The sequence below is a fragment of the Phasianus colchicus genome, chromosome 4 (genome assembly GCF_987193195.1).
Source record: "Phasianus colchicus chromosome 4, bPhaCol1.hap1.1, whole genome shotgun sequence".
In the NCBI taxonomy this organism is placed as follows: domain Eukaryota; kingdom Metazoa; phylum Chordata; class Aves; order Galliformes; family Phasianidae; genus Phasianus; species Phasianus colchicus.
This window is the reverse complement of record NC_143439.1, coordinates 44,668,962-44,741,050: the sequence shown is the minus strand read 5'-3', so window position 1 is coordinate 44,741,050 and position 72,089 is coordinate 44,668,962. Positions and strand designations below refer to the sequence as shown.

Below are 72,089 nucleotides of genomic sequence, written 5' to 3'. Positions count from 1 at the left end.
TGAAGGATGTTAGAATTAGATGATCTTTTTGTATATTTCACAGTTTGTTCTCTAGTAACACACCCATAATTAATCCCTATCATAAAGCAGAAATATTCTCCATTTTGTGAGCACATCTATCAGATTTTCCACCAATTTTAGACACCAATTTTTATTAGTTCAGAAATGTACAGTAGGCATTAAATGCATATATTATATTTGCTGGTTTATTTCTCACTGTCTATTGCACATTTTTCTAACAGCCAGCTTGCTGTCCTTTACCTCCTCATTACCATTGTTTTGTAAGTAAAATACTGATGTAATATAAACTATTGAGTTAAAAAGGACCTCCACCTCTTAGATTGACAGGTAGAGCTGTGCTAGCATTATTAAACTTAAGACTGATAAAAAATAAATTCTGTTTTCTACTATTTAGCCAAAATAACAAAGCAAGGGGGGTTTTCCTACAGATTTAATGTGAAAGTCCTCAGATGACAAACACAAAAGCCTAGATATCAAACAGGATGAAAATGCTGATGTTCAACACCTGCACTGCGTGAGGGCCAAGAAGATACAGAGCTTGCTAACCAACACACCTGCCTGACAGTGTACTTTTTAACTCTTTCCTCTTCCGTCTTAAATCCCTTACTTAAAATAGGAGAGAATTCTAATAGAACAATGCAATCAAAAGGGATCTTATGGCCCAGTTTTAAAGCAGAATGTACATTCTGCCTTATTGTCCAGATGTCCCATGTGAATATTTTATTTGTGTTAAAAGGCTATTGAACCTGACAGGCCTGATTCATGCCCACAAAATTATGAGGGAAAAAAGAAGTCATATGAGCTGTATGGAACTGTATACTATGCCTATCAAAATGTTTGTTTTAATATGTTATTATATCCAATAATCTGACCAGATCTTTGCTGCTTAAAAAAAAAAAGAGCAATCTAATCTTTCTCCCTGCTTTTCAAGGGGCTGCTGTAAGATGGTTAAAGGGCATCTATGTACAGCTGATCCTAGGTATGTACCAGAACTACTTTTGCAGTCTGTAATCACTGAGTATTCATTCTGAAGTGCTTGGGACTTATGTGTAATGTCATAAAAGCATGAACAGGGCCAATACTGCAACAGTTCTAAAATGCCGTTATTCTTGAATCCTTCAAAAAGAAGAACATTTGAAAGCTTTTTTTCTTATTTAATTAATGCTAAAAATGAGTGTGAAAATATTACATCCTCCATCACTTCTAACATAATACACACAGGCTAATTTCTGCTGTGGACAAGGAGAGCTTGCCCAAATATCTGGCTGAAAATTGGTGCAACTATGATTTTATATGTAATTGCAGGTTGATGATGGCTTATGCTTTCTTCACCATTCCATGTAGAAACCATATTCTGGTATCTTCAACTATTGCCTAGAAAGTCATAAATTAATTCAAAATCAGGAATCATGTACAAGAGCAAAATGGGATATTGCATGCATAAGATACTTCTGCCTCATTCAGCAGAAGGCTGAAGCAGAAACTGTGGACTCCATTTGGTTCAGCTATGGCTGTGTATGCTATGTGTCTTCCCCACATCATGCTACTCCAGGGTACGATCACTCCAATACAGCAGCAGCAGGGTCTTTGACATTGTTGGCAGGATGAAGAGCAGATGATATTTTTAAGCTTAAAAAGATGTGGCCCTATTTAGCATGTAGTACCAGGAACTCTAGTTGGTTTGAATGTAAGGCTTGTTTGCATTTTTTTTCATATTTGCCTTCATTTTAGGAAAAAAAAAGAAGAGGACTCAAAAGTAATAAGAAAACTGAGGCTTGAATCCCATGTAGTTGTTGTTACATGATTTAGATTTGTATATTCTTGTACTAGTTACAATGAATTACAGAGAATTTTTTGATGTTTTGCAAAATCATTGTTAGTCAACCTTGCATCTTTTCTCCATAAAATTAGTGTACACCATGTTGAATTCTGGAAAACGTACCTCGAAGTTACATGGCCTAAAAGAACAACAGTGCAGGAAACCTTGTTCCTTTGAAAGGGTAGCAGAGGTAAATATGTATTTATAAAACAAGCAAGCGCACTCTAGGAGCTAAATGTTCAGAGTTGAAGTGCACTCAATGACTCTAGAGCAGATAGAGCTTAGCTCTTTAGAAGTCAAACCAGAAGGAATGAATTGACCAGAGTTTTAGCAGAACACCTGCTGTCAAACAGAACAAGGGCATGCTTCCAGCAATATTCCCTTCTCACTTACAAACGAAAATTACCTTCCCTAACGTTTGACAGCACTTGTATGGAATACAGAAGAGTTGCAAACAGTATTTCTCTTGGTCTGCCATCTCCAAGCTCATCCTTTTAACCTCCATTTGAACTTTTGCAGTAGTTAAAATGTAGATTGATTCTTTAAACAGAGCTAAAATCTACTGACAAGGTTGGAGTAAAGATTTGACCACACTAACAGGTTTTAGTGTCTGATACTTTTGATAATCTGGCTCTGTGTGTCACAGGTCTCCCTGAGCGGATTCCATCTGTCCCATAAAATTATTCATTGAAAAATACCCCAGCCCTTTGATCTTCCTTGTGAGAAGATTCTCATGTTCCATAAAATCAACAAGGTGTTCTCATTCACTGAAAAGCCAGATCTTGGACTTGTTGATTGGCGAGACTACAGTGTTTGTTAGTGTGTGTACCTTTCCCCTCCTTGTTTCTGTCAAGGTTCAGTGACCCCAATAACAGAAGTGAATATCAAAGTCTTTGTTATTATGACATAAACAACTAGCCTTTGGCCATGTTAGCATAATATCAACTAAGTCTGCAAATTAATTATTGCCCTCTGCACTGAAATACACTATAGCAAATTAATAGAATTGTCAGTAAAGTTATTTGTTTGTTATCTGTAGTGTAATGTTTCAACATCTATAGGTGTTCTTCATGATGGAGTTTGTTCTGTAAACATGACGACTATTAGGATTACTTGAGATTGGTATTGCTGTAGTGGAAAGCAGGCTGTTTGGTTGTTTTGTGTAGTATTTATTTTTGTGTGTGTGTGGTTTTTTTTTTATTAAATAAAACACAAGTTAATATTTAGAAATAAAAATCACCACATTTTTAGGTCTCATTATCAAGACCAAAATCAAGCCCACATGCCACTCTTGTGACTACCCGAGATATCTATGCTCAGACCTTAAACTATCTGATACATCTGAAAAGGAACCTGGAGGCATAGGCTCTCACAGCACCAAGAGCCAACTCAGACCCCCATGAGACCCCCAGAGTCATCACAATGGGAGATATCCAACCAGGCCTGGCCTCCAACTGTTTTAGTAAATGAAGAACTGACAGTCTTCAGGGGGATCCCCTCATCCTGTCTTAGTATCCATCTGGTAGAGTTGCAGAATGTGTGTACTTCCATGCAAACAGAGCTAGGACAGGATTTTTCCTCAGTGAATTATCAAGTTCATTCAGGAATTACACTGCATAGCTGCAAATAGAGCTCAGGTGTCTCTATACCTTCATCCCCAAAGCTTATTTGTGTCCAAGTTTGCAGGAATAGCATCTGGCATTGTAAATGCAGCCAAAGACAGTCAGACATCCAGAAAAAAAAAAAATCTGTTAGAACTTTTGAAATGAAACTTCATGTACTACTTTATTTACTACATTTGTTTAGCTCACAGTTTCATTTAAAGAACATTTGCTGCATACAAGCCTTTTGCCAGTCACCTACCATATCATCAGTTAATTATAACATTAGTGTTATGATGAACAAAAATCCTTCTCTATTATTGTAAATGCTATTAATGTTGAAGTTGTATTAAGTGTTATACCATTTGCTTCCAGAAATATGACAAAACTTTTCTACGTTTTCATGCAATTTACAGTTATCTCATTAGATGGCAGTGTAACATTCAAAACAGAAGTTTTATTCTTTTAAACACGAGTATTTAATTCTCACTGAGAACATGAATGGTCGGTGATAAACATAATCATCTTCTAAAGGCAAAGTTACTTTCACATTTTGGAACGTTCCAATCTATTTCCTGGAAATATATCTTCAAATTAAATGTTGTGTTGATAACTGAATCAAGATATTTTTTGTGTGAAAAATGTGTGTTATAATTTTTAATAAATAAGATATTATTTACTGTCAGTTAACTCCAAGGCCCTAGTCAAAGACATATGTGTTGCACAAGTCAATGTATTGAAGGAACAGTGATTTTAAACAATGTTTATGTCTTCTGATCCTGCTGAGAATCAACTCAGCTGCAGATTGAAGTTGAGAAATACGTTAGTATGTTACTCCCAGCAGCAAGAACCTGTGCAATTCGGGTGATCATTAGAGAATCCTGTATGATTTGAGAATTAAATGGAGGTGCTTATGCCTGCTTCACAGCACTGGTCAATTTCCTTCAACATAATATGATTTGTGCTGCTACCATGTGCAGACTTGGTATCTTTTCAGATCTTGTTTTTCTAGAATGGAAAGCAATCTGAGGACATTTTTTCTCCTAATTCCTTTATACACTTTTTGTTCTGTACCTCTGTATCTATCAAGGAGGGTGCCATGGTTTTCTGATTTTGGAAGATGGAGCATTAAAATAATTAAACACTTCCGCACTAAGGGACACTAAACCTGAGAAAGATAATACATGGTAAAAGCTATCTTACAGAATGTTGGACTACAGTGGTACTATGAAACAGCTCATTTCCCAGGAGCATTCCAAAAAACAAAACCAAGGAAAATGATAGGAATTGTTCTGTGTTAATTCTTATTTACTATACAAAACAAACAAAAAAGCCCTCATCCTTATGTCTCTACATATACATGATATATGCAGGTATTGAATTTAGTAGACAGTTCAATCACCAATGACAAAAAGAATGAAAAAAAAATATAAAAACTTGTAATAAACATGCACAAAGGTATTTATTTCAACTCAGGTGAGAAATGCTCAACTCCTTCCACATGAAAAAGACGTAAAATGAGAAGACTTGTTTACTGTATTTTACAGTTTATGAAACTGTGAAATTCTAAGGAGAAAGAGAAAGAAAGATTAGAAGGAAAGAAGGACTGTGGGACAGAAGGGAAAGAGAAAGAGAAAGGAAAGCAAGAGAGATATTTCAACAGTGTAATTAGACATGATACTCACTGCCATAAGCAGTTTTATGTATTAAAATACACAGGTTCAGAAAAGTATAGGTAAATTTGTTGAAGAACATATAAACACAAACAACTAAATAAAAATGCATCACCTCAGGTTCAGGAAATCCTTGATCTAGAAGAAAATGTAGGATGAAAGAATCGTGCTGGGGAAATATTACTGTTTTCTTGTCCTGTTCCCGTCTTATTCCCCTCATATTTGCCATTGGGCAATTGAATCCATTTGATAGGACTTTGAGATTGACTGATACATCCTTTGGTGCAACCTGGTACCACTGCTAACAGGAAAAGCAACTGATCAGATTTGTTTATGCTTTGTTTATGTTTCTGTTCATGATTCTGCATCTGACACGCAGAAACCTTATTTCCACCTAAAAAGTGCTTTCAGATCTATACTTTTAAAAATCATTCCCAGCTAAAAATGCTTTACATTAATATGCATGCCTTCAGCATGATTACTGATGTCCTGTTTCTTTCAGTTATACTTTTCAAGGTTACAGAACTAGTATTTCAGGTGCATGAAAAAATCAGCATCCTCTTTAATCTTCTACTGTCCTTCAGTGCCCAGACTTCTCAGGGCACTGTGCTGAAGTGGACTGCTTTTGTCTCCCTATATTCCTTGAGGGATTTCTTTTTCTCAGATACTGTCCTATGTGATGAGCATTTTAAGAAGCTCTGCTTCTTTAAAATTCCATCTATTCTGCTGGAAGGTCATGTTATCAAAATGCAATGTCCTTCACTGGCATTTACCCAGAAGGCCAAGAGAGCGCTGCTATGACAGGTAAACTTCTAAGGCTTCAGTGGATATTTAGCAAAACCCTATTTCAGACTACTGGTTGGTTTTTCACTGTGTGAGACCTGATCTGACTGGATTTTCCCATCTGTGTCAAATTACCATGTTTTCCTTTTTTTAATACCAGCATTATACACTGGTAAAAGCATATCACAGATTTTCCCTCAAGTTTGTTTCTCTGGTAGAAATGTTTTACTGCTTCCCTGTCTTGGTTCTTACCACATTTAAAATGGCATGATTATTTCCTCCTTATTTTTCTTTTCAAACTATTAAGATTATAGAATTCTCATAATTTAATTTTTCTGCTTCACTTTATCAGCAAGTTATTCTGTTCCAGGAAATTGGAAACCATCAAATCAATGTTACCATTGGGCCCTTAGGAACAGGAAGGCTACATATAATGTGGTAGGGTGACATAAGTCTGCAATAAATAAAAGGAAAGAATGCAGTGAAAATAATAATACTTGGCAACAATAACATGTAAAAAATTACTGATTGCAATATGTTCCTGTGTTTTTTCATCTACATATCAATTAACTGGTTTTGTTTTTGTTTTTGTTTTTTTTTTTTCCCCGTGATAGCAGAAATAGAACGTTTTTAATGAGGTCTTTGAAAATGAAATCCAGAATTATTATTATTGTAGTAGCAATAAGGTATTGCAGATTATATTTTCTGAGTTTAAGACGCATCACAGGTGGCTGGAGTTCCCATTGCGCCTGAAGCACTAATGGCTCCACAGTGTGTGTGAATCATGCCTTTGTCTGGAAGCAACTTCTGGCAAAATTTGTCTTCTCATTGGACATAATCAGATATTAATTGATACTGAAACATAGCATTGCCACATCCACATTTACTAACATATTAATGTTTCAAGTTAAAAATATACATATTTGAACAGAATATTTTCTGAAAATATTAGAAGAATATTTATGTGATACAGAAGCAACAAAGAATTAAAGGAATTTTAGAAGTATAAATTGTAAACATGAAAAACTACAGTGGTAAATCTCAGTATGTAACTAGTATTACATTTTATCTGCGAGCAACTGTCTCTGATCAGGAAAAATACATATTCCAAAAGTTTAAATTTTTGTGTCATCTTGTGTCTTTTGTGTCATTTTGGTGACCAAAAAAAAAGGCCTCTGAAAATGTTACTACCATAGAATCATAGAATGGCTTGCGTTGGAAGAGACCTCAAAGGTCATCCAGTTCCAACTCCACTACTGTGGGCAACATTGTGACCCAAGATCAGGCTGGCCTTGAACACCACCACAAAGTATCTGCAACCACTCTGGGCAGCCTGTTCCAAATTATATATTGATCAGTATTCTCTATCTGATAAATTCATGTTCCCAGTACAGTTTTCAGGCATGAGAAAACCCACACTCTGTTTGTCAGTAAACCTCCCTGTCTGTCTGTTCAGTTGGCGAGTAAAGCATTGAGTACTCAGAGGAATGGGAGCCGGACCACACAGGGCCTTAGGTGCCACAGTTCAGAGAAAATGGAAAGTGGTATAAGTGTACTGACTGTTTTTGAAAGAAAAAAAGCCTATGTGCCTTTTAAGGACAGACAGCCAATGAGATTTGCTTCAGAGCAGACAGTTTCTGATCCTGCTCCCCAGCTCTGTCACCCAGGGCTAAATGCTGGTCGAGCAGTTTGATCTCCGGCTGCTGCTGCCGCTGGCTGCACACACACCTTTGCTGCTCAGCACAGTGTCAAGCACTCGGGCTGTGTTTCACGCCCTTGCTTTGTCAACATCAGCTGCATCTCTGCACAGAAGTACGCCAGCATTATCGCTGCAGGCTAAGACAGCCTGCAAGCATCTGTGGCAAAGCCTTCATTGGAAAGGAACACCATTTGCGCAAAGGAGAAATGGGGCTGGGAACTGCTCAGAATGTGTTAAGCCCATCCTGTTATTCTCAGTTCTCTGGATCACGTAACAATTCTCTCTAAGGAGAAGAAAAGCAGAAATTTTAGACAACTGCTGAATTAATTAGCTGATTATTCATGTGTATTTCCAGAAAACTTATAAGAGATGAGTATCCGTGTGAGCTACGTATATCTACTTCTGTCAGGTAGCATGCAAAATAAATCTTATCCCTTATAAGTTTGTAACAAAATATATTCATCTGTAATATCGTCCTTTATGGATTTTTTATAGAAAAGCAAAACACCAGACAATTTCCTTCTCTTTTTTAAGCACAGTGCAGGAAAACTTGAACAACAACAACAACAACAAAATGAATTTCAAATAAACCCCAAGATCAAAAATCTCTCTCTTTTGGTTATTTTTACTTTGCAATCAGATCTCTTCTGCTGATTTGTATAGGTTGCCTATAAGAGATAATGCACAAAAGCCTGTCTTCAGATCTCTGATAGGAAATCCCCACTGCAGCAATAAATATTGTATCTGCAGCAGGCAATTGGCAAGCTACCTTGATCATGATAGTCCCTGGCTGACAATCACACAAAAGTGAGACCAGAAAGTATATCTTAAATGTTTCAGCATTTGGATTTTCCTAACTGCTCCTTTCAAGTTCTTTATGAACAACTTGTATATAGATCAAAACATGCTAATTTCATCATTGCTGGCCAGCATCATAAAAGAACCATGTGAAAACATATGGGCACACTCACCAACCTTTTAAGCAACAAAACTGTTCATAGAACTATTGAAGTTTATCCATAAGATAAAAGAGCTTTGTTGTTTTGAAACAATAGTACCTCTTTTTTTTTTCTTTTAATATGAAAATGTGTGAGAGTGCTATGTGTCATTTATTATCTGTAACATTTTCATTTAAAATACTGTCAAGGGACTGCCTGAATATGTAAAGACAGCAAGAGCTAGTGCAGTGCAAAGCCAAATAGGTTTAGTTCTTCACGCTGAATGCAGTGCTATATTCCCTGCAACACAAAGACAAAATATACAGGGAAGAAATATCTGGTTATGAGATATAACTTATTTTTCTCTCTTTTGCGTTAATGGGCTGCAAAGGATTTCAGAGATACTCAGGGAAAGAAAATGCCAAAGAATGGCCAAAAGTAGGTGAGAGGGAGTAAAAGCATTAGGAAAAGACAGACTCATCATATGAAAAATTTTCATCAGAGTAGATAGAATGGCTAAGGTAAACTCTGCTAATAACTTGTAATTAGATGAATCTAACTTTTCAAGGTTATTCCACAAATAAAACAAAAATATCTACATATTCTTTATTATGATTGTTTGCTTAACATCATCATCAGAACAGTGGAGAACACTTTGCATAGCTAAGATTAGCAGATACATTCCCAGATAAAAGAATTTACTTCCTCAGTATGGTAAACCTGTGGAGTTAACTGAGGTTGTAAGCCACAAAACCACAATTAATACACAAAGGTTTTATCTTAGACCCAATTTTTAATAACAAATCAAATGCAATGTGGTGTTTGCAGTGGTACTTGAATACAGCCCTGAGTAATTTTTAGGGACAATTTCATACTTCACTTTACAGTGTTTAGTACTCACAAAACTGACTTCAGTAAACTTCATGATTTTGGGACAGATACCCATGGAACCATGACCTAGAAGAGAAAGTGTGAGAAAGTACTGTACCAAACAGGGTTTGTAGTTTAGCATTCAGCAGTTTCTATGTATATATGAATGTAATTTCACAGAATTAAGAGTATTTGCTGGCGACTTTGTGGACTGTTAAGCAATGGGTTCTGGTTCACTAAAGTCATTTTGGACAAAGCAGTCTTATCACAGCAAAATCTGACTGCTTACTCAAAGATGAATAGAACAGTAAGAAAAGCAGAAAATATTTTGAATTAATGAAAAGCAAAATGAACTGCTAAAGCAGTTCATAAATACAAAAGAATATTCAAGTCTATCTGTTAAAAACTGCAGTTCTGTAAGTTTGGGAAGAAGACCAGCACCATAACATAGCTCTGAAGACTATGTCAGTGAGTTTCTTGAAAAGGAAGAGCCACCATTTGATATTTTAAAAACAAAACTCAGTTCTAAATCGTATCTGGAACATAGGCTAGAAGCATACATCTATATCATAGTGTTTAAAGTTACCAAAGGGATTGACCATTTTAATATATGCCTTCTGCAGCAGGTTAAATTTATAACGTTACAAGACTTTTCTACATTCGTTAAGCTTAATAATTAGGAGATATTTTCCCCTCAAAGGTAGTGAAATTGAGGTATAAAGACTCTAATAGGTAGTCCCAAGGTTGAGTAGACAGAAGAAAGGGCAGAACAAAAAGCAGCGTAGTTCTGAATTTTTATGCTATCACGAAATTATGTGACTATTCAGAAGAACAACAACAGTAGTATTTTGGTCAGCTGAAACTAAGGAGTTTCCATCTGGACTGATAACTCACATGAGCTGTACGATCTCTAGTAAGGAAGACATTAATTGTGAAAATCTCAGAGCGCATCTCAGTGTTCAAACAGTTCTGAGAATATTCCCCTCCATATCAGTTTCACCTCCATTTTGTTCATTGCAAGTTCCAGCCAACTGGCTTGCATCCATAACTCTACTAGAAAAGAAAATTATGTTTTCCAGCTCCAACAGAATAGAAGACACAGAATTGGCACTATTGGAATATTGATGACTTGCCAATATGATCATACCTAGAAACTTCAGCACAATGGGGGATCAGCCAACTGTTAAAAATTTAGGAGTAAACGGCTTCCTATCACTTCTGATACCTCAGCCATGTATAGATTAAACTTCTTTAAAGCAAATCTACCCACCTTGAGACCCACAGTCATGTCAGTGGCTCCTTTTATCAACTTAACTTGGAGATGGCAGGAAGATCTATCTTATGAACAATAAAAACATGAAGTTGTTTCCTGAAGGACTCAACTACTGAGACTTGTTATTTCCAGAAACAAAAGAGACACTGGTAACTAACTTGAAAACTATGTTTTGCAGAGATATGCTAGAGTAGACCTGATGACATCTGGGAGGCAAATGAGAGATAACTTGGGCTCTATTCATAGACCCAGTAAAAATTATGATATCCATGAAATTAGTATGTGATTTGGGTGATTTTAAGCTTTAAGAAAGCATATTCCTATAACCATACAAAAAATTATAATTCAACAATTTTATAATTCAATATTCCTATAATCATACAAAATATATCAAGACTTTACAACTGAAAGCTGTTATTGACCTCATTCTCAAAAGACTACCTTTCTCACACTCCTTTCTCTATGAGCTGCATTTACTAAAGATTTGCTATAAAAAGAGAACAGTACGACTGCACTTTCAATCCGTTTGAAATACTGAGAGCAAGTGTCACCACTGCTCTAACTCTATATTTTCTCTTTCTCCTGAACTTCCAGAATGGTTCTAGTGTCTGATCACATTGCAGATGAAATAGTTATTTTGGCAAGCTGCCAACCAATTTCTGTTTGAAACTTAATATCTTTCCAAATGGCAATAGGAGTAACTGTTTGACCTCTTCCTTTTTTTTTCTTTTTCTTTCTTTCTTTTTTTTTTTTTAATCTTCTTTATTATTATTATTTGTGTACAATTTATTTGTAACATTGCCATGGTTGAGTACGTTCCACCTGAGAAGATCTTACAACTTTCTGGTTTCTAGTCCATGAATCTCTGGCTACTAAGAATCCATGGAGGACCATTAAAAGTGTGGAGAAAACAAAACAAAACAAAAAAACAGAAACTTATTTTAAGATAGTGCCATAAATGAAACTTTCCTGATTAATCTCTTGATGATATATATCAATTTCAAAATGTGTTCCTCCTCTCTCTTCAGCAATGTTTTTATCATCTGGTACCGAGACAGCCACATATACACCCAGATGTACACTATAACCAAGAACACTAACAGCTACAACTTCACCACAGCAGCTGAATGTATTGCTGGGGAGGGGGGGGGGGGGGAAGCATCAAATTATTGCATTTGTGAAGTTAATAGTTTTCCTCACATTTTTAGCAAAAGGAGCAACTGAGAAGATTTCTAGAAGGCATTCTACTGCGATGCTGAATAGGTATACTAAGTTAAGGCAGTAATGAAAATATAATTGATCCTATGATTCTATAATTACAGTGACTGGAAATGTCTTACCTCCATTTAGTTCATGGCTCTACAGAAAAAAGAAGTATGGAAAACCTAATGGCTGGTAGTGGCATAACTTGAGCCACCATAGTGTAGTCCAAATATGATTACATAAACTTTAATTTTTTAAAAAATCACATTCATAGCTCATACAGTTTCTGTTAAAGATCTGTTAAAGATCTGTGCTTAAGAGAATCTTTAGAAAGGTACTGAAGGGAGATTGGATGGCTATGAAAATTACTTGACAAAGCACATTAGGAAATGAAAATTGCTGTCAATAAAAGCTACAATGAAAATGTACTTGTTATATGGCTCTTACCTATCAGAAAGTAAATTCTGCAAAAACCTGAAGTGCTGGCAGAGCACATGGCCATTGCAGTGATTTGAACATTCAGATAAAATCGGTGAAGCCAGCCATCACATCTGTGCATGACAAGTAGCACCCATAAGCTTATGGCAGAAAACATGAAGATGGAGACTCAACCAAAGTGCTCCATGCAAATATGAATGGTTCAGACCAATGAAATAGCCGTGCTTTCAGAAAAGCAGTTCACTTTTTCCAGTTACATCAGTTCATCTAATAAAAAAATATCCAATTCCAGAGGTACTTCTGTTCTATCCAAGCTAGATGACTACCAAAAAAGCTTTAATGACTGTTAGAAATTCTAAATTCTGCATTCTGACGAAGTATACAAAGATTAATAAAAGTAATAAATTCATTTCAAATATGCTCATAAGTGGAACTCATGCCTGGACTTCAGAAAACTTTATATGTGACTAGTACATTATTTGCAACAGAACTTGGAAAAGATAGCAGCAAAAAACACAAAATGCACTCAATTCCCAGCTACTTCTGAGACCAAAAGACCAAATGTTTTACAGTTCCTATGAGAACCAGTGGGAAGCAGAAAAGGGAGCTGCACCTGCTACATAAGCTATGTAACTGCCTTGAACTGTTCCTTCTTGGGAAAAATGGAAAAGTAGAAACAGGGCAGACAGTTGTGCAGGGACTTGTTTCAACATATAACATGTTCCCTTAAACCTAGGGGAAGTCTGCCTTTACAGATTTCTTCTGAACCTTTAACAATGCTGCTTCTTTCAGATTACTCTGTTCATGACATTAGAACAGCCCTTGACTTTCAAATTGATAGAGTTACTGCAAAAATTGGTTGCAAAGTAGACCAATGATTCTTCTGGTTAAATAAAACCAAACTCTCAATCTTTATTCATTTGGCACCTTTCATTCTCAAACTGATAAAAACTAACAAACATGAACTTCATGTGAAGATCAAGAACATAACAGAAAGTAGGAAATGCTACAAACAAAATGGGAAAATGTATTCTGTTACTTCAGTGGAAATTTGCCAGTACTGCAAAAGAAGGCTGTGACTGCCTTCCAGTACTCTAAAAGTTTTATAAATTCATTTTTCACCACAGTGCCTGCCACATAACATTTTGATCAAGGCTTATTGGCCTATATATCTCAAGTAGCAGTGGGATAAATAAATGACGAGCATATATCACTTTCCTCCTTCACTGGTGTATTTCTAGATGTTGGGATCCAGAAGTTTCAGTGGAAGACTGTCCACCACTTAAAGTTATCCTCAATTACCGCTCTACACTGTATCACATCTGTGAAGAAAGATGTGCAATAAAAATAATGATTAATACAATTTTGCTATCTTGAAAGTACTTTTGAGGTAGTTACATTAAGAGTAAATCGCTAATTTAAAGAACGATTACTATTTTATCAGTATGAGTTGAACACTGAGCATATTTACCAGAAATGATGGGGGTTATCTCCTGAGCAGCAGCCAGGAGTTTGATACTCAACTTATATGGAATAAATTATTTTTTTAACATGCAGAGGAAATTTTTTAGCTATTTAAAGTATATACTTTTGTCTTTGCTTGCTGACCAATTATTAACAAGTCAACCCAAAATCTTTATGGTTTACTTTATGGTTACTTGAAGCACATTACAACAGTGTTTTAGTAAACTGCATGTACTCAGTAGATCTTCCACTACCTGTTTTTCAGAAAATGTTAACAAAACTTTACCCTTATTTTACACATCATTAGCCACGAAGTGATAAAACATCTTTCTCTGTACCTGCAATCAATTTCTATTTGGCAGAAAGTAAAGTGATTTCGTGCATATGCTCATCCACTTCTCATTATAGACTGGAAGAGGTTCTGGTATGGTAACAGCTTTAGCAAGTGCATTATATGCTGGAAAATGTGTTTTGTTAATACCTTGATTTTATATAAATGATGCACATGCAGTACTTGAACCATACTGAACTCAAATGAGCTACTTTGAACTGGAGCCCATCGGGAGGACTGGCACCTGAAACCTGAGAGCAACTCTGGCAAAACGCACATCTGGCTGCCCTCCCTATGCCTGCCCTTCCTCCAGTTCCTTTCCTGAACCCACCTTTCCTGTGGAGGTGCCAGCCACCTGACAGCAGGCTGCAGCAGGGCTAGATCTAAATTATATGGAGTCTGTCATCAGTCCTCAGTAATCTCACATAGAGTGGAGGCTCAACTGTCAGTCAGCATGCTAAGAAGTTTGTGCTTCAGAACCAACAGTCCTAAATTAAATTAGCATGATATACCTCTATAGCTATCAATAGCATAGAGTTAGACCTTTTCTGCGTCCAGGCAGTATTTACACGTAAACTGATGTTCAGATTATTCCCTAAATTAAGAATTAGGGTAAAATAGTAGTCTCCTCAGGTCCCCTGTACTCAGGAGAGAAACAGCATTCACTCACATGAAGTTATCCACTCAGCAGTATCAGTCTTCTTACTCACTGTTTCCCCTTAAAATTATTGACCTTTAGCTAAAACATTTTATACAGTCATGAGAATCCTACAAGAAAAGTGGATGCAGTGCAGAGGATTCTAGTCATCTGGTCATTTGTGTGTTAGAAAAGATAGTAGCAGTCAGCAAAAAACAAACAAACAAAAAACCACAGGTGTGATGTGATCTAAATCAAGATCTTGAGAGCTACTACTGCTTGTTCTTTCAAGGTAACTGTAAAACACTTCATTATTGTTTCAGGTTTGCATTATCACAATATAGTGCACAAAGAAACTCTTAACTTAAAAATGACAGTAAACCAAATAAAGTGAAATCATTTTTAATTCTCTTTTTCGAATGTGCATTTGAATTCAGTACAGATCTGCGAGGCACTTTCATAGGTCAAAAAAAAAAACCAACAAAAAACCAACAAACTGAATACTCTTTCCAAAACAAGGTTTGTCATAAAGCAATGGTATGAGCACAAAATATAGCCTTATCTGTAACTAATAGACAATGAAATCTGAATATTCAGGTTTGAGATGCAGTGTAGTGCCGTTTCTGTATCATGACACTACTGTGAAAGTATTGGCACTGTAAATGATTTCTCATTGGGGTTAGGGGCTTGTATTCTCTTCATATCCCAGTAAAAAATAAACTCTGTAATAAATAAATATATAAAATAAATATATGCTATCTGAAGTTGTATAAATAGGTCCATCCAGAAGAAAAGTTCCAGCTCTGATTATGATGCACTGACATCTAAAGTCCATCGCTGAAGTGAAGCCACCAAAACTTCATATGCAGTTCAAGATTATTGGTGTTTTGTTTTGTTTTTAACTGTATTACAGTTTATATATCTTTATTTCTTCCAGTCATTGTTGGATCCACACGATGTAAGTAGGTTTTTTTGATAATTTACGGGCCATAAGTAGTCCAGACAAAATCACCAAGAGTTTGTAACTTTTAAGAAAGTCACACTCCAACTTCCCTCTTGTTACTGGTTGCCACACAGTTCAGCAAGTTTGAAGGAGGCTGGTCAGCAGTCAGTTTTAAGGCTTTGTCTCCTAAATGCAAACTTTGGAAAATAGGGGTCTGTCTATCACAGAGTAGCTTCTCCAAATCTCTTGTGCCAGTATTGTCATGTGAAAATAGGTAAGATGAAATATCACTGGTTTGATTTTCTTTCCAAATGTCCCTCTCCCCTCAGCTGTATCCTAGCACATCTTTATACAGTTCTGGAACTCTTTCAGGATCCACAGGTCTGGGCAGGAAATGTGTGAACTTCTGGTGTCTTTTGGACCTTGCTCCATCTCTGGGAGTACCATCTTTGTTAAGTGCTACAAAGTATCGCCGCCCAGAATCTCCGTGTTTGTACACATTGGAGGAGTAAGTGTTGTACCAGTTTTCCTCAAACTGTTCCCTGAAGATGCACTCAGAAGTTAGTTTCTCCTACACAAAGGAAGAGCATAGAAAAATAAGTCAAGTTATTATTATATATGAGAGCACACTTATGAAAGAAAATGATAAACAAGATGTCTTAATGTCTTAGGCTTGTCCTGCCTGTTAACAAAACAAATCAAGAGGAGTACATTGACCTGACACGGAGTCTAGAAGCTTAACTTGTGCTTTAGTCTTCTAAGAACTGGACCTGTACATATTCAAATTTGGATTTAAACACATTATATAACACACTAGCTAAGAAGCCACTACTTATTTACAATTTAACTAAAATTCAATTGATCCACAGTAATTTACTGAGTAGATTTCTGTCATGGGAAGTCTACCACTCTAGAGATAAGACCCGCATGGGTTCTTTGTGATATGTTACTTTTCATATTTTAAGCAGGAGGACAGGACTAGTCAAAACAAAAGGAACATTGTCATTGTTTTCATTTTGTGGGGATGATGCGCTCTGTGCACTGCACAGAAGAAAGCTACGTTCACCTCAGTTTCTAAACTGTGTGGTCTAGATTAAGTGCAAGCAGTACATCAGCAGGTCACCATTTCATATTTGTTCAGATCACTGATTTTTAGTGCTTGCATAGTGGTAACAAATGTATCAAAATCTCAACATGTAGAAGCTGACACGAAAGCAATACTTACAGAGCCATAGAGTTCTCCCTTCTCATTCATTCCAAGGTAAAGGCCACTGTCTACACCTCTTATGCTGACCAGTCCCACTGCTACACTGATGAATTCAAGGATACCTGATACCCAAAGGGAAAAAAAAAAAAAAAAAAAAAGAGAGAGAGAGAAGAAAAAAGATTATTTTAATTCAACTTGTGACAAAAAAGAATAAAATCATTTTAAAAATACATGTGGAACTTTTTTTTGAAACTTCTACTACTGTATGGAAACATATACAATGTTCACATGAAAGCAGGCTGAGAAGCCTCATCCAGGTAAAAGAATCCTGCTTTATTTGAAGAAGCCTTTTTTTTTTTTTTTTTCCACCCTTAATTTTAATGATGAAAGGTTTTCATTCATCACTCAGGCTAAAACCTTTGGTACTATGTGGCTGCAATCTATAATGATTAGACGCTGTTTGCCAAGTTGCCTGCTCAAACATCAGGAGATAGGCTTGGATTACCTGAAAATATACTTTACTTTCTCTATAGCATTATCTTAAAAAAAAAAACAAACACTTCTATTACTAGACCATTTGAATAGAAATTGAAGTACAGATGGAAATTTTATATAACAGAAGCTACCTGCAAGAAAAAAAGAAGGGGTGGGGGTGGTAAAAAAATATTTGCCAGAGCTCTTATCTAGCTATATGGGTCCACACCTCTTGACACAACCTGCTATCTTCACTGCCAGCTTTGTGTGTGCATGAAATACGGTGCTTATTTGGTTGTGTTTGAATTATAGCATTACATATACTACATTTTCCCCAAAATGTAATACACGTTAACAATACAAAGCATTCAGGAGATGAGGCACTATTTGAAGCCTGCAGTTTGGCAAGTGTGTGCCAGCCCACTTAACCAATTGATATGCACAGATTACAGTGCATATAAAACACGAAAGAAAAGAGACGTGTGAACCAGCTTTTTGGAGTTGTTAACAATGTAAACAAAGCCTCAAAAATTAGCTGTTCTGGAACCATACCTAAGATTTTGCTACAGATAGAGTGGCAAAATCACAAATCAGTTTTTTAAAAAATCTCCATCTAGGGAAAGTGATTTTAATACCATATTTGCTTTTGACCACATCTTTTTATCTATTGTTACTGTAGTAACGATCACTCTCTCATTCAGGACCATTTTTCACTGCAAGGCAGATGGACTGCACAATAATTTAAAATGTTGTGAATTTTAATTGAGGTTTGGCAGGTTTTTTATTTACCTCACCAAGGACCAAAGAGCATAAATCCTTTACAAAGAGTGATCATTAAAAAAAAACCTCTATTGCATATAAATCATCCTCGCGTTCCAGTTCCTAAAGCACAGAGCCCCATAAAAGAGGTGGAGGTGTTTGGTCTCTCTAGTATCATTTTCAAAGCCACTCTTTTTCTAAGCTCTAATAAGCAGGTGATTCAGCCACAAAGCAACCACATCAGACAAACCTGCACAGAACGGTGGTAGAATAAAGGAAGAACATTTCTAAAAAGCCTGAATGTTTGATCTGAGGCTAATTTTTTTTTTTTTTTTTTAAACACAGACTTATTTCATGTTTACATGCTGTAGGAAATCTCCCTTCTAAGAAGAGCTCTGCTTGACTGCTGCTCTTCTACTTCTGAAAACATCCACATGTTATAAAAACAATTAAGAGCCATTCCAGCAGATAGTTTTGGCTGTGGGGAGGACGATAGGAAGCTCTTTAATCAGCTTTTTATGACTACTGAATCAACACACACCCAAACTTGAGTGCAATTGACAACGGCAGGTTTGTTCAGATGCTTCATTCCTACAACCAGTCCTTACATTTTACTCTTAAATCACAGGAAACATCCATATTTTGGGGCTCGACACCTGTTTTTGGTTTACTGGCAGAGAGAGCAATGAGAAGTACTCCTGGTACTCGAGCAGAGAGGAATTAAATCACCTCTACTTTGTCCTTCTCATGCCACAAAAGGGCCACTATAAATACATTATCCTACCAAGACTCTAAGCACCCCAGAAACGAGCACAGAAAGTTAGGTCCCATTCTCACCTGCCCTCCTAAACCCTATGCCCACAGACAGGGCAAGATACCCTGCGGGGGCTAGGCAAGGCACCCACCCGCCTGCACTCTCAAACATCGCAAAGCCCGCGCTCCCCCTCGCCACCTACCGAACAGGCTGTGGTCCTGGCGGGTGCCGCGCACGCTGCCGTCGGGCAGGATCTGCAGGTGGAAGCCGGTGCGGCAGTAGAGCTGCCGCCGCCGCAGGATGCCCTGCAAGTGAGCCAACTCCGCCGCCGCCGCCGCCCGCTCCGCGGGACCCCGCTGCTCCCCCAGCAGCGCCGGGCGCTCCCCGGCGGGCGGCAGTAGGAAGTGGGCGCCCACCGGCTGCCCCAGACCGTCCAGGCCGCCCAGGAGGGCCCCCACTTCGGCCAGCGGAGCCATGGGGGCACGGAGCGAGCGGACTAGGACGAGGCGGCGGCGGACGGCTGCCGGCCTCTCCCAGCGGGCATGTGGGGCTTCGCGGCCGGGCCCCAAGCATGGGGAGCCGAGCCAGTGCAAGGCAGAGCGGCGGGTGGTGTTTATACGCCCCGCGTGTATATATATATACGGCGGTCCCCCTGACATATGCTAATGAAGCCCTCCGCGGGGAGGCCGCGTTTGAAATTGTAAACCCGCTCCCCCTCACCTCGCACCTTCTTCCCATCTGCCCGGCGGCGGGGAGGGAGCGAGGGAACGGAGGGAGGGAGCAGCGAGCGCCGGGAGCCTGCCGCCCGGGCTGCGCCGCACGCGCAGGTATACGCGAACCTATGCGCCCGTGTAGGCAGACGGGCACGGCGCTGCGGGGTGCGGAGGGCACCGGGACCGGCACCAGAACCTGGCTGGGGTGTGCGGGCTGTGCACCGCGGGACAGGTGCAAGGAGAGGCGGGGGGGGGAAGCGGGAGAAAGGGCGTTACCTGAGGGCGAGGCCTGCCCAGACACACATGAAAGGAAAGAAGCACAAAGATCTGACAGTTCTACTCCCTCTTTCTGAAACGCTAATAAAATGCACAGCGTTACCCTTGCCTTTTATCACTTCAGTTACAAGGAGGGGAATTTTTAAAGAAATTGGCACAGTCAGGGAGGTGCTTTCCCCTCTGCAAATTTTCCCTCGTACTTAATTTATTAACGTGACATGAAGCTGATCTATAGCGGTTGGGTATCAGTCTTTAGAAATATTAATGGGCAGGAACACGGTTTGGGAGAAATGTTTTCGAAGCCTGCAGATGTGAAGGAAAAAGTACCAAGAGATGGCTCAATCCATCCATCCGTGCTGGGCCCCTGCAGCAGGCTCATTACCAGCACCTGGGAGCACCACAAAGCAACAATAATGCCACGTCCTGAAGGGTGCCCGGTGTCTTTCTGTAGTTTTGAAACAATCTAGGGTCTTGCTGTCCTCTTGTAGCCAGAGCTTGTGCATTTTTTTCACTCAAAGCAAAATGGTTCACACATGCAAATATGTTCATTATTAGCATTGATAAAGCAATGATGTATTGATCCTAAAAGCTTGACTTTTGCATACCTTGCTGCTTTTTCTTTAATATCTAATGACTTCTAGGGCTCAAACTACATGACTCGTCTTAGCATTTGCTATGCAAAGCAGTTCTTGCTGATATTAAAGCAAAGGTTTAGAATATAAAATGCAAAGATCTCTCACAGTTAATTCTTTCAGAAGTTCGAGGGAGCTACTTGGCATTCTAAGGTTTCATTCAAACAAAAAAGTTGCAGAGAATCATGAAAGATTAGTTCTTCGGTCTTGCTCCGTGGTCCTTTCAGTCAGTCTGAATCTGAGAGATCAAATGGATTTGACTGCTTAGCTTTATTTGCTGTGGAGAGTATAGGGCTAATTAATTGGCAGGTGCTTTAAAGCAGGTAATGCTACACCTTTTCATCACTGCAGTCCTAAGTACTGCCCCTGTGTGCACCTGAATTATAAAAAGTCTGCTTTAAAGCAAGTGATTTACTGTGGAGGGACTTAAAACTAAAAAAAGCTAACACTAAATACAATGATCAGATAAATCACCTCAGAAGAGAGAGAGCAGGCAGACCTGCTCTGAAGGCAGTTACAGATAGATGTTATATTATTTTACCTTTCAGATAACAGAAGCCTGTCATGTGGTGGGACCAAAAATCCACCATCATCGAGATTTCAAAGCACATCTGTGTAAACATTATCACATCAGTGTAAAACATCAACCAATGAGCTTTCTCTTTGAACCAAATCTACTTAATTGCAGTGCTAAATCAAAGAAATAGATCAAAGTTGGATAATCTATATGGCACCTATTTCTCAAGTAGCCTGCACACTGATTACTCAACTATACCTAAAACGTTTGAAACAAGCATCAAGCAATTTTACTGACATGATGGGCAGGTCAAGATCAAACCACAGTTAGTTCATCACAGCTGCTGTTGCAGGACATGCAATTGGATGGTACAGCTATATACAGGAGATACATTCTGCTGAGCCAAAAGGTGCCCATTATGGAAAGTGCCACCAGGTCCCAGTAGGATTTTCCACATCCTACCAAGAGTAGAGGGCTCTTTTGGTCAGATAGCACTGCTGTCCCCAGCAGTGAAGGATTTTTTTGAGAAATACATCCTCAGCTGCCACTGCTGGAAGGCCCTTATGACGGAGGCTTTCCTGTTATATGGTGGAAACATTTAACATTGAGTGGAAAATATAACATCGATCTTTTCCGAGTGGAGTCTTTAATGTCTGGGCAGTAACCGGTTAGCTGTTTTAAAAAGTACCAGAAAAGAAATGAAAAGATAAGATTTTTTTCTGCTGTTTGCATTAATCACGTGACAGGAAAAGGTAGCACTGTAGCACTGGTGCTTTTTTTTTTTTTTTTGGTTCCTTCTGAGACTATGCCATGGGAAGTTAAATAATTTTGAAGAGCGTTTTTACAAGAGTGCATTATTGAACATTAAGCATACATTACAATCTAATCAACACTACATATACTTCCTAGGGGCTGCGCTTTCAGTGTCATTGAACAAATACACGTGTGGTGAAGTTCTTATTTCCACAGCAAGTAGTGGGGGCTTCTACAGAAAATATAATTACTGTATATTACCTAAGAATGGCATGTTGTTATAGGCAACACCTGGTGGCTACCAAGGGATCAGAGAAAGTAGCAGAGTGAAATCACTGATACGTTGAATCGTTGGCTGTAGATACATGTGTATACAGAAAGAGATCTAAGTATCTATCAAGTTGGTCAGAAAAAGTTGTTAGCTGTAAATTTTGTTCTACAACATGTTATGCCATTACTAATTTTAGAACTCCCTTATAACAGTGCTGTACAAGCCATAAACTTGTACTCATACCATAAAATAACAAGTAGGAGAAAGAAGGAGTGCAGGTCATGAATATGTATGAAAGCAAGCACTAGGAAGAACAAAATCCACTCAGCATAACATAAAGAAATGTGTCCAACTGGAGATATCTGTGTATAATGTTAATTTCCAGATTATTCCTAATTCTACAATTCTGTGATTCCTGTATTTAGACAAGAAAACATGGCCAGCTAATTTCAACAAGGACAGAACAAAGAGAAGCTACACATGCATAGCGAAAAAATCTCTGAGGAGGTAAAATTAATGCTGAAAAAATACAAGTTTCCTACAGAAGTGCTACTTTCCTTGCACTTTCTTTGTTTGTTTGGGGTTTTTTATATGAATATATATATCCTTAAGGATTTTTAAGACTCATTATTACATTGCCCATGTTTTTGTAGATAAAGGTGGATAACTCCCACTTAAGCAGAATGGGATAGAAAAGCTAAGCAGTGAGCTACCTAGGTAGTGAGGAAACTTTATGTCCAGTTACATTCACTGAGAATGGTCATTATCCATATATTCCAATTAAATATCTAATTTGGCAGCTTTTATATCATCAGTTCTCTAAGCAGATCACTAAACTAAGATTTATTTATACTAGATGACTTCTGAACCCATGCACATAGGATGTGCAGACAGCTTACTGTTTTTGACTTACTGCCCAAATAAATTGCACTCTTGTTCCTAAGCAAACGCCTCGCCGGAGAAGCTTTGACTAAATGCTCAGACGTAAGTAGTTACAGATGTTTATTGGTTTTTTTGAAGTGAAAAAAAAGATTACCCTAAGGGTGTTATTGAAAAGTCATTAAATTGTGGCTAACCAATTTCAGAGAAACAATGTCATCAGGGAGATTACTCACGGTTCTCATCTATACTTTCAAGTAACTAATCGCTCATTTAGCTAACAGACTTACTTAGGGACATTACATTGACTGGAAGTGATTTCTTTTCCAGAAATGGATTAGATGTCATCTCTCCAGGTAGCTGTCTTTCAAGACCTATCTCTGAGATAATTCAGCCTTGGACATGCTTGCAGTTGTATGAACTGTCAGATTGCCTGTTGTCAAGCACAGTTCTCCTGTGATATAATATGGTAATTACTGAAGTTTTTCTTAGAAATTGTACTACATGTATTAAATGAGGTTTAGTTCTTATATTTTCTGAAATATCTGTATATGATTACATAACAAATTCACATCTTGTTCACAGTAACATACAAAGACAGCAAAGACCTAGGAAAAACAAAAACAAAAACAAAAACAGTACAACTGACTAAAGCTTGGGAAGAGCATACTTATAACAAAAGACAAAAAAAACGAAGCTGCAACTGACCCCGGGAAAAAAAAGTACTTAAGACTTGAAATGTCTGCATGCAACTTATGAAATTTCAACACAGCATAGGTGGCAATGCATATTGTGCTATGGAGAATGATGCGTCAGAAAATGCTTGACAAGTTCCTTGCCCATCAGCCTCAGCTAGTGACAAAACAACTTCTTACTAGTAACTCTTTTTCAGTACTTGAATATGCTCAGGGCCATCCATGGCTAAGAATATTTAGCAGAAGTGAGGCTGCATACATTCTGCCTGTGATTTCCTTTGAGAGTTGATGGGAAGGCCTCAAAGCACAATGTTACAGAAGGGTGGGAGAAACTGAAGTCTGGGGTCACTTTGAAAGGAATGGAATATATGCTTGAAAAGTGGGTAGGGGAATCCCACTTTTCTGGGAACCTGAGGAACAGAGAGAAGTATCAGAGGGAAAGGTTAGATGGATATGGGAAGGCAGAAGTTTCTAGGGAATCAAGTAGTTAAATTGAGTCCCAGCTAAACAGTGTGATAAACAACCAAAGGAAAAGGACATTACCTGTCTCAGTCAACCTGGCTCAGTGAAAGTATTCTTTGCTGGCTAGTTTCTTAGCTCTCCACTTCACATTTCATCTGCAGATACTGTGCCTCTTGCAACCAAGCACCTCAGCAGACTACAAACCTTTGTATATCTTTGTATATCTGCACAAAGATTTTTCAAGATTTGCAATCAGATCAGGACATCAGTAATTTTAAGGGACTGATGGACTCACGGGAATCTTCATTCTAATAAGTAAGGTCATTGAATGTTTTTGACTCAGCAGTGAAACAGCAAACAATTTTGATGCTATTGTCACCTCTTCAGGCTTATGGCCCAAATGAGGTATATTCAGAAGTTCTTTCTTCCTTGAAGGTATTGGTTTCAGGCTTCTACTGGGGTGTATTGCCAGGTCATCCAGGAAGACCTCTGAAGTGTAACTACAAAAATAAAAGGAAAGGTTATGGAACGAGCTCTCCAAGGCAGTGGGCACAGCCCCAAGCTGCTAGAGTTTAAGGAGCATTTGGACAACACTCTGACATAGGATTTGAAATTTGGGTGGTGCTGTGTGGGCCAGGAGTTGGACTTAATGATCCCTGTTAGTCCCTTCCCACTCGGGATGTTCTGTGTTGCCATGGCTCTATGCCATAAGGCATACATATGAGCTCAGTCCCACTCACGGCAGTTTCCACACATGGCCCTACCCAACAACTTTGGCTTAGTCGGGCTGACACGACTCTCCTCACTCGATCTAACAGCCTCCGGTCCCCATCGACTTGCTCAGAGCCCACCACTGCCGGAAAGCACCCGGCTGCCTGCTACTGCCTTGCCCCGAGGCCGCCCCTCAGGCACCAGGACCACTGCAGAAGCTGTGACCGCCGCGCTGCCGCTGCGCTGCTAGAGGAGGTAGGGGAACACCTGGGCAGCGCCCGGACCCGAGTACCAGCGGGCGGGGGCGGGGACTGGCGGGGGCTCTCCCTTCCCCACCCCTTCCCCGTTTCTCGCGAGGTTTTCCCCGGTCGCCGGCGGGGGCTGTGTCCGCCTGTCATCGGGGCGGAGCGGCGGCCATGGCCGCCCTGCGTACCCTCCTGCGGTGGCGCCGCCGCTTGGGCTCCGCACCTAGCGCCTCGCCGGCGCGGAGGCTGTGGGCCGGCGGCGGGGCCGAGCCGGCCGGGCCGAGCAGGTGGCGGCGGGAGCTGGGCTGGGCGGCGGGGGCGGCTCTCGCCGGCTACGCGGGCTATCAGCTGTCCGAGCGGCGGCGGCGGGAGTCCTCCCGGCAGCCGACAGCCGCCGAGGCGGGCGGAGCTCGGGCGCTGCTCCCCATCCCCGTGGCGGCCGCTGCCAAGGAGACGGTAGGTGTGTGCGCGCCGCGCCCCGCCCGCCCCGCGGCCTCGCTCCGTGCCGTGGCCGGAGCTCATCCTAGGGCGGCGCGGGACCCCGGCGTGCTGCTAGCCGGTGGCCGAGCGCGGATAGAGGAACGCCGTCTTTCTCCCTCCCCTGCCTGTCACCCGGCTTGGAGCCGGTCCGCTCTCAGGAGGGGCTGCCGGACCGCTGGACGTAGCGGGACCGCCGGCGCCTGCGGGCTTTGGCTGCGCTGCGGGAGCGTCAGCGCTGTGCGCGCTGTTCTCTGCTCCGGAGCTCCTCGCCTTTTTTTTTTTTTTTTTACCATAGCGTAGAGCGGAAGCCTGCTGGGGGCACAAAACCTATGCGTTCTGTTCCTTGCGCTTAGTTATCTTTTTAATATCAGACAGACAGTCTTGTAGAAGGTTTGCGCAGGGCTGTGTGGAAGCAGCGGTGCCGGTAAGGCGTGCTGTGCGAAGGCTGGGCTGGTTCAGCAGGAGCGGTGCCTGGCGGTATGGTAACTCAAAATAGCTGGTGTGAACTTGGAAATTTTCAAGTGGGGAGAAACTCCAGCACAGTGCTGTTCTTAGCAAATGGTAATCGTTTTGTTTGTTTGTTTTTAATTATTGTTTTTATTTTTATTTTACGCGTCATGTTTTTTAAAATGTCAGGAGCCAAGATTAGTTGATCTCCCAGGATGACATCTTTTCAGACTGCTCATCAGTGTTGCACACTGCCTGCTTTCTCTACATCAAGTTTGTTATGTGTGGGAAGAGGTTCAGTGTTTATGCACTGGAGGCCTTGTGTGGTTAATGCCTCAGATTGCTAGCCAAGGGCAGCTTCTGTGGGTAGTATTGCTCCTAGAGGAGAGGTGAACCGGGTACTTTTGACTGAGCATTTGTTGTTTTGACTGTGCTGTTAGGACACAGAGAACCTAACAAACTTTCAGTCTTTCATGCTGTTTTGACTGGACAAAACACTACTTCATTTGATTTATCCACTCTTCTGGATAAATCAACTTTTCAACTTCTTTTGAGGGAAACAGCTATTGCATCCTAGAATAGCCACTAAATTTAGTGTGAAATGTAACTAGGAATTTTCACTGACAAAAATTACAAAATGTTGAAGTTGTAGAGTCAGAAATTTTAGATGTCAGAATTAACACTAGATTTGAATTAATATGAAGCAGTGTATAAAATGAAATGCATCTTTTGTGTGTACTCTAAGTGTTTTAGAATGCTGTGTGGCTGAATGTGAAGCAGGAGGAAAAAAGTTACTTATGTTCCTATGCAGAAAGACTGTAATTAATTTTGTTTTCAGTTTGAATAACAAAAATATTTGAAGAAGTTGGTTGAGATGTGCCCACTCAGTTTGTGTAACCAGACTAAATGCACAAAGACTTGGAATACTTGACTTTATGTTACAGCTTTTATTTTGAATGATCTCATTGATTCTTGAAAATTGGAGATATGAGTGTCCAGTATTCCTGATAAAGCATCCTGTCAATTTCTTTTCCCCTAAAGACAAGGATCAAATAGCTGCACACTTCTTGGATTGACTTAGTGGTTTCCTCCCCTTTTTTTTTTTTTTTTTTTTTTAAATTATTGATTATGTGCTGCAGAAGGATTTGTGTGGCAATAAAGATCATAGTTTGATACTGCATCTATCTGTTAGAGATACAAAGAGTTTTCTGACCATGAGATTCATCTGCCATCTGTACTCCATTTATGATTGCCCCGCAAGACCTGTGGTGTCTTTCACTGCAGGCTTCTAAAATACCTCTAGAGGTGTCTTCTCAGGGAAGAAAAGATGCAACTGTTGTGTTCAAATTGCATTCAATGATGCATATATTCATGATATTATGCAATGGTAATATGCTGCTCCTCATTTTCCCTCTACCCGGATGCGTTTTCCAGATGCCTTTTACTTGGATCATTGGAAGAAGCAGCTGATATCAGTGCTCTCACTGCTCTATTGAGAGTCAGTAGCTGCTAGAAGGAATTATAGCGAGTGATTTTTGCTGCACCTCTGGGACTCTGTATAACAGATAGAAATGCAGAAGCAACTTGGCTAACAAGATGAGCACTTTGGGGGTGAAAAAATCTTTCTGAAACATTAATGATGGATAACTGAATTTGTAATAGTGCACAGTGAATTTGTAAGTGAAAACAGTATTGTAATGCATTCAGATATTCGATTACTTGTAATACTCTTGACTGCTTTTGATGTTTAAAATATATATGGATAAGACAACCATAGCTAGTCTTTAATTCACGTCTCTTCCTTATTTCTTGAGCTGGCTTTTTGTGGAAATGTAATAAGCAGAATGACCTTGGTGTTTCATCTTGGCAGTTCCAGCAGACAGCAGAATAGGTTTCTGGTCTTCCTAGACACTGAAAAGGATGTATGCATATTTGTTTTTAATCCAGTTTGTTTTGGCGTAAAAGAACAGCTTTCTTTTTGGAGGCCATCTGCCTCCAAATAATGTTCATGTGGCCATGTGGTAAAGTATTTTGAGCAGGCAAATGTTATACAGTTAGTGTAGTAATATACTTGTTTGACCAAGTATATTATTGGAGGTATTATGGTAGAGAGTAAGATTTGCTACAGATGCAGCGTGAACCTAAGCTGCCTATAGGATTCCTTTTTCCCACATAGTTTACTAAGAATAATACCAGTCCTGAGGACCAGGGGGCTTATGTAATTACATGGAGTAAAATCTTGGATGTTCTAAAGAGCAATGATTTTATTGTTGTATTTGTTACCAAAGTCCACAAAGCCTTCCAGTTAACTCCTATGTGACATTTCAAAACCGAAGTAAAATCCTGCACTCAAACAAACAGAAAGATTCAGTGAAGATAGAAGAGCTATTTTACAGGTATGGAGATGCTTATTCAGAACAGAAACTTTTTGAAAGAACTGTTATTTTGATACAGATTTTCTGTACTGTGATATTGACCTAAGAAGGGTGCTGATCCTGAAGATCTCAAACAGTATGCTTCTCATGAAGCCTTTACCTTGTCAGGACAGCTGTGTACCATGCTTTTTCACCAAAATATAACAGTATCAGAAAAACACAAGCCAGTGTCAGAATATTTGTCTTCCACTTCCTTGCTTTCATATTCCTTGCTTCCACTTTCATTTCTATAGTTTACTAATATTTTCTTGGAAATACGAACGATGACATATTTAGCATCCCCAAAGAGTTCTTTTTTGTAACTGTGCTGTCATTCCATAAAGGTAGCAAATGCCTTTATGGAATCCAGACTTCATGAAACAGCCTTGAATCACTTACTTCAGAGGTGATTTAGAAATTTAAAAAGTGGTTGAGGAGTGAGGTACAGAGAATCTGCTTTATCAGGTTTCGTGAAGACACACTTCATTTCCAGGAGAAGCTGCATACTTTGGATGTTTCTAGAGGCTTTTCTTTTCCTTCTACCTCAGCAGTAGTGTCAAACTGTCTGAGAAAGCACTGAAAAGGTCAAGTTTATTTGTAGCAGCACATTTCTGAGTGGATTACATCATATATTTCCAACACTGTCAAATGAAGACCAAGACGTTAACTCCAAAACATAAGGCAAATTCCCTTAGGGAGCAGGCTGTTTTGCCTGCTCTAGGAGATGCATAAAGGATCATTTTCACAAGGATCACTTGTAGTTAACTGTTTTCCATACACATTGTGTGTTTCATGCAGCAGATCAATTGCCAAATGTGGAAAAGTGGTTGGCTCTTTGGTTGATGTTGTATGAAGCTCCTCATTGTGTAATCACCCTGATGAGGTTAGTGCTTGCCAGCCAGCTGCAGCAAGAGTTGTGTTGAAGGAAAAGGCATGTTTACCTCTTGGCATTACTTCTGTGTTCCTTAAGATGTTAAAAAGGTATGCTATATGTTTGGGATACTGCACGTTTCAGTCTTGCAGGCAGCAAAATATATGGACCGGTACAGCAAAACATATGTACTAACTGAAACTTCTGGAAGAACTTCTGGAGTTTGAGTAAGTTGCATGTCAGACTCATGTAAGAGGGACTGTTGGAGAATATCTGAGTGTAATATTTATTTTGGAAGATTTCAAGAATCTGTGCTTATGGATAAACACTGTTACCTCAAGAATTTCCTGTAACAGTATTTTATTTGAAAAGGGCCCTTTTCTCAACATTTAAAACACATTCCAGCTTCCTATGTTATAAATATTTTAATATAATAATGTTCTTATCTCAGAGAAGAGGGATCAACTAACAGAACTGGTGGTGGTTCTACATCTAAGTACTCTACTAGAAATATAATTTCTGTAAGCATCAAAACAGTTTTGTCTTCTTCAGGGATTTTCCCACACTGGGAACATGACGTTTAACCTTTTGGCCACCCAGCATGAAAACAAAACTGTGCTACTTTTATCTACATGGGAGCATATTAAATAAGCCTCAAGTCAAATTTAAGTGAAGGAAGTAAGAAACAGCAGTGCTTTGAAAGCCTTTTTATTTTAATAATTTGCACAGGTTCTCATTGATGGAAGACAGATTACTTGCAAGCAAAATTCAAAGAAATGCACTCACTTGAAATAAATTACTTAAAGATTAAACTGCTGTAACATAACATACTTTTGACTGCAAGCAGAGGTACTTCTAATAGCAAATGTTGGCTTTAAAATAGGTTCACCTTCATGTCAGTTGGACAAAAGCAAAAGAACACTAATTTGACTTGGAATACATCAAACTGGTGGGTTTTTTGTGATACTGCTGAAGCTATTTGCTTCATATATATGCATACTCAGTATGTATATTTTTATCTGTTTGTTTGTAAAATATTTTCCATTAGTTGTAGATATTCTTAGGATCTGAGTATTGGAGTATTATTCTGGGGTTTGATAATAGATTCTTTGGAATTTTATTTTTTTCCAAACAGTAAATCTTATATCTGGTGTTTAAGCTTGTCTCAGTGGAAAAGTTTGGCCACAGAGCAAAACTTCTGAATTTCTGTCTTAACCGGATGTGAGACCAACACTGGGCAAAGAGTGTTTCTGTTGTGTTTTTTAGTAAGAAAGGTAATTATGTCATATTATATCTTCTATATCTTATTCTACTGAACCCCAGCTGTATAATTACCATTTACCAATATTTTCAAGTAGTTTGAGGTCATATCTACTGCAACGTTTTAATTGCTTTGATGTCACTATGTGAGCGTTAGGCCATCTTACAGCAGCAGAGTTACTGCATGGATTTCACTGCTAGGCCATACAGGTTAATACATATTGTGCCAAATTCAGACGGATCAGGGATCTGAGATAAGAGAGCCAGTCAGGCAGATATGGGACCAGAAATGGAGGTTCAGCCATGCTTTGAGGAAGTGTGAGTAGTATGTGGAAATGTTTGGTCAGTGCACTGGACTTTCATGGCTGTTCGTCAGCTCTCTACTGGTGGTTAGTATGTGAAAGATGAACCAAAAATGGGGATCAGTTTTAGACAGCAATTTTGCTTGATAGAAAGCCTAGATTTGCCACGCTTACGTTTCTGCTGTGATTAAATGGAGAAAATACAGGGGGATATTACTTTAAAAACAGGTGCTACAAGGTGTGTGTTCAAAGCTGATTGACTTCAGAATGTTGGGTGACTGTAATGAAGAAGGACTGCTGCTCTGTGAGATGTGGTGGCATTGCGCTTACTTTATCTTCTCTAAATGTGACGCTTCTAGAAAATGGATCTTAGGAATTATATGAAGTCTTTGGAATATGTTAGTGAGACAGCATTGTTATCATGTTTTCATTTGCATAATTAATTTGAAACTTTGGATGCCTTTAGCAGATACTTCATGCTGTTTGTAATAAGCAGAGACTGTCAGTGGAACGCATGTGTAATTGAAGCATGATACTCCCACTTGGAGAATTACCTCGTCAAAATTAGTTTGGTCTTCAGCTTATCAAAACATGGTAAATAAAAATTAAATTGATGTTAAAATGGATTTCTGGAAAGTGTTTCGCATTGTATCCTTTGTGTGGTGCTGGTTTGTGTGAAAGTCTTTTAATTCATTTTAGGAAGTGCTTTTAAGTATCTCTGTATATTAGGCATGTGTATGTACTTTTGTATGATGGGAATGTTAAAAACAGCAAGAAATTAGTCTAAGGCAATTTTGTTTGGCGCTTTTTTTTTTCTTTTCCTCCTTGGCTGATATAAATTAAGCTGTAATCTATCTGGTCCTGATTCTGCAGAAGGCAGCTGGAAGCTGGGACTGTACATAGCAGCACTTCAAAATGCTGCTGTTGGATTGGCACTGTGCTTGAGAAAAGGCATAACATAAGATGTGGGAGGACAAATACCAAGCAACGAGACACTGAATTGGAAAGAGGAAGGGCAGAAGGATGTGAGCTATGAGCTGTTTGATTACAACTCTCAGTGCGTAGGTTTTTGTGAGATTGTGAAGATGCTAATGCATTGTTTGTGAGAGCTCTCAGGCCCCTCTTGCCCAATTATGTCCATTTCCTTTGTGAAGGTGGAAGGATGGGAATTAATGGCCATCAGCTATGTTCTTGTTTTTTCCTGCTAGTGCAGGGAAGCAGATTGGTATACATGTACAGATAAACAGGGGCTGACCTGCTACTTGTAACATATTACTGCTGTTGGGAGGTGCATGACAGTCTGCTTGAAGGAAATGACTATGTCCAGTTTTCCAAAGGTAATATGATATGAAATCCTTGTACTTGTTAGGAAAGTCTGATTAAGAGGATTAATAAATAGAAGTATAGAAAAATTTCTTTTGTTTCTCAAAGATATGTACTTTCAAGAAAGTTTTTGAAGGCTGTTGGTGATTACAGAGAGCTTTAGTCTATTTGAAGTTTCAAGAGCTTATCCAGAAGTTGGAATCCTATTGAATGATGTTCACTCCTTTGCCAACAGTACCTTCCCTGAGGTACTCAGTGTCTGCTTTCTGTGTCTTGTTCTTGTGTCTATTAGATTTGATAGTAGTGCTGCTGCATACAGCAAGATTGCCTAACCTGAGCATAAATGTGAAATAAATTAATTGGGAAAAAATCATGACATCGCTAAAATTCTCATACTTGCCTCACTGAATTATGATTCCCCCAGCGTTGGGAAGAACACTGAGGACGTATTTTGTAATTGTGTTGAGAAGAATTCTTTAAATGAATGCTTGGAAAGATAAGGGTGGAGGTTATACATTAGAATGTCTTGACTTTTTAATTAGCACATTAAGGAACTCATAGTAATTACAGAGTCTATGCAAGACAAAGTTGCTATAAGTTTCATGAACGGATAACAGGAAATTGGGGAAAAAAATAATAGTATTCCTGTAGATGGTTTTACTTGGCAGTTAGCTAAGGCTCGTACCTGGGGTCTTCTGCAGCCAAACCCTGCTTAGCCTTGACTTGAACGTTTAATATATGAGTCCAGTGATCTAATAAAGAAAGTTAGGCCCTTTATACATTTTTTTTTTTTTTTTGAGTCCATGTTAGATCAGTAGCATAAACAGCTTGTTCTGATTCTTTATTTTGAAACTAGAAAGCTCAAGATACTGGTGTTTTTATTCCTCAGAATAAAAATATACTGAAGCCTGTAGTTTCTTTATCATGCTAATCTGGGGTAGGTGCAGGTTGCTGCTGGAAGAGGTGTCATGCTTTCATGATTTTCTATCAGTATTCCACATCATAACATCATGCAATGCACTGGGAGTTAGAGTTAATGCTGTAGTCCTGTGGTAATGGCTTTAAGAGAGAGGGTTTTTTAAAAAGACGAAAAAACATTTAGATATTTTCTTAGTTAAAAGACAAATAGATATTAGTTAAATTATTGCTACTATTTGCCTCTTCTTTGCTAATTTTGATACATGAAGTGTTTTAGATATACTGTCTGAAATGACAAGAATGATGATGACAATGGCAGAATGGGTTATTTCACTGGTAAGATACTGCATTCTTCTTTTTACATACTGGGAGAAGTTACCTGTGTCATTGCTTGTCCTTTTCTGAATCAATTTGGTTTTGATATTTTTCATTTCTGTTAAAATAAATACATAAATAAAATTAAAAACCATGCATTTTCTTCAAGCTCTTGAATCTGCAGAGGAGCTTGCCAGGTTGTGAGCTGTAGAAAGTTTTCAGTTTGTGGTAACATATTTTCTGTTTAAATCTTTGACAGTATCAAATACATATGTAACAATTGAGAACACTTAGAGTTTTGTACTACCAAGTTTACAAAGACTCAGTGAGTAGCTTTGATTGCAGTGGATCCTGGAAACAGTAGTAATCATAGGAGATTTGCACCGGGGACTATTGTGGAGATTTTTTGCCTATTACTGTCAACAGCTGTGCTCTACATGATGAAGCAATTAAAAAGTATTTCATTTTCTTTTGGAAATATGAGACCACAAATAACTTTAACAGAGTCACTTTAAGTTACGTAGACTTTTTGAGTTAGAGTTGGTTTCTTTTCTATGAACCTAAGTTTTTTTTTGTTTTTGTTTTTGTTTTTTTTGACTATGAGCTTAGCTTGTGTCAAAAATTTCACTATTTCACCTTGTAATGATGACCTGCTACTATTTCACCTTGTAATGATGACCTGCTAAAATTATGGAAGAGTGCAAATGATAGTGGTGACATCCTCACTTAAGCTCTTACTGTAAAACAGTATTTGGATGGATTTGACTTAACGAATTATCACTCTTTAATTTAGAGTTTCTTTGTAGGGAATGGCAGTGGCAATTGTAAGATGATACATTTAAACTGTTTCCTTATGTCCTTGAAGGTTACAGAAAACAGATCAGACCTTGAAGATTTACACCTTTATGCAACACCTCGGGAGCAACGGTTTCGTAGGTTTGCCAGTTTAGAATTTGAAGGACAGCTGTATATGACTCCGTATGACTTCATTCAGGCTGTCACAAATGATGAACCGAAACGTAAGCAGAAGTTTTGTATTGATAAAATTGCTGTGGACGTGATGGTGACGTATGTTATTTTTCCATTTGTTTTTGATTACTACTATTGTTTGTGATAGGTATGTAAAGATGCTCAGTCTTCGCCTTTTATTTTTCATGGTATTTAAATGCATGCAGTCAGCATCCTGATAGTTATTACTTTGTGAACTGTTTTCCCTCAGAAGTCATTAAATAAATGTTCTTGTCTTAGAGGTCACACACAGCTCAGTAGGTGTGAAAGATAAGTTCATTTTTACCTTTTGCTTTGATGTGGCTACAGTTCTGGATTCTTTTCAAGCAGGACAGTTGTGCTGCAAAATTTCCTTCCTTTGTGAACTTTATGTGAAAAGTAAGCAAGAAACCTAAATAATTTAGAATAATGTTGTTATATAGTTTTGTAGCTTCTGCCATCCTAAATTATCAATATCATTTGTGTTTTGTTTTGTTGGTTGAGTTTTGGTTTTGGTGTTCTGTTGTTTTGGGATTATGTGTGTTTTGTCTGGGTTGTTTTTTTTTTTTGTTTGTTTGTTTTGTTGTTTTTTTTCCCCACTACAGAGATTCTACAAGCATATCAAGGTATTCTAAATAACACACTTTGAGTAGGAGTTTCAGTCCTCAGGGGATCCACTTTCTACATTTAAAATTAGACAGAGGCAGCACTATGTATCAATCAAGTTAATGAAAAATAAACTATCAACTTTAGCTCACTTAATCAGTTTATTTTGCTTTAAATATCAAAGAGTGACCAAATAGAAAGGTGAATATTATAACCTTTTGCTGATCTTGTTTGATTTCTGGGCCCTCAGGCTTGCAGTGCATTGGTAGCTGCATACAACTTCTGAGAAAAGTGAGTAATCTTTGCTCAGATATGGCATATATAATGCCTCATCGCAGATTTACGGAAGAAAACTAATATATAGAGAACAGTCAAAAGCAGGTAAATCAGTCAGAGGAGAGGTTAAAGCTTCTACAGTTTTTTTTCCCATTATTTTCTTAGCTCTAATGAAACGGGAAATATTTCAGCTGATTGTGTTAGTAATCAAAGCTCCCCTAACTTTTAACTGAAGGTACAATCACTCTTTGTAACAATGAAGACACAAGATAGAGCTTAGATGGTGAAAATTTGAAAAATTTTAAAACTCCTACCAGGAAGTGAATCTTCATTCTCCTTTTTGCTCACCATTTGAAACAGAGAAGGTAGATCTCTTTTCACAGAAATTAATGTAATTACATGTCAGCACTTCATAACTACTTCTTCAGCCCAAATCTCCAGGGTCCTTTTTCTGTGACCAGAGAGTTGGGCTTCACCAGCTTTTCCCCAGTCCATCTCATAGCAGAGCCATGTATGGTTATGGAGCATTTGTGGCATGTACTGGATATCAGTTAAAAAAGCACTTCAGCTCAATTTTATGACAGTGTATGAGTGGTAGACCAGTAAGACTTTTCCACGCTGATTAGATTTAGGCTTCCTCTTCCCTCACTGAAATATTTAGATTTAAAAAAAATTATAATTTAAAAAGTGTTAAACTCCCAAGAGTATTCTGTATCTGTCTTGCCAGAGGAGAAAAAATAAGGAGTTCAAGCAGTGAGGAAACCTTCTGAATTCAGTGTAGAAGACCTTGCTTAGATAAAAGTCTTTCCCAGGCATCCAGTTAATCTCTGAGACTAGGCAAAACTAACCTATATGCCTTTAAGTTTTGTACACAAGTAGCAGAGATTACATGACAGAGATGATTAAGGGATGGTGTAAGAGGCAGTAACTAAGTAGAAGGAGATGACTTCATTTTGGTGGAAATCATATTATCTGGGATACTTGGGCAGAACTGGGCTGAATTTTGGGCAAAAGGCTGACAAATAAGAAATAATAAATGAAGTAAACAGCCTGCAGGTGTTGCCACTTATAGATTCTGATCTCTGAATATTTAGTTTTAATTTTTGTACAGCTTTGTGAGTTTGGGCAAGTCTTAATTATCTATCTCTGAAGGTAACAAGTTTTAAATGAAGTATTTTTCTGAATAAAATAACTTATTTTGTATTTTTGAATCATTTTAGTTTTGCTTTTAATGATAAATAATTGGATCCATGCAAGCCAACATGTTAAAATATCTATATATTAAAAAGAACGTACACTTGGACTTCTTAAGGATTAAGACTATAAAGCAAAATCACCCTTTGAAGAATAATAATAGTAGCTCTTTATGTCTGCTTTGTAGAAAAGCTAATAATACTAGACCTGAATGAGATCTGTGATGGAGTGAATGTATCTATTGTGATTGGTTTACTTTGGAGATAGAGTCAACTCTACAAAAGTCAAGAGGGCATTCACTTCCTTTTTTGATTAAACACTAACTAATATGGTAAGAGTATATTTTCTTTTATAATGTATAACTTCTGACTCTGAGCAGCTGTTATAAAGACACAGAGTAAGGAAATTATATTTTATTCCTTTTAACTCTTGGTAGATATTAAAAGAAAAAAAAATAGCCTAATACTCAGCTGTAAAATGTTTGCATGTAGATAGCGTATTTGTATGTCTGGAAGGACAAATCTAGGTATAAACATATGGGAAATTATCTGATTAGAATGCTAGATATAATTATTTTTATGGTAGATATAAACACAAAGCAATTAATATGGTGAAGGAGGTTACTTTATTTGGTTTTATTTAGTATTTTGAGACGAGGCTTTAATTAATAGTACATAATCAAACTGGAAAGTATGTAAAATGCTGTTAGTCGATTGTATGTTGTTGCTTGGTATAGCACACCATAGTAGGGGTAGGATTTACAAACACTCTTAGTAGTATTACTGGGATGTAAAACTGCAATTCCAGACACTTTCTAACCATGAACTAGATCACAGTGAGTGGCATCTGTCACATGACTGTTATTGAAAGAAGCATGGGGGCCATCATAAGAAAGGGATTTCTTATTCTACAGGTTGTTTTGCTCTGTAATAACGAGCCTTTTTCAACCAAGAAGTTATGCATTTTACCACATAGCACACAGCTTTTTGTACTCTCATGAATTTGCATATTCACAGTGCTTTAGTTTAATACTGCAAAGATTTGAGTGGTTGGAGATGAACCTCAGGTTTTGCATTCTTGCGTGTTTCTGGACAACTGTTGTCAAATGCTGGTGTCTTCATTTGCTCCTGGATATTTCATTTTAAGGCTTTATGAAAAATATCAGCTCGCTATTATCCATTATTAGCTTTCAGTTCTGATGAGCAATTCCTGATCTGAAGTTTTCAGATTCTTTGTTAAAATTTCTTACAAAAAATAGAGCTTGACAGCAGCTATAACAGCAAGCATGAGTCTGATTAGGAGTGGCTAAAAGGAGCCCTAGTTTCTGGTGATGTTTGAAGGATTTTTTTTTTTTTCCTGTATTTTCTTTAAAATGTATGAATAGTGAAGTAGGGACAGGAATCTAGGTCTCCCCTATGATTTGAATAATACTGCTGTTACTAAATGATAGTTCAGACTTGTTGATGCCACAGGTTAACCAAGTGCATTCTATTTCCTGTTTAATGCTTTAACAGTTTGTTATGGAGGTAGAAAATATTATCTCACTGAACTGGATTTTGATTAAAAACTATACATCCAAATTGATTCTTGAGCGTTGGGAATTCATGTATGTATTACACTACTTGCTTTTTTAATAACATAATAAGAATTTTTTGGAACCAGGCTGTAGCTTCAATCTGATGAATACAGTGGGGAAAATACCTCTTTTTTTGAATAGAAAATGGGGTATGGATGCATTATAATTGTAATGACACCATATTGGTATAACTGAATTTTATATGTCCAAACTTTGTCTTTTGTTGCAGGTGCTAAAAAGTGGCGATCCCTTTCCAAGCAGGTGAGTAATAATTCCCATGTTATCTTATAACTATGCATTTTCATGATGTGAACTTGGAGTGGCAGAAGAGAGTGAGTTTTTAACATTTATCAAAAAAAGTTTTAATTTCTTAATTTTCTGTCACTTTAGACAGATTTGAATCTAGAATCTCAATCAGGCACAGCTGCTCAAGCATGTTGTCTTGATTTTACTGACTTCCTCAAACCTCCGTCAGTTTCTTCCTCAGCTCATACCTGACTGAGTTTCTTTATTGTCTAAGTGTTGCAGCTGAAATACTAATGCCATTCTGTACCTTTTGTGGTATTGAAGTACCTCTTAAGTTTCCGTTTCTTTTATATTTGTACAACTGCAAGTGAACTGTGTCTGTGTCCCTGTATTGAGAGTAAAGTATATTCATATTTGTGGGTGAAGTTTGCTTTGGTTCAGGTCAAGTGTCTTAAAAGAACATAAAATATATTTGCTGCTGAAGTTACTCACTGCTGCACATATTCACTGAAGCTAAGGATGAGTTCTCCTGCCTGGACTTCAGTGAGGTTTTGATGAAAGTTCTATGTGTCTTTCCAATTCTGTAAATAGTATTCATGTGAGTTTTCTCAGATGAGCAATTTTTGGATTAATCATATGTACGAAATTTATGTGAGTACTTCCCAAAGTCAGTGTGCTAAACTGAAATTAAATTAAATTGCAGAGTTGCAAGCATTTCCTTTCATGTTGATTTCCTAGCACTTACTCATAATCCAGTAACGTCTTTGTTTAATCATGTCAATAATTTTCTAATTTTATTTTTTTAGGAATTGAATCAGATCCTTATGGAAACACCACCAGTTTGGAAAGGCTCATCCAAACTTTTCCGTAATCTGAATGAGAAAGGTGAGGAATAAGAATTTATTACTAATATGCAAAGGAACTTGTTCACACTGAGGGTGATGGAGCACTGGACCAGGCTGCCCAAGGAGGTTGTAGATTCTCATTCTTTAGAGATACTCAAGACCCATGTGAAAGCCTACCTGGGCAGCCTGCCGTAGGGGCCCTGCTTTGCAGGGGGGTTGGACTCTATGATCTATGGAGATCCCTTCCAAACTCTACAATTCTGTGATTTTTCCTGAACCAAATTGTCAGATGTATTAATTTAGTGGTGCTGAAGTAGTGTTCTGCTTTTACCTGAGTCACATCTTCAAAAAAGATAATTGTCTTGTATTTTACATTTTACTGAATAGTGACATTCACTTTAATTTCTGCGGTGTTTTAATCATGCCAGCTTAGAGCTAACATCTTTAAGTGAATTGGTATTTTAGAATACGTTAAACTGATTTTGACTATTTCACGTTGTTTGTTCCAATTAAAAATTATTTATAGAAAGTAGACAGAATATTCCAGTAAAGACACTAAATGTCTTCACTTTTTTAAATTCGTGCAATGATGTGATTATTTTAAAGACATTAATGGCCCTAATACAATTGAATAAATACCTTTTTCAAAACAGAGTTTCAGAAATACTGTGTCTTCATGTAAAGTCAGAAGGTTAAAGTTTTGTTAGCCTTTAAAATTCTTACTACTGGCAAAGGAAGAGCCGTACTTTGGGTTTCATCTTCTCATTTATTTATTCTCTTCCTTATTGTGCTTTATCACTTCAAAAAGCTGTAATAGTTTGTGTACAAATATTCAAAAGCTGTTTATAATAAATAAACCACATATTCTTTTGCTTATTTTCATTATGGCAAAGGACTATTGAAAATTTCAAAAACAACCACAAGTAATTGCTATAAAGAAAAACAGTATAGATGTATAAAATATTCATACCAGCAAAAAAATTCCTAACAAATATGTGCATTTACTTGATGCATCTGTTTCACAGAGACACAGAATTACAGAGGTTGGAAGGTACCTGTAGAGATTGAGTTCAACCCCCAACTACATCTTAACATTGTTAATGGAGTCGATAAGCCCCTACTCTCAGAGCAGCTCACAGGCTTGAATTTCATGAGTCTCTAATTGTAAACTGCTTAACTCTTTCTGCCTTGAGTCTGCAGCCAGTGCTACAGAGACACAGATACTGGCATATGTTTGCATTGTATTTCTTTGCTCTAGGCTGATGTCAGAACAGCTCAATCTTGAAATATTAATTAAATAAAAATTCAGCTTCAGATTCTGTTAAGTCAATACCTAATTAGTTAAAAGCAAGTCTGTAATAAAACATCTCCAAAATATAGTCTTGATTCAACAATACTTAAGTTTTATGTTAGTGAAATTCGACAGAAGCTGATGAAATTAAGAGGATCAAAACTAGTGTAATAAAGTCCTTTAGTAAGTCAATGGAAGGAATGAAAATAGAATTCAAGTCTCCTCCATTCTGATTTAATTTCATTACTGTATGGCATGAGTGCTCCCAGATTAATCTTACTCATTTTCTTTAAAACATGCACGTTTTAATATGAAGCAAGTAGTAAAGGCCTATATCAGTGTATTTTGCCATATATTTATTTGAATTAGTTGCACTAAACAAATTTATACCAGCTGTCCTTAGGTCTTGCTATGTTTTACCCTTGAGTGACCTCCTTCTATTCTTTCAGATTTTGGTATAAGCTTTTCTTTTTGTTCAATTGAAATTACGGAGCCCCTCTCCCATAACAGTCAGTGCAGTCAACCAGAACTATCTGTCTACAGCTACCATATACCAGTACAGACAAAAGGAGAGAATGCTTTCAAGGCTTTTTGTATTGCTGTCTTCATGCCTGTGGTGGATGATTTGACAATTGCATTTCCTTCTTCTGTTTTGCAACAAAGAAAGTGTCATCAAACAAACAAAAATTCATTTTTTTACTTTTATTGACTGTCTTAGAGAATGTCTTACATCACTGTATGAGGACCTGTGAGGTACCTGATTTCTTGATAGGTGCCTGTCCAAACAGGCTTCAGTAGGTATTGTCAAAGAATTACTGCAAAGCACTGTATGAATTCTAGCCACATATTGATACATTGTTGTGTTACTGGAGAATATGAATGAAGAAGTACCTGGGGTGAGTTTTGCCACTGTTCTTGAAATCTTCAGTGCTAAGCTGGAAAGGCAAAAAGTCCTTGTGAATATTATTAAAGGGAAGAATTAACTTGTACTTTTTGTGCTATAAATATTGCTAAAAGTTTCTTAATTTGACAGCTTTTGAAGTATGGAAATTAAATTTGTTGAATAATTGTGAAATCTGTATAGATAATACAGTATATGAGGTTAAATTATGTGTTTCAGTGAAAAAAAATCATTAGACTACTTACATTGCTTGCTGTGAATATAATGCTTCCTATTTATTTTCGTGGAAACCACAACAGCTACAAAAGCACAATAGCACTAGTTTACAGAGCAAATTCTCAGCTACAAAACACTGTTTTTCAACATTGTCACCAACATTAGCTATGCATTTCACCAGCAAAGAATAAGAGCTTGCATGCCATGCTGATGACATGGGCATCATATTTTGAACTTGATTTGGAAAAAACAGCCAATAACTGCAGGATTCTGCAACGTCATGTTTACACCCAAGAGCTAGGAGAGGGGAAGCAGTATGGCTCTTACAGTACTGGACATACTATTTGAATATTGACTTCAGTTCTATCTTAAATTTTGCCTTCTTTATTTCCAAAAAGAAGCGCTATTCAATACTGTGATTGCCTATTGACATCTAACAAGGGATGAAAAGTTTAGACAGAAGACCCTTATGGGTCTTTTGAACATAGAATCCAGTAGCACAGATTCCTTTAGGCTTTAAACTCATTTAATAAAATCTACATTTTTGTTTAATAAGAGCCTTAGTAAAAATTTTAGGTGATTATTGTGAAGGTGAGCATATAAAGAGAATTCAAAAGTACAAGCTGTGCTTTCATCAGTAATATTAGACCAAGCTTTCAATTAACATAGGACATGCTCTTACAAAGCACCTAGTAAAAATCAAGAGCTGTTTTCAAACAGTATGTCAGGAGTGAGTACTGTTCAGGTTTTCAGAATAAATGTTCTCATGCTGTTAGGGTGTTGTCAGTCGTTATTGGTGAGGTTTTCAGAGAGTCAAATAAACCATGAATCTAATCAGCTTCTCTTTAGTGAGGTATTCTTCACTGACTGTAGTTGTTATTTTGCCTTACTTACTGTACTTACCACCAAGAATACTCAAAGGTAAACTAAAAAGACCAACTAAATACGTCAATATTTTAGTCAGCTAACGTAAACAAAAAAGAATTTGCATATCCACATGTATGAAAGTGTTTGTTCTTATACATAGATTTAATACATTTGAGTTTAAGATGTGAAGACAATGTAAAACTAATATAGCATCACTTTTTCTATTGATGTTTTTAGGTGTGATATCTTACACAGAATATTTATTCCTCTTATGTATTTTAACAAGTAAGTATTTGGGGGAAGGGCAAACAAAAATTCTTCCTTAGAAATTTTTAAGGTCTGAATATATTGCTGTGCATTAGAATATTATTTTTTTGTTCTCTCCTGCATATCTCAGTAGGGAAAAGATGTATCCTTGTTTTTTTGAACCTCTCCTGTCCTACAGGAATCTTGTGTTATGCTTTATGGCATTTATTTTTTAAAACACATTTTACTGATGGTTGAGAAGATTGAGGTTAAAATCCTGTTAAGAACTCAAGTTTATTTTCTTATATTCCAATAAAATTTTTAGTTGTCTGTACTGAATGTACTGAATTTACTGTTCATAAAGGACATTGAGTATAGGGAGAAGAGAAAAACATGCATCATTATTGTATTATTTTACATCCTTCTGTGTAAAGGATGATGTCAGTGACACAGTGATATCAATAACATCTATTTTATTTTAGCAAATCTGTCAAACTGATTTCAATACTTGTGAAACAGAACAGGTACTTTACCCTCAACCCTTGCAATCCATAGTTGCTGCATCAATTCTTCTATCATTTCTACATTGTCTGGACTAAATCTGGGCATAATTCATCCATACTGCAAAGCTGTTGTCCAAAGACTTCACGTATGTTTGCTGCCAGAGTCCACATGTTTATGAACTGATTTAAAATTTTAACCTGATCTCAAATTTCTGTGTCTTGACACATATAAACAAGAAATCTGAGTCTCTATCAAAGTATCATTTGTTTTGACTTTTTTGCAAAAAAAAAAAAAAAAAAAAAAAAACTTTTTCAAAACGTCTTTTGAAAACAATGTGTTTTCATAGAAAGTCTATTTCCTGCAACTTTGTTGTTCTGTTTTGTTTTTTTAATAAAACAAAACATACTTGTAATCATGAACTAATGATTACTATCCACTGCTGAAACAGCCACTACTGCTAAGTATTTTTCTTGGATTTTTCATGTTCTGTTTCTACTGTATATTTTCCATAATCTGTGACTTTGTGAGCATCCTTTACGTTTTCATAATATTAATAATATTTTATATTGATGTTATGATTTGCATTTACTCTGTACACAAATTTACTAATTTAAACTAGCAGAGGATGTTTGTTTTTATAAAAGATGCTGTATAATTTCTTAGGGTTTCATACATGTGGTTTTTTGCAATTAATAAAGGAATTATTATTTTTGTTTTTTGGCAGAGCCACATGCAGGTTTTAGAATTGCTTTCAACATGTTTGATACTGATGGCAATGAAATGGTGGACAAAAAGGAATTCTTAGTGGTATGTATATCTTCAGTGTTTGAACTTTCAGCCTTTTAATGTTTTTATATAATCTTGAAATTCAGTTTTTGTCATGACTGAGACTCATGATGATGGCAAACGTAGTTTTGATATTTCTTTAGAAATTAACTTTTAAAGATTCTTGGTTAGTGGTTTACACAGGCTTTCTGAAGACAGCACAAGGCCTTTATTTTCTGCTGAGTAAGTACAGGCAATTTCTGTATTGTTTCCAACTCAAACTATGTGGCTCAGTCCAGGTAACCTGTGCTAACCTAAAGAACATGGAAACTTGAAAGAAACTGTCCTCAACACACTGTATTTTCCTCAGTTCTCCTTTTCAAGGATGTACAACCAAGTGAGTGAGTGAGAGAGGTCAGACACACTTGTTTTCTTTTGGCATACCTCCATTACAATATATTTCCTTTACTTTGGAAGCTGCCACTTCCAGCAAAGTATGGCTTGCAAATCATTTTTTCTCTTATAATATTGAGTGTACATTTGTTTCTATTTGCTTATTTCCGGTAACCATCTCCTCCCCCAAAAAAGCCATCTTTGAGTTAATTGGCTGATAGTCCAAGTGGAGAAAAGGAGTATCTTTCATGACTCCTCAAACCACCTAGTGGCATAGGATGTTAACTTAAAGTAATAAAAAGAATGGCAGAGGAAACCGAAGCAGGAGCCTTTGCCTTCCAGAATCCTCTGCTGAAAATGAGATCGGGTAAATAAGTGTGTAAAGGAGGGAAGTAAGGACACTTAAAGATGGATATTTACATCTGTCTTTCTAGGTGTGCTTTTATAGTCCTGTTTCCTGGATAGAGCAAAGAAAGATTTTTCAAACATTAGACTTACTGATTTCCTCCTAGCACCATATTAAACAAATGTGTGTAGTAGATTAAACCTGAGTCTAATTCTGCTTAGTGTGTCAGTAAGAAAGACAAAAGAAAGACTGTAAGTAGAGGATGTCTGTGTAAAGAAAAGTAAATATGAAAATGAAAGTTGAATCAATGATGCTCCAGCTCATAATATAGCTAGCTTCAGAGTATATTGTCATCTGTACTCACAGTGCATGGCTGTGCATAATCTCCAATGTACTTGGAAGCAGGAGACTGTAAACTTAGCCATATGAACTTTATGTAGCATTTGCAAAATTCTTCTCTGATGACAATCAGCTATCTTAAAATTGGAAGTCAAGGTAGTACTTTCTAGGGAATGGTGTAGAGACCACCTGTTACGTGAATCCCAAGAAAAAGCGTAATAATAAGGAACTGCAAAATACTCATTGTTTTCTGATAAAAGCTTTAATGGTTTTGTAAACTAATTCCTCAGGTGTTTGTGCTTTTCTCTTTGCTTATGTCATAAGGGTGAGGTCAGGGAACAGAAGGATTGTGTTCCCTTGTTACAGAAGATCTTCAGTTTGCTGCTTTCGGCAGTCAATCTCATCCATAGGAACAATGTTCCTATGAAAGTACTCCTAGATCCTTTCACATTTGGTTTTCTACTCACTGGTATCCTATAGCACTCATTCTGAACAAAAGATCCATTTCTAGAGGTTTAGCAAGTGCTTTAATGATGAATGCAACAGAATCCTACTCTCTTTGCTTCAGTGGCAGGGGAAATACATCCAAGGATGCATTGCTTTTTTCCCTTGATGTGTTTTTTTTTTTTTTTTTTTTTTTAGTTTTTCAATTGCTGCCACTCTTCTCTTTTACTTGATGGCTTGTCACTTCACTTTTCACTAGGTATTTTCTTTCTGCTTCTGTCTTTTCATTTACTTTTCTTCTTTCCACAGTTTTAGGTTGCAAACTGATATTCTATCTGTAATATTCTAGGCCATCTAGGTAAACGTCCTCTCATGACTCTCCTGGTCAGCGTGCATTGCAGTGGTTTGTGCCTGTAAGTTTGCACAAAACATGAAAAGACAGGCCAAGATCTGTAAATTGATCCTGTACTTAAAAATAGGCACAGTGACAAGCATAATACTGTGGTCTGTGTTTGCACTACAGACAATTTATAAAGATATGGAAATCCATAAAATATTATTTTCAAAAGCATTTGCACTTCAGTCTCTAAATGCTGCATTCATTTGGTTTTTCACTGTCATACCTCAGCAGTAGTTTGCTGATCCCTTTATCTTAGTTATCTACCGTCTCTGAAATATTGTATTCAATTGAATTTGGAAGATTTTTTTGCAGAGTTTTTCAACACATTGCATTTTACTGATCACATTCTGATCCATGTGGAGCTCTGTATGCATGTAACTACAGTACTGTGTTTTTATCTCATGGTAGGTAGAATTCAGTCTTTGAAGCAACTGCCACAGCTGCGTAATTAAGCTACCATTATTTGCGCACCATCACATTCGATTCTGAAAATACCATATTCTGGATGGAAAAAATTTTCAGCCATAGTACATACTCACTTTAGCTCATTTGGTGATTAGCACATGCTAGGAGTGGCAGTATAACATTTTTTATGCAGTTTTTGAAAAGCTGAAATTCACTGGTAGATGGCATCAGTGTACCACCAGAGTGGTGCTCTGTCTGCTGTGGAAAAATAAATACAATACACTTTTCTTCTAATGGTTTGGAAATATTAAAAAATATTACTATAAACAAAAGCATTTAAAGACTATGGATACTCACAAAGATTAGTACAGATCATAACATGAAGACTGTGATTTCCAAAAATAAACGTATATTTTTTAAATCCTGTGTTTGAGGTTGTCTCAGAAGTCACTTTTAAAGTTCTTAATATAAAGAGATTTGGAAAAGAAGTATTTTACAAGACTCAAAAGTCTTCTTTGAACAGACTTGAAAAAACAAAGGTACTTGATAAATTACTCTTGAGGAGTAGTTTGTTGCTGCTTACAGAGAATGTTTCGCCCCCACCAGGTGTTTCCAGCCCATGCTTGTGCCAGCAGGAGTAAGAACTGATCTGTCTAGAAACTAACATGTAAAAAGGATTGATCCAGCTGACTGCTTAGCTGCACAGCTGTATTAAATAGTACCTGACAACAAAGGATGTGCTTAGAGGAGGTGGAAAAGGCTGGAACTCCCCCTTTTTTTTTAGGCCAGTACAGACGTAGTTTGGCTAAAATACAAAGCTAAAGGGGATGTTCTGAGTATTGTGCTTCTAAATAGAGTTAGCATTATTTTGTGAAAAACAAAATCCTTTTGCGTCTCTGTGTTATGCTTAAGATGAGAGAAGGAACATGAAGGCACAAATGTAAACAAAAAAGCATAATTGATATTTTATAAAGAACTGCATTTTCATACTGCATGTTATGTTAACTTTGGAGAATGACTGTCATGTATGTGAAATAGTCCAAAAGCTATACAAGAACAAAATTATTTGTTTTGTAGCTACAGGAGATTTTCAGGAAAAAAAATGAGAAGAGAGAAAGAAAAGGAGATGAAGAAAAACGTGCAATGCTGGTAAGTAAAATTAGAGTAGTTGCAGCTGGTAGTCAACTTTCTTATCTTTAGGGCAGTGATATATTGTGCTCACTTATCAATTTTTTCTTTTTTGAAACAAACTCTTGTCATAAGAAGAACAGGTACTGCAGTTGCTGGGAAAATACTGAAGTGGTTCATAGAAAAGAGAGTATTAGAATATTCTATTATATCTAAGGACAGTAGTATGGATTCCATTTGGAATCTATAAATCTAAGTAAACTGAGTAGTAATGGCTCAGTATCATTGTCTATAAAAGCGAGGCATCTCTTCAGCAAAAGCAAACTATGCTCCCATTCTCATAACTTAGGAAAACTGTTAACATAGAAATGCTGATCCTGATACTTGATATTATTGTGATAGTTTTAATATAGCTGACAAAAGGTGATAAGCAAAGTTAGTCTTTATATTCATAATTATTTTTATATTAAATGTCGTTTATTACCAGTGTCAAATATTTTTAGTTATTAGGTGAATAGATTTTTGTGGATCATTGAATATTCATTTAATGTCAAATTTATGTGTGCGTGAGAAAGGTAAGTCAGAAACAGACAAGATTGTGGTTTGTCTGGACGATGGCAGCAGTAGCAGAAACTTTTACTGATGGACAAATTTCTGTCCAGTTTCTGTCAAATCCACAGCAGAAAAAAAAAAACAAACATTCATTTGAGATATTCACGTTTACAGCAAAAATTCTTCAGTTTTGGAAAAAGTAGTGATTACAAAATGGAACATTCCACCTGACAATGTTCTATTCAACTGTCTACTTCTGTTTAAAATTTTAAGAATAAGATGAAAAATAAACCTTTTCTATCCACTGTCTCCTTAAAAAAGAAATTTTAAAATCTGATATTATGTAAAATATATCCTAACCTATTCTGTTGTCTTTATTTTTTCTTTCTGTCTTCACACTGACATGTGATACTTGGCTTGGCGCATTTTTGCTGTATGTCAGCGTATTCAACTTTATGGATATCATACTCCTACTAACAGTGTATGTACTCTAAATATTTTTAATTTATGCAGTCTTCACCAGTGAATTGAAATAGTGTGCTTTAAAGATATTTACTACGTTTTTCCTTTTCATCAAGTCAAGTACTAATTAGTACTTGACAAGTACTAATTACAACTGGCAAGAGAGAAAATGGATCCTCAGGTTTTTTGAAAGTCTTCAATAGAAAAGTAGTTTCCTTTTCAGTTTCTGTTGTTGACCTGCAGAGCAGAAGATACTGTAGACCAAGGAACTGCAGCCTTAAACTGTCTGGGAAATGTCAAAAGAGATGCATTAGACCCTTTTCCTCATCTTTGAAAACATTTGTAATTATTTGAGAAGTGTCAAGACTTAGCAAAAAAATGCATGCAGTGCAGATTCAAGTGGTTTAAATATTTTTGTATTATTGTTTGCTTAAGTTTATTGTTTCAAGTCATTTTCTGGTGCATACTGCAGTTGTTGTTAAGACTAGTTCTGCATGTATTGCATGAGTGCTTTTACTAGCCAAATGCCAACTGAAACATGATAATGATGATGAGATGCATGTAATGAAAATATGCATGCCCTAAAATACTAATTCTACTGGTTAAAAAGAATAAGTTCAGCAAAGACTTAAGATAAATGTATTACAGAATTGTATGCATAACAAAGGAAGGTGTTGTTCCTACCCATGGCTTAGAAGATATAAAAGGGATAAGTAAGTGTTAGAGAGAAACTGAAGCCCTAAGGGCCTAATCCTGTACACACTGAAATAAACCAATTTTTTTATTTGAGCAATTTAGGACTGAATGTTTATATAAAGCAAAGGCATAATTCCCAGTAGCTTGTGATTTTTCTTTGATGATAATTCACGGAAGAGTTGAATGGAACTGGATAGAGGAGGAAGTAAATAACTTCTAGAAGGAGCAGGCAAGTTAAAAATACCTTCCAGCAAATATTTTGCAACCAAGAATTCACTTCTCAATGTATATTATTATTTGTATTTTATAAAGTTACAAATTGATTTGGTGCAGAAATATTGCTTGCCTCTATAGTATTGAACTTTATTTTTCAAAAAATGTAAATTATATAATCAGTCAAATACATATTCATTTATTTATACATGTAAAATACTGCTGAGACAAATTAGTATGTGACAGTCCCATATGCACTGAGCCCTACTGCATTATTAAAAGCTCTTAATTAATGCCTTTGCTCATGTAACTATATCACTAGTGGAAATATGGCAGGTGTATTGGAGACCAGTTACCTGAGGTATTGTTCTGAAGAATGTTAAGGGAAAATGGAAGAGTAGAAATCATATTATATTTCAACTATCTAGAGAATTCCATATATTTATATTTCTATGTTTGGCATTGAGTGAAATACACAGACAGTAAACCTTCAACTCAATGCTAATGGTATTTTTCATGATAATGATATATTACACATTTCTCAGCAGTCCAGTCCAGAGCAAAATGGTAATCATTTTTTTTCTTTGGAGAGACTCTGCGTTTATTTTTCATTTAAATAAGGTAATTTAGTTCATTAGATGCAAACAGTGTTTTCTTGATTTGTATGTTACAATTAAAGTTGGGCTTATTAGGTTTGATTTTTAATTTTCCTCGTTGTTATAAGGATGTCATCCTAATGATTCTGAGAAATTAATTTAGTATATCTAGTTGAATACTGGCTTTTATATTTTGACCAATAAGGAAATAAACTTAATATCATAAGAAGGTAATACATTTTGGCAAAACAAATGTATGAGGAAAAAAACAATCGCAAAATATTGAATTTAGATGGCCATTTTCACATGTACTTATAAAAATATAATTCCAATCTGTGCTTTCTCTAATTGGTCTTGTTTGAGAAGGTGGGGTCAGCTGATACATTTTGGCACAGCTGCAATATGAGTAAAAATCTAATATCTGTAATAGACCAGTATTCTGTTGTACAAAGTGATGTAAATGATGTAGAAATTTCCTTTTGTTGGAGTAAAAGAATTGAGCCATGTTTCTGAGGATCAATTAGAAAAGATTTTAAAGTCTGTTACCTGTTATTATATTGTCCTTCTTGAAACTTCTGCAGGTTCTTAAAACAGAAGGAGAGGACCTTGTCCCCAGAAGCTACTGGGATACTTTGAGACGTAGCACAAGCCAAGCTCTCTTTTCAGACCTTGCGGAGGTATAAGGCAACCTCTGTCTCTGGTCCATAAACATATTGCTATTTTATCTATTTCTCTTCTCATTGTTTTCCTATTCCATGTGTTTTGTTTCTTTTCTTCATTACACTTCTTTTTTTAAACCTGAAAGTTCTCAGATGTAATGGATTTGGTTCTGTGCAGTGCAATAACTTGAAGCTATTACTCCAAGTAAAGATAAAGTTGTCTTTTGAAAGAGTTGGAAAATCAAGTCCTCTTCAGTCATTATTGTAAGGAAGCATTTTCTAACAATAACAGTGACGCTATTTCATGGGGAGAGCAGTCATTCAGGAAACCTTTGTCTCATCACTGGAACAAGCCTAAACGACAGCTTAATGAGAGTTGCAGCCTCTTAAGCATTTAATCTTTAGGCCCTTAACGTACTCTTTAATTTATGTTATCCAAGCTTATCCTCACAAAAACAGTTACCACACAGCCATTGGATTAAAACAGAAATGTTTACAGTATAACATGACATATATTTGTCAATCTTTTTGAATGTTACAGAATCATTATGGAGGACTAGCGATATCCCTGAGCTGCCTAACTCATTTCCATAGTTCTTTGAACTCTGTTAAGATTCTTGTTTCGTGACCTGTTTTGCAATAACTAAAGTGGATCTGAAGACTAAATCCTTTAAACTTGCATATGCCTTGTATGGTGAAATTGATTGCTTATCAAAATGTGGCACTGAAGGATATACAGCAATCTCTTCACTGAGTGTCAAGTGTCTACTCCTAAGTTGCACGCTTCATAAGTAGGATCATAATGAGAGAGAACGTGGAACTGAAAGAAAAACCTTCAGGGTAAAACAGTCTTTTCCTTTGCTTCATAAGCAATGTATGTTTCACATTAAAAGCAATTAGCATCCCTGTTGTTTCTCTTCAGAAAATATTTTATAATCAGAGGACTGGATGAACCTTGTCTAAATTCCAAGCTAAATTTACTCATAGCCCCTTTATACCAGTCTGTCATTACTTAATTTCAGTAGGGCTTTTTTGTATTCTTTGGTGTTAATCTTCTTAGTTATGGTTGTGTCTATAAACACGATCAAAGCTCTCAGTTTGCTATTGTATTGTAGTTTGTTTTGTAGCCTAAACAAAAACAAGATCATTGATTGTTAAGATAGAACACATATTTTCTGGATATCAAAATGCACCTTCTTTGTACCCCTCTCAGCTAGAATTTGTTTTTGCAACATAAATAAATAAATAAATCGCCTGAATCTAGTGTTAAAGAAATCAATTTTAAACCAATATTTATAGTAATAATTCATAATAATGCATTAATAATCCTCCAGTAAGCCAGAATAGTTGATTTTTCTTTCCTTGCTTTTAAATTGATGAGCTCCTGGACTATTAATCCAGTTATTAGTCCTTATTTAAGTCACTTAATATTATAGTCCAGAACATCAGTGCTCCTGTCTGTTGAGCTAAGGGAGACAGAGAGAAGAGAGAGGGACTCTCATTTCATTGGCTATTTAAGGAACTTGGGGAAATGAATTTTCTGAATTGTCTTTATTCTTAATCTACAGCTGACATGAATTCAGTCCCAAGTATAAGTGGCCTTATAGTTGGTAATCTCTACAGGACTTTGATTTGGAGATAATTTTTACACTGAATGCCTCTGACCTGACTGATGTCTGTAAATTAAAATGTCATTGAGGCTTAATAAAAGCTATGTTAAACATTGGTTTAAGTTGTAAAGTGTATAACAGGTCTTTCAGCTCACTTATAAATGATTTTATGAAGAAAAATCTTAAGTCCTTCATTTTCTCCACTGAGAATTTCTCATTTCTCACCACAACAGTCTTTCTTGTTTTAAGTTTGAGCCAGCTGGCTTTCATCCATATTCTTATCTCTCCCAGGTACACTCTCATCTCAGTGATTCTGTAGCCATCTGTGCTAAATAGCCTAAACCAAGTTGACACTGGAGTCTATGTTGTTTCGTAGCTTTTTGAGAAGGTCTTGTCTAAGTTGAAAAAGACAGTAAATATGGTTTGCTGTTGTGAGAATCAACTTACAAGGTCTTTCTAGGGAAAAAAAAAAGTTGGTCTTTGCACTCAGTTTCTTGCAAGGGCAGTTTACAGTATTGATTCTGCTACCTAATTTAGCAACTACACCATCATTTTGGAATATTCCATTTACTACTGAATTTGGCTTGTAAATTTGTTCTTAAGTTGCGGACTGAGAAACTGGAAATGAGTGAGGCTGAGATAATATTGAAAAACCCAGGATTTGCAGTAAGAAAGCTCTCTTTAATTTAAAGCATAATATTCATATTTCATTCTTGGAATATGATTCTGCAAGTGAGCCATCACTCATGAACTTAAATTAAATTTAGTAGACCTTTAATCAAAAACATGAATTTCACAGAATACAAAATCAAACAGGCTTTTATTCTTATTTAATAGACTTTAATATATAAATAGTCTCATGTTTTTATGTATGCAAGCAGGCAATCAGGTATGGTCTTTTCATTTTCACTGATGTAAAATACTTGTTATTAACAATAAACAATAGCTTTAAATGACTAAAGAAAGAGTTTTCAGTTGCCTGCAGTTCTATAGAGAAGTACACAGGGTTGAGTTTCTAGGCTGAAGTTTTTAGGGTTTTTTGTTGTTCTTTTAGTGAAGCTGACCAAATGGGCATTGTAAAAAAACAAAAAACAAAAAACAAAAACAAAAACAAAAAACCCTTACGTATTGTATTTGTTAAATGGTTCTTTACATATCGGTGAATGCAGCCTAAGTCTTAGGTTTTTGCAAGATGAAAGGATGTAATTTAACATTTGATATCTTTTCAGTGTACTTGAGGGAAATTGTTTGAATGTACTTAGGGATTTAATTGCTTAAAAGACATAAGAAATCAGGGTATCTGTGTTTCAGTGTATTGTGTCCTGTAGTATAGGATAACAATATTAAAAGACAAATAGTGATAAGTTTTCTGAATTAATTTGCTCACTGTCTTAATTGAAGAACTTGAAATCTCTCTCTGTATATATCCTATGTCATCTTATTTCTCCCTGGAGAAGAATATGCGAGTAAGGAGGAAGTTGAAGTAATTGAAATACAATCTTGAGAATCCTGAACTGATGATAGTATAGTACAGAAAAGTTTTCCTCTTATTTCCTTAGCTCTTGGATCTTAAAAGGAAAGTGTGTTGTTAGTGCCACATATTTTTTCTTATTGTCCAAAACTACATACTTTTAATGGTAGAATACTATGGCTTGTTTAAGACCCTTGTTTTACTGACTGATTTTTTTAGCTATTCAATATCTGAAGAGTCTTTGTAAAAGAGGTAAGATCAATGCACATACATTGATGCTGTAGGGATATTTATATAGTAAAAAAGTTAAATGCACGCATATAATAGTCATGCGGTTACAAATGCTCAGAATTTGTTTTTTCTACTTTTGTAAGTCTGTGTGTTCAAAGTTGATATTTATTAAGGAAAAGGTATTGCTACACATTAAAAAATAAAAGTAATTGATGTCTGATGCAGAGACAACATATTTCTAGGAATATTTTTAGGAGAATGAATTAAAAAAAAATTACTCCATGGATTGATTGATTTATTTTTATATTTATTTTGCTTTCAATATATATGACAGTACGATTTGAATAGTAGTCATCTGCTGTTTATGATAATGAATTAAATAAAGTACACCTTATTGAGTATTCATGGAATATAAAGTACCATAGTTACTATAAATTAAGGTATAAGAAAATATAATCTTATATGAAGTAAGTTTTTTAATATCTTTATATTTGCCCAGTAGAAAGAAGGGCAGTTTTTTCCTCAGGAGTTTATGGTTTTTTTATGCTTTTTTTGTATTCATTGCAGAATCCATAATATTAGGTTGCTGTTCTAAAGTGTTTTCTACTGAATGCAATTAACACCTCAATGCTATTTTGTGTGGAAAAATGCTCTTTTGTATGACTAAATTAATTTAACAAATTTTAATACTAAAATCTTTTTAAACACTCTGAACATGAAACATAAAATCTTTTTATAGAAAGATCTATTGTATTGATAGACATTCTAAATTATCATTCTGTAACTAATCCAGTCATGTTCTTTGATACATTTTTTTTTTATTCTAATATTTAAGCGTACTGATGATATTGCAAGTTCACTGTCAGATACAACACTGCTTGTACACTTTTTTGGCAAGAAAGGAAAAGCTGAACTGAATTTTGAAGATTTTTATAGGTAAGTCTCAATTTTATAAATTATTTTAAAGAAATGCATGCTTGTTCTGATTAATGTGTATTATATTACTATATATATAATTTATGCATTCATGTATATAATGTATATAGGATATAAATTTTATTTTCCCTTTGTGCTGCACATAGAGTAATATAATAAAAGCAACAGTGAGACAGAGGTATGGTCTGTTGTTTAGTGGTCCTGTGTCGAGCCATGAGCTGGTTCTTTCCCACATGGAATATTCAGTGATTACGTGACTGTATAGTAAAAAGCCCTGCACCAATGCTGCTTCCTATGTACCAGTATCTATTGTCTTTATAGTTTATTTTATCTGTGTGTTTTAATTAATCAGATATTTGGGAAATATTTTCCCTTAATATCATGTATGTTACAAAGAATATATGGTTAGAAAAAATATGGATTGTAAGGGAAATCACAATGTGGTGAGTTCAAAACAAAAAACAGAAAATAGTGTTTTTTTCATGAAATCTAGTTACAATGCCCATTTATCACCAGAATATACTACTGATGCCATGAGGTCAAAACCTACTAGTCATATTCACAAAAGAAGATCCATCAAGTTTTATTCAAAACTACTTTTCCAGCTGAAAAAAAATCTCTGAACTGGAGGCTCAGGGAAATACTGTGCTTTCCTTACACTTTTTCATAGGCATCCTTTTGATTTGAGATTATTTTATTTCTTAAAAGTCAAGTTATATATTAGGAAGTAGCATTACAGTGTTGAGAGGGCAGGTATTTGGAAACCTGTAAGAGGGAAGTGTTATTGGTTGTGGTTGACAGTAATGTATTTAAGCTCCAGGACAGTACTGTGACCAGAGAACTACTTTTGTCATTGGTAGTATAGCTAGGACATAAAGCAGGATCAGGAAAGTTATATTTCCTTTTATATAGAGAGCTGTAACCAGCTGTTTTGTACATTAGCCAGATTTGGTGTCCAGAATTTACCAAATATGTTGTTAAATTAAAAAGAGTTCATAGAAATATAATAAAATTAGTGTAGTACTGAAAGGAAAATAGGTGAGATTGAAAGGCTGGAAGAGCTGTGTCATCCTACTTAGGATGTTAAAGAGAGAAAAGTAAGATTAATCTCAATCTAAGTTAAATAAATGGGGAATAGATTTGGCAAAATTACCAACCCAATGGTATTTTCTGTCTAGCACATAAAAAATTAAAAAGTCCAATATAAAATTAAAATTTTAAATTAAGGTATTAAACATTTTCAGTGATCCACTGAAAACATTTAAGCAAAACACAAACTGGAAATTACATAATCCTTAAATTTCTAATTTATTTTAATCCTTGCTAAAACTCTTCATTTTTGAATTAAGGTTGTTGCATTGATTTGAAATTACGTCAATATGGGAATGGATGGAATTAACAAATGTACAGTCAGTGCTGCAAAAAGGAAAATAATTTGTATCATACTGTTTGGCTTTGTATTTTACAACTCTTTTAATGGACACGCTTATACAAGAATTGTAAAAATATAAAACATTATTGATATTCCATATTTGTGTTCATGCTTCAGATTTATGGATAACCTACAAACTGAGGTTCTAGAAATAGAATTCCTTTCCTATTCTAATGGGATGAACACTATTAGTGAGGAAGATTTTGCACATATTCTTTTGAGATATACCAATGTAGAAAATACATCAAGTTACTTGGAAAACATGCGCTGCAGGATTCCTGAAGAAAAGGTAAGTGTTTTACTAGGTGACCTGGTTCAGCTGAGACAGAGTTGATTTTCTTCATAGTATCTGGTGTGATGTTATGTTTTGGCTTTGCATGAAAAACAGTGTTGATAACGCACCCAAGTTTTAGTTGTTGCTGAGCAATGCTGTGGAGTGCCAAGGATGTTTCAGTTTTTCAGTTTCTCATGCTGTCCTGCCAGCAAGGGAGCTGGCTGAGTGCAAGGAGTTGGGAGGGGACAGAAACAGGGACAGCTGGCATAAACTAGCCAAAGGGATATTCCATACCATATGACATAATGCGAAAAAAAACAACTGATATGGAGGGGTGTTGGCTGGGGAGGCTGCTGCTGCCTGGGGACACACTAGACATTGGTTGGCAGGGGGTGAGCAGTTTTTGTGCATCTCGTTTTGTCTGTTTGTATGCATACATATGCGTATATGTATACAAACATATATATGTGTATACACTCCCACACTGAGAGAGGGGGAGTGAGTGAAAGGTGGTGTGGTGTTTAGCTGCTTGCTGGGTTAAACCATGCTAGGACAGTAGTGGGCTGCAGCATTTAGTCCCAGTGTTGTCAAGATGGAAACATAACCCTGCTAGACTGAAATTCTGAGATTCTGTCACTGATTTCAATAGCACCAGGAATTTATTCTATTCATAATCTGTGCATTTTACATTTCTCAGGTTAATTGCTGATTAAAAAGTAGAATAGTAAAGAACATAAATTATGTATGTAATTTAGTTCGTTATGTGATTTAGTAATATTTTTTAACTTTATATTACATTAAAGTTCAGTTTAAATGACCAAAAAAATAAGACTTAAACAAAAAAAAAAAAAGAATTTTCTAGCAATGAGGTATTTGAAAAATCTTCTTTCCCTTACTTCTCTTTTATATTGCCACCTGAGTAACATCTCTTCAGAAATAAAATTGACACACTTTATCTGGCTGTACTATAGTCTTAACAGTGGATAACTTATATATACTTATTGATGGCTGTGCAGTTCTTATTAATGATTGGGGAATGGAAAGAGAGTGCAGAGCTGTCTCTTCTGTACCTGATTAGATTTAAAATTATGATTGGGAGCAGAGTTCCTGCTTACTGACCCTCTCTGAGTTGCCAGTCTAGCTGCTGAGGAGCTAAATTCTAAGTACTCTGTAAAATGACTGCACAGCTTTTAATATATAAAGCCAAGACTGTGCAACAGAAATGGCATAAAGCTCTTTTTTTCATGATTCCTTATTGTATTTTGTTTAGCATTAAAATTAAGATTTATGTATGTATAAAAATCTGGAAAAGTCTTGTATAACAAGAATTAAAAAATAATGGCAGTCATAGATAAACACTGTTTGAATGATAAATCTTATGAAGTACAAATATAGACACTTTCTTTTAAATGTGTCTTCCAGTACCACTGTTCAATAGCAAGTCTTCCACATCAGTTTCCTCTTCTTGATCTCTAGTGGGCTCATCAGCTAAGAATAACTTCAAGCTTCTAACCAAGCTGCAAAGCACTAGCTTATGTTGCATTCTGGAAATATCCTGGTGCTTTACCACTGCCATATATCTAAATGTCATATGCTATACATCTATTAATTGAAATAAGACATTGCCCCTTTTTCATAATGCCACATCACTGTTTTGGTGAAAGTATTGTCAGTGCAGTGGAAAAAGTTAATTCCTGTGGCAACCATCGTCCTTGAGAATGGGACTTTGCCTCTCATTGCCATAGAGGTAATGCTCATATGTTTGTGCTTTTTTACCCTTGAAATAGCGTTGTAATTCCAACATGATTTTTTTTTTTTTTTTTTTTTTTTTTGGTATATTGATACTCTGCAAGACTAATATAAACCAGAGGATTCCATGTAAAAGAAAACAGGTTCAGCCTGTTAAATAATAAACAGCTACTTTCACAGCTGGCAGTGTTAATCTTTCATACTGCTCTGTGTAGCAGTCTCTAAAGAATGGTAACAATCACTTGACATACATGTTAAAATGTTCAGTTGGCATGCTGCCTGCTCACGCTATGTTTTCTTCCTTTTACTAACTGGATGACAAGCATCTAGTGATTCATTCTGGCACCTGAAATTAATACAAATACCAGCTCCTAAAGAAATTTCATGAGTTTTAACATAATTTCTGCATCAATATAACAGTTTTCTCTAGTAAAATATAATCTGTCCAAATAATAAAATAAAAAATAAATAAACCACGTCCATTTTTATGTACAAAGGATGGAAAAAGATGAGATTAATACCATTTTAGCATTAATTCAGTCCTGGCTTAATCTAAAGTCTCTGCTTAAGGTTCTTTCAGTATTGATGTAGAGGTAAATTATCATGTCTTTGGATTAATAGTTAGGACAAAAGAAAAGCAGAGCAAATACCACAAAGAAAGCAAAAAAAATGCTCATTTAAAAGCTTTGCACTTTTATAGAAGAAATTCTGAATTCTGATCAAAATGGAAAAGACTTTTTTTTAATTGGAGAGGCCCTGCAATATAAGACTTAAGAGCAACTGAAGAAATCTATGTGGCTAAATCTGGATATGTAAAATCTTCTCCTTAGAATATAGTGCTTATGTTAGGTCATATTTATTAATTCCACATACTTTTGTGAGTGCACATACACATAAATAACAGTGGTTTGTAGTGGTTCTCATTAGTAGGCATTGCAGTATTTGTACAAACCTAGACTCATTCTCAGTGTTAATTGGCACATCTTAATAATCCTCATGGAATTTTTGAGATAGCCTTAAGTAGTAGAGAAATATTTCTGACTGTATTTTCAATATGAATTTGCTATTCATTGTAGTGGAAAATAGGAAAGACATCTTTCATTCTTTACAAGATCCGAATTTTGTACTTCACTGACTTCAGTATGAACGTGTTTATTTCAATGACTGTAGTATCTGTTCTCAAATGAAGTAGATTTATGTAGAGGGAAGGTTTGTTTATTCCCTTGTTGTCACTACTGATACTTTAATCATGCTACTACACATTCTTTTCTTCATTAGGGTATCACATTTGATGAATTTAGATCGTTTTTCCAGTTCTTGAACAACCTAGAAGACTTTACAATTGCAATGCAAATGTATAATTTTGCAAGTCGTTCCATAGGTCAAGGTAAGTATTTATCAAAAGTCAAATAATTTTAAACAATTTTTTTTGACAAAGATACAGGGCTGCTTGACTAAAATAGAGAGGAAGGTGTCTTTTCATTCCTAGTTTGTACTTTTAGCATCTCAGGTAAAATTCTGAAAAGGACTCTTACTTAGAGAGAAGTCTCAGTCTTAAGAGATACAGTAAAGCCTTATAAAGTCATGTGAGTGCTGGATAAGCTGAATGCAGGGCAGCTTGGCATCAAATCCTGCAATACAAGAGTTAAGAGGCAATTGATGACGCTAGTAAAAGATCAGCTTAAAATAAGTGAGAGCATCTTTACATAGTGGGTCTCTGAAATTTACTGCTCAGAAGCTTGTAGAAGGAAACAGATTCAGAAGGTTCAAAGAGGGAGAGATTTTTTCACAAATCAGTATGTGGGTATTGAAAGGTGCATGTCAACTAAAATCCTTAATGCGTGGGGGAGAGCAAATTGAAGTGGTCAAGCTTGTGTACTCTCTCCAACTAGCATCTCAGCGAGTCTGACACATTAGCACCAGTGTAGTTCTACCTCACGTGGCTTTACTAACGGAATATATGGTTTTCTGTGTTCTATTTCCTAAGTTCTGTTTCTTTTGTTCTGTCAGTTAAGTAAATGCCATCAGCATAAATGTAATGTAAGTTTAATTATAATGTGATTTTCTGGTTTTATTATTAGATATAGTGTAGTATATCTACTGTTGTCTTCCATACAAAATGTTTGATATTGCGTGTATTATTTTATAATAGTTGAGAACTGCTTGTCTTAGACTCATGAAATGCAATTCTCTTTTTCAAATTTCATTATTTTTAATGCATAAAAGTGTGAAAACTTAGTTTAAAAGATTGCTTGGATTTCAAAGTTTAAATTTGTGTTTATTTTTTCCTCTGATGTTTTCTTTATGTAGATGAATTCAAGCGTGCTGTTTATGTAGCCACAGGTGTAAAGCTTTCACCACATTTGGTGAACACAGTGTTCAAGATTTTTGATGTCGACAGAGATGACCAATTGAGTTACAAAGAATTTATCGGCATTATGAAAGATAGACTTAATCGAGGGTTTAGGGTAAGGATTTTAACTTTTAAATTTATACTAATTGATTTTACTGCTTACTACTTCTTACTTTGACCTGTGGCGTGGATACGTTGCAAACCAATGGTTCGTATGTTTAAACACATTTTGTAGAAATCTTAAAGCAGTCTGTAAGGTAAACACGTTCTAGCATTCTTGGTTATTTTTTTAATCAAAAAGTAATACAAAGAACACATAACATATAGTACACTAATCAAACAGAGATGATCAATTCACTGCATACTGTATTCTGTCATATCTTCTGTATTGTGCAACTCATAGATTGGCATTAAGATCTCTGACAATGATAGTAATAACAGCTGGGTTATTTTCAGGGAAGAGAGAATTTGTCTTCTAAATTGGTTCTACATTCTGGTTCAAAGTTGCTTTGATAACTTAACCCTGTATCTATCATTTTAAGTTACAAGAAGTTCAAAGGCAGAAAATTACTTGCAGAAAATGTTCATAAGGAACCATTTGTAAATCACATGTACAACTTTTTCCTTTAGGTGAATGTATAGGCCTTGCTGCCATCTTCAGGTTCAGTGTAGGAAATTGTATAGAAGCAGAGGAAAAAAAAAAAAAGTATGAACAATAAGTGTCACAGTTCTTTGTCCATATAACAGCTGTTAACACTTTTAATCAAATGCAAAGTGCTGTTCTTACCTACAGCTTAACCCGCTAGCTAGATATAAATTTTGAACTTTGATTTTTCCGAAAGATATATATGATGATTTCTATAACTCACATTTCAGTATATTACTTCTGTAATGTAATTTTAGTCACACAAAATTAGCTTTCTACATGTAATTTTGAAACTTTCCATGTTGTTGAGTCTATTTAGATTTTTTTTTTAAAGTATTATAATCTAATTTAAAAGTGTTGGTAACAACCACTGCATTTGTGATGAGCTTATTTTCTTGTTGGTCCTCAAATCCTTTTATTATTGTGTGGGAATGATAATTGTTTCATAACTGTTTCAAGATGTTCAGCTATATGTTTTAATTGTTTCCCAATTGTAAATGTGCCACTGTATGTTAATTTAACCAGGACACAGTCTGCTTAGTAAGCAATTCTTGTAAATGTTTTACATGTTTCTACTCCACAAAATGCATGAAAGAGATCTCATATAATCCCTGAGAATCTGTCATCCAACACTATTTAAACTTATGCATGTATATTACTTTTGCCTTGGCCTCTTTAAAATATTTTATTTAGAAGTGAACTCCACAAAAAGCTGTGGAGAGTTCACAAGGATATGTGGACGAGTAGCACTTCCATAAATCATGTCTGGTTGTATTTAGGTATTAGATATCTCCTGGATTGCGGAGAAGGAGATACTATTTAGTCCTATTGTTCAGTGACTAGAAATTCAATTTTTTTTTTTTCTAAACATACCAACATTCAGGCTTGTTTGATTATTCAGAGATCATTCTTTAGTATTTCAAGAGAGAATATAAGATTTTTTCTGGGAGTGTGTAGTGGCCTGTGAAATGAAAACTGTAAAAATCCTCCTTTTTATTTTAATAACACCTTTCTCCTCCCATCTAGTTTTAGAATGAGGACTAGAGTAGACACAAGAACTTCTTGCCCAGAACTAATCGGAGAAAGTGTCATTAATTGCATCCTATTGTTTTGTTTGTACATGAAAAATTGTAGAATATTTAGTGTGGCTAGAATAAGCAAAAGTTTACTTTTTAGCTCCTACATTGTGATGGGTTCAAACACTGTCTTATGCTAAATCAAAACTAACATATCACTAACAAATCTTCATTAATAACTATGTTTTGAATCCGTATTAAGATTTGGTCAGTTGTGTTATACAGATGAAAGAACATTATTTCCATTTGTGCAGTAGTTTTTAGTAACATGGAAATTTTTGCCTTGGCAGATTTTAACCTTTTTATGAAGTGTAAATGCCTGATTTTAATATTAAATAACTTACAATTATTGTCTGCTCAGATCAATGTAGTTCCTGGGTACCATTCTAAAAAATTCTAAAAAACAGATTATATCAAGTCTGTTATTTGAAGTAATTCAACTTTTTAAATGGTTGTTTTATTAAAATGTTTGCCCAGAAGAACCTTGAGGTAATTACAGATTTCACTAAGAAGACTATGTGTAATAGAAAAGGACATTTTGTAATGATATACTAAGGAAAAGATACTTAAAGCAAAAGTAAAGTGTTACACAGTGTGGTGAAACTGGGATTCTAAAAGATCTGCATAGACATAAATTTATAAACTTGAAGAGAATCAAGTACTGCCCCTTACATCATAAATATTCATTTTAACATATAACTGTGATTTGAAGTATATTTTAAGAAAATGAATGTCTTCAGGAATTTATTTGAAGAAATTTCTCTTTCGGAAACACAGTATCGTAACCTGAAACTTTGATGTTTTGAAACTAACTAGTATATTAAGCTGCCATCAACTGGTCAGTCAGAGTATTGCCATAAACTTACAAAAATATGCAGAAATGATTTGCTGATTGGTTTAATATATATATATTTTTTCAGTTTAAACATATGTAAATAGGTACCCTTTCCATTACAAATTTCTTTTTTTTACCTGAAAGATTCGGACCATAATGACTAAGTGATAACCATTTTACCCAGAACCTACTATACTGTATCTTCTAGATATTTGTCATTTAAAGCCATTTTTTGTATTTTCATGATACTGTTGTCTTATGCTTACCTCTGGCTGCCTTCACGTGTTGTCTGCACCTGCGCACTTCTCCATCTTCTGCTCCACAGGGCTACAAACCTATACAGAGATATACTACTTTCAAATCCTGCGTGAGGAAGGAACTCTATAGCAGATAAATTACGGTATGTGTTAGCTGCCCAGTCTGAGTGTGCTGGCATGCTTGCAGGAATGGCTGAATGTTAAACTGTTGCTGCTTTGTTTCCCATTTCAGAATTCAAGAGTAGGTTATCTGACTGTAAGCAATGTAGCAGCTCAAAATGTTGTGTTGTGTTTTTGACTGAAGCGTTAGGATTTTATTCTGCAGTTGACAATAATTCATGCTGTCAGTGTTTTGTGAGCCAAGTGCAATTATGTGCTGTGTTTAGGATAGGGAAAAGTATTCTTATGTAGTTTCCGTTGTTTTTTTTCTGTCTGTCCTGTGACCATCTTTTCAGTAATTTTCAACTACTTCTAGCTAATAAAAATTTACTAGTGAAGATTGGAAAAGCAGATTTTTCTCCTTGAGAGACTGTTAGTAATTGAATTCTACTTTGATGTATACAGATGCTTCCAAAAGTAGTAATGTTTTTGCACAATTTTTTCTATGCCTGCTGTTTTAAAAACAGGTACTGTGACCACATATGACCACCTTGGCTGTTTCTGTATATCTGCCATGTGAATATTCAAATTAAAATGTATTGTGAAGTGTAAAAACTACAGTGTGAATATTTTAGGGTCACATCGTGAAACTACCAGTCACAGTGTGGATGCAGCAGAAATGTGTCAGTAGACACTTGAATATTAAACTCCCGTACATAAAGCAAGAGTTGGCTACTTTACAGTTTACAGTTTTGGTGCCAGCCCTTTTTCCCTCACTGTAGGCTTTGCAGCAGTTTCTGTGAAGACTGTTGAAAGCTAATGCATGTCCCATGTTTGGACAATGGAAAGGAACAAAGTGAGTGGACCAGAGCAGCCAGTGCATCTCATGTGCTTTTGACCCAGATAGTTTTGACTGCAGGTTCCCCAAATGTTTTAAATTCTGAATTTAAGCTCAGATTCTGAGTATTAGGCTCAGACTTCTTATCTAATAACCATCTTTAAATGCCTCTGGTTTAAGTCATTCTTCTCTTTGAAACAGCATGGCAGAAAAGCAGGCAGTCTAGCTATACTCAGCTGGATTTTCTTGGATCCTATTTTTCTGAGGTGATGGCTCACCTCAGAAACCTTTAAGGATGAGAGGTTTTTCTTCTGTTAGACCTCTGTGTAAGGTAGGTAAGAGGGAGACAGTGTATTTAAACTGTTGTCCCATTTCCATGTTTCCAAGCAGCCATCTTTGGAAGTCTTCATACCATTTTTTCTAGAAATTCTCATATATTTTGAACAGGGTGATGTTTTGAAAAGCAGCAGTAAAGAAAGCCTGGGTTATATCATGTTTATGTGCCTGATTTGTCTTCACAGAACAAGACAAGAATTCCGCTTTATCTGCATACATTATACTGCTACCTAGAAAAAAAAAAAATATATTAGTATTTCTTTATTTGCATTACCCAATAATATGTGTTCAGTATAACCTAAATATTGAGGCATTGTACTAATGCATAAGAAATAAAAATCTGATCTTAACAAACAGAACATCTTGTTTCTCAGTTTGATTAATGAATGACTAATTAAATAGTTAAAACAACATTTTAGTAATCCTACATAACAATCACATAAGAGGAAATTAATGGCTTTAGATAAATTTTTTAAATAAACTTTTGACTCTTACAAAATTTTCTTTCTTCCTTTCCCACATATTTAAAACTCATAGCATTATCGATGTTGGAAAAGACCTTCAAGATAAAGTCCCTCTGAGTTCCCACTAATTCTGCCATTTCTTAGGTTGAGTTTTTTTTTTACATTGCCAGGTACAGTCTGCATTGTAATTACATATTATATGTTGTTTAAACTGGAAACTTTTCAAGATAATGAATAGCTCTGGCAGGAGATTGTCAAAATATTGTATGCCATGATGCTTTCCTAATAATTTCAGTGAATAGTATGTGAGTGACTGCATGAATAATATGCAGTGACATGAAAAAATCCAATGTCTAATCATCAAGCATAATAAAATCAGCTTGGTGTCAAAAAGGGAGACTGTGATAAAAGCATAAAGTTCAAATACTTAAACACCTTGACAAAGACCTGAATTTAGGCAATAAATTACTTCATTTGCCTGTTGAGATGCAATAAATTGGATAAATATTTAAATCTATACAGACATGCACACACAGAGATTTATAGTGGGAGATTTTTGTCACTCTGCATAATACACAGTTATTTTCAAGGAAAATTTTTTAAATTGAATAATGTTATGTCTACAGTATGTGCTGGGAGACAGCACAGAGAAACCAAATTAATTGAGTGCTCTAGCATGGTTACAGGCAGCCTTGCAGGCAGTAGTGTAGAGGTGGCTAATTAATTTAACCTGCTCTTCTTCCGGCCTGTAGCTCTCTTGGGTGCAGTAACAAGAATGCTTCAGATAGCTGTTCCTTGTGCAGTGAAGAAGGCAGTATAAGCCTTATATATATATATATATAACTCCTTCTTCCCTACAGACGTTTGTCAGCTACTGCTCATCACCTGAGCAACTGCTCCTCGTCTCTTGTGATGAATTACACTGGCGTATCCTGTTAGCTATTCTGAGTTGTTTAAAATGGTACATAGTTTATAATATTTTTTTTCAAATTTGTTGTTAATATCTCTTAAAGTTTGTAGCAGACGTTGATTAATGGAAATGGAAACTTGAAGCTAAAGCATGAGAAGTGACATTTGAGAAGTTTCTGTGATAAACTTAGAACTGATGAAAGAGATTAAGATGGTTGGCATACTTATCACTGATTAGACTGTAGTTTGAATTGGCACACTGAATTGGTGTAAAACAGTACATTGCACTCAGTATTGTATATCTCCACATCGTACTAATGCTGCTTACTTCACAGTGTATGGAATGCTATACCCTTATAATAAATAATTAAAATCTGTCCTTGGGGATCAACTATACAAGCTTGGTGTGATCCAAGCAGCTGACAATATTCTTGCAAAGCTTGTTTTTCTACACTGATCTTGCTGCAGGGCACAGAACCTGACATGGGATCAGAAGTTACTCTCCTATAGGGAGAAATCACATAGCATCACATCACATAGAAATCACATTAGCAGAGAACTGACAAACAATTGAGAAGAGAACTCTGCTTTGAGAGTTTTAAGAAAAGGTTATCCAAGAGAAAAAGATTATCAAGCACCTTTCCTACTGGGGATAGGCTGAAAGAATTGAGGTCCTTCAGACTGGAAAAGAGAAGGCTCCAAGAGGACCCTGTAGCAGTCTTCTAGTACCTGAAGGAGGTCTGCAGAAAAGCTGAGGAGGGACTTTTTGTAAGGACATGTAGGAATGGACAAGCTTCAAACTGAAAGAGGAAAGGTTTAAACTAGATATTAGAAAGAAGTTCATTACTGTGAGGGCGGTGAGATGCTGGAACAGGTTGCCCAGCAAGGTTGTGGACAGCCCCTCCATGAAGGCATTCAAGGCCAGGCTGGATGGAGCATCCTGATCTAGTGGGAGGTGTCCCTGCCAGTAGCAGGGGGGTTGGAACTAGATGATCTTAAAGATCCCTTCCAACCCAAACCATTCTATGATTCTATGAAGACATTTTTAACAGATCCCTTTCAGAAGTAATTTCTAAAGCAGGATGTAAGAAGCCAACTTCAGTAGGAATTCCTGTATATTTAAAATTACTATTTGCAAAACTATTTGTGTGTTCAGTAACTGTAATAGAGATTTAAGATGAATTTCAATTTCGCTGACTTTTACATTACGAAAGATAAGTATTCTGTCATAATTGTAAAGAAATTGAAATGTATATCCCAATACATTCTTGAATATTTTAAGATTTTTGCATTACAAGAACTGTTTGCTAGATAATCTTAATTCTGTTGATTTTCTAAATCTTCAATAAGTTTTTTTAGGCAGTAATAATAGTTAAAAACAAAAGGTTGGGAAGGGGACTACTGGGGAAGAAAATCTCATGTTGAGAAAGATGTGGAAGACTTTAGCATGAATTTAGAACCTCATTTGAATTTGAACAGTAAACTGCTATCTTCTGTCTTCTGCTTTGTCTTATGGTTAAGTGATATGAAAGCTTTTCATTTCCATACTTCTCTAATATGCAATGGTTGAATGCGTCTATCAGAAAAAAGAAGTGACAGCCTCTTTGGGTTTTTTTAAACTTAATTAATCTCTGAAATAGATGAAGAGGGAAATGTGTGATAGCCTCACCTTACTCATCTTACAAATATAACTGGAAGTTACAGAACTCAGACTTTTGATGCTAAAAGTGACTAGTTCCTTAAGAATGTATCTGGAGACAGTGGTAGGAAAATGTTCCAGTGAGTGTGAAAATATCAGAGAATGTGAGCAATGTGTTGCTTCATAGGTTTAGTACACCAGGAGTACATACAATAATGAGGCACACCTTTAGAAGTAAATGAACAGTTCATGTGGTTCAGCGTTTCTTTTACTGATTTTCACAAGTATTCCTCCGAACTTGTTTAATAAAATAAAAAGGAAATGCATATCTTAGAGCAGCAATTAATCAACTGAATGTGTTTTTGTTAAATAACACAATGCATTTTGCAAGTTATGCATTTTTAATAAAATTGATCATAAATCTCAACTAAATTACATTCTTGTAAGTATTGTTTCTAATATTTCATTTGAAGTCTGTTATATAGTGTGATTGCTTTCTGAATACAACTTCTGCATAATATTCTATGTTTTTAATCATACAAGATGAGTAATAAGAATATATGGAATGTAGGCTTCATTCTGTAATAGTTGCTTTTAATATGCTGTGTTGGCACAGTAATTTAAGCAACTTCACACAGCTTAACCAAAACCAGCTATTAGACAATCTCTCGCCTTGACACTGTAACCATTTGCCTCCAGATACTGATGGATTACAATATAAAATTATTTGTGAATGCTTCTAATTTATCTACAATAAGAGGGCTGCTTTGGAGTGATGTACATAATTTCTATTCCTTCCTTATCCTGTTTCTTGTTCTAATATTTAATCCTCCTCCATCTTTGTGTATGTGCTACCAAAAAGTGTGGCATAATGGAAGAAATTAGGAGATACGGTGATTCTTACAGACAGCATACAGCCTAGTGAGACTCCTAGGCCAGGTGTGGGCCATTATTTCTCTCAATTCAGTGTTCAGTTATCCATAGAATCACAGAATGACCTTAAAGCTTAGCTAGTGCCAAGCCCTCTGCCATGGGCAAAGATGTCTTCCAGTAGATTAGATTGCCACAGGCCCCATCTTGGCCTTGAACACTTGTAGGGATGAGGCGTCTATGACCACAGCACTTAATGTTACTGTGTTCCAATGCAGTTTAGGATTTAAGGTGACCTAGTGCAAAGAAGCATTCATATCATCTACCTAGATTTTATTTGGCTTTTCATGATGCCTCAGTTTCATGAACATCAGTAATTTTCTATTTTGTTTATTTTGTGCTAGAGGCGAACTTCTTACTGCAATGTCAACACAGAGAAGGAAGAAACAAAACTATAGGGTAGGACATACTTGAATGAAGAGGAAGCTCTCTTAAAGCTTTTGATATAAATAGGCTTTTTGTTGAATGCTAATTGTGTGCTGTGAGGTGAGGATGTATTTTTAAAACTTACCCTACATGTAGATTTATAGACCTTACTTTGAGTACTTCTGGGCCACTGAAGTATTTGATCTTCCATGATTTTAAATACTAAAACATATAGCAAGTCTGTATGAGTTTGAATAAAATTTAATGTATTATTTAGTGAAAAATATCTTTTTCCAATTGTATGTTTTTCACTTTTCACAGGAGAGTCCCAAGTATGGTTGGAAGGAATATTACTCTTGTGTGATGACTGTAACCAGTGAACATCTCAGAGATCTATGGAAACAATTTCGGAGACGAGATATGCTGAGATAGAGAAAGCAGGATTATGTGCCCTGGTTAGAACTATATTTATTCCTATAAACTCTGGTTGAAGAACAGGCTAACCCGGGTGGATCATGAATCTTTCAGTTGCAGTGGAAAACAAAGGACTGCTTTTCCACTAAAAGTGTAGAATTCATACAACCACTTTTCAGTGTGTATTTCATTTAAATGACACGCCGTAGTCTGACAGGCACAAGTCTTTTTCATAAGAATGCATTTTGAATATTTGTTGTTATTTTGAGGTATGTTTCTCACATAAAGGAAAACAAAAATAAGTATTACACCTGACTAAGCAAACATTTCTGCAATGGAAAGAAACTGCCTATTTCAACTTAGACTGTGAATTTGCTTTCAGAAGAATACTACTAGATGTTTGTGCTAAATTGGGAATGAGAATGTTTTATGTTGCAAATTACATATGAATTGAATGTGCAAATTACTCTTAGAAGTTAACAAAGCTGTTATGGTAAAATTATTGATTCTAATGTGCAAGATAGGTATTTACCTAAGAGAGGTACTGTATGAACTATAATGTTCAGTTTTTCTAAGTCTTATTATCTTTATTAATTTAATCCTTTAAAAATTTTACTGATTTTTAAGATGTCTTATGCATAGTATGTTGAAAGGAAGTAAAAATATTCAAATTCCTGTTAAGTAACACACTTTATAATATTTATTATAAACCTTATTTCCATGTGTATATTCACATACATATTTCTGGTAGGGTAAAATTGCGTTTCTTGTGAATAGTGCACTTTTATATGAAGACATGGCATTGAGCAGAAATTATAGTTGTCTAATTCACTACTCTGGAATGCAGCATCTGAAAAATAAACAGCTCGTGTTTGTGCCAAATTAAAAAGCAAAACAAAATATGAGTGCATGCAGCACATAGCAACACTTATTAATATTTAAATATTTCAGATCAAATACTAGACATAAATTAGGCCTTACTAAGGTGATGGAGACTACAAGCAGTCAGTAGCCACCTTACCTTTCATAGGCTGTGTATGTAGGTAATACTGAAACAGTCATAAAAATATTGTTACATTTGGGTTTTCCTCTTAATTTTTTTCTTTGCTACTCTGCAGCAGTGTTTTTTCCTTACTCCCTTTCAAGGTAACTAGTATATGTTGTGTGTTAGAGCTCAAGAAACATGAACACAATTTTTATATTGTTATTGAAAAGGTGGGCTGGATGCTAAATACATCTGTATTTGCACAAGAATGATCTATGCCTTGAAATATTTCAAACTGAATACACTGTAGGGAACCTGCTTTAGCATGGGGGTTAGACTTGATGATCTCCAGGGATCCTTCCAACCCCTACAATTTGTGAAATCTTTTATTACTCCAAATGATTGTAAGCAATCTTTCTGAAATTATGTTTAGTTCACATTGTTCAAATATCATCTTATATCACATGCAAATAGAAGAATATATAGCATCTATGTAAATACAGGTGTGTTCAGAAATAATTGTAACAATTATCTGTTAAAAATCAAAACAAAAAAAAAAAACAGAATGTTCTTTAAGAACTTTCCCTCTAGAAAGCAAAAAATGTGCTAATTAGAAGTGCTAATTAGTCTTTTTGAATGTAGCTTTAAAGAAAAAGTGAGTTGAGAAAGCTTTTGAAGGACGCTATTTTAATTTACATTTCACTACAAATACCAAATTTCCACCCTGATCTCCTTAAACTACTGACAATATTACAAGAATCAGAAAATATTTGTATAGGGGTTCTTGAATTGATACAGCAGAACATGGATAAGATATAATCCCTGTGTTTGATTTAGGGAGTCGTTAGTATTCAATGTATCATCTTGGTACGCAGATCTGTCTCACTGCTTCTTGTCAGTGTAAGTAAAACCCAGTTTGCTACTTCAGTGATGAAGGACAGAAATGGGAAGAAGGGATAGGGAGTTATTGAAGGAGTTCCCCTCATTCCTCTTCAGTTATTACTGCTCTCTCACCCGTGGTCCTTCTGCTGGAATAGGCAGTAGCACCATCATCATTTGTCTCCTTCCTTACTGTAGGCAACAGTGCATTTTGTCTTTTTGGCTGGCTTGAGACAATTTTGTCATTTTTCTATATGTTTCCTAACTGTAGCAACAGAGTATAAAATAGAATGTGAAAAATGTCAGATTAGTTTTTAAGAATATTTTTTTCATATTTAATAATAATAATATATGTAATGTAGAATATGAATATATGTATTTTATTTCAAAATAAATGCACTTGAAACTAATTGTTCGTCATATGGCCTGCTTTCCTATACTTATTTGATCTTCTATTTTCCACCTAAAAGTGATAGAGGAATGTTTCACTTTTTTTGTTGTTGTTGTTCACTTTGTTTACAAAACAGTCTCAAATGAATGATCTGTCATGCTCTGGGGACATGTCTGGAGTTCTTTTGCCAGTAACTGTTTCAAACTAATACTTGTAGAAGAAGAAACATCAGACCAAAATCTTGACTATTCAAAAAATGAACCTAAAGCAAAACTGTAGCAATACCATGTCTGAACTCTCCTTAAAATTGAGCCAAAGCTAATGTTTTCTAATGTATGTGATGTCTGAACGTACAGTATTTTCCTGTATATTTGAAAGTCCATGAAAGCTTTTGTTTGGCAGCCTGAAGCTGTCAGCAGGTGGTGCCCTTGTATAGATCAAGTTC

The 72,089-nt window shown here is 36.1% G+C and overlaps 2 protein-coding genes across 11 annotated transcripts; one reads left to right on the top strand and one right to left on the bottom strand.

Moving 5' to 3' along the window:
- Positions 1-15,136: 15,136 nt before the first annotated feature.
- On the bottom strand, positions 15,137-19,939 carry FGF20 (fibroblast growth factor 20). Of its 2 annotated transcripts, XM_090140086.1 has the most exons (4): positions 19,877-19,939; positions 19,090-19,141; positions 16,919-17,022; positions 15,137-16,264 (listed from the first exon to the last, which is right to left on the bottom strand). In XM_090140086.1, exons 3-4 carry the CDS (start codon positions 16,946-16,948, stop codon positions 16,019-16,021), a joined length of 276 nt encoding a protein of 91 aa, XP_089996212.1. In that variant the 5' UTR covers positions 16,949-17,022; positions 19,090-19,141; positions 19,877-19,939; the 3' UTR covers positions 15,137-16,018. The 2 variants fall into 2 exon arrangements, with proteins under 2 accessions (XP_089996212.1, XP_031444617.1); XM_031588757.2 differs by lacking the exon at positions 19,877-19,939 and having other exon boundaries at positions 19,090-19,817.
- A 5,236-nt stretch (positions 19,940-25,175) lies between these two features.
- MICU3 (mitochondrial calcium uptake 3) lies at positions 25,176-71,587 on the top strand. 9 transcript variants are annotated; one of them, XM_031588633.2, is made up of 15 exons: positions 25,176-25,497; positions 34,237-34,390; positions 38,240-38,271; positions 39,063-39,141; positions 42,614-42,661; positions 43,851-43,933; positions 47,296-47,367; positions 48,341-48,379; positions 50,447-50,542; positions 54,672-54,772; positions 56,322-56,493; positions 59,506-59,614; positions 60,538-60,695; positions 63,463-63,537; positions 69,297-71,587. In XM_031588633.2, exons 1-14 carry the CDS (start codon positions 25,213-25,215, stop codon positions 63,529-63,531), a joined length of 1,497 nt encoding a protein of 498 aa, XP_031444493.2. In that variant the 5' UTR covers positions 25,176-25,212; the 3' UTR covers positions 63,532-63,537; positions 69,297-71,587. The 9 variants fall into 9 exon arrangements, with proteins under 9 accessions (XP_031444493.2, XP_089995516.1, XP_089995519.1 ...); XM_090139390.1 differs by lacking the exon at positions 48,341-48,379; XM_090139393.1 differs by lacking the exon at positions 50,447-50,542.
- The last annotated feature ends 502 nt before the right edge of the window (positions 71,588-72,089 follow it).

What these genes read in the sequence shown, in the direction of transcription:
- FGF20 (XM_031588757.2), bottom strand. Translation starts at nt 19,546, where the DNA reads ATGTCAGGGGGACCGCCGTATATATATATACACGCGGGGCGTATAAAC. An exon ending in CCAGGACCACAGCCTGTTCG is followed by an intron (nt 17,023 to 19,089) that starts GTAGGTGGCGAG and finishes TTTGGGTATCAG; the next exon opens with GTATCCTTGAATTCATCAGT. An exon ending in AGGGAGAACTCTATGGCTCT is followed by an intron (nt 16,265 to 16,918) that starts GTAAGTATTGCT and finishes TCCTTTGTGTAG; the next exon opens with GAGAAACTAACTTCTGAGTG.
- MICU3 (XM_031588632.2), top strand. Translation starts at nt 25,213, where the DNA reads ATGGCCGCCCTGCGTACCCTCCTGCGGTGGCGCCGCCGCTTGGGCTCC. An exon ending in TCTTTTCAGACCTTGCGGAG is followed by an intron (nt 50,543 to 54,671) that starts GTATAAGGCAAC and finishes CTAATATTTAAG; the next exon opens with CGTACTGATGATATTGCAAG. An exon ending in AATTTTGAAGATTTTTATAG is followed by an intron (nt 54,773 to 56,321) that starts GTAAGTCTCAAT and finishes TTCATGCTTCAG; the next exon opens with ATTTATGGATAACCTACAAA.